We start from the raw sequence: 72,089 nt of genomic DNA on the forward strand, positions 1-72,089 counted from the left end.
GTAGAGTAGTGACGAAGTCAGGTCAGGGCCCTATTGGTATAAAAGAAAAGTAAGGCAAAAAATATAATAATATTTTGAAATGAGTGATAATTTAAACAATAAGAAATTTCAGAAAATATCAGCACAATAAATAGAGGTACACAGCAGGGGCACTCCCGAGGTACCGCCTCGTAGTCCCAAATATAAAGATAAATTACAGGGGGATCTCCCGAGGAACTTCCCCGTAGTCCCAAAGTAAATATGCAGTGCAAGGGGATCTCCCGAGTAAACGCTTCGTAGTTTCAAAGTAAATATGCAGTACAGGGGAATCTCCTAAGTAAACACCTTGTAGTCCCAAAGTAAATATGCAGTACATGGGGATCTCCCGAGGAACCGCTTTGTAGTCCCAAAGTAAATATACAGTACATGGGGATCTCCGGAGGAACCGCCTCGTAGTCCCAAAGTAAATATGCAGTGCAGGGGGATCTCCCGAGGAATCGCCTTGTAGTCCCAAAGTAAATATGCAGTACATGGGGATCTCCTGAGTAAACACATCGTAGTCCTAAAGTAAATATACAGTACATGGGGATCTCCCGAGGAACCGCCTCGTAGTCCTAAAGTAAATATGCAGTACAGGCGATCTCCAGAGGAATCGCCTCGTAGTCCCAAAGTAAATATGCAGCAGGTAGTCGGAGAAACAATAATATTTTCAGCAAAAATCTTACAGTTAAAGATTTAAATCAAATCAAAGAAAAATAAATATGCAGTACAGGGGGATCTCCCGAGGAACCTCCTCGTAGTCCCAAAGTAAATATGCAGCAGGTAATCGAAGGGATACACGAATTTTCAGCAAGAATCTTACGGTTAAATATTTAATTCAAATCAAGTAAAGCAGGTAATTTAACTAAGCATGTTGCACAAATTGCAAGTAAGAATTAAGGTACGTAGACATGCGATACTAGGCTAAACATGATCACTACATATGTTAAGGAAACTCAGTTAATGTATTTTAAAAGAAAACAACTCCGTTAATGTATTTTAAAAGATGACAAATCAGCAAGAACCAAATGTTTTTCCATAATCAGCGCGTGTACGCACTCGTCACCTCGTGTACACGGCGCTCACATATCACAAACTGTTACAACAGTACCAAAACCTAAGGGGATTTTCCCCACACAAGGTTAGACAAGTCACTTACCTCAAATGTCGTGCAATCAATCAGTAAGAATGTCTTTCCCTCGACTTTCCGACTCCGAATGGCCCAAATCTAGCCAAAAGCAATTTCATAACATGAATGCAATTTTAAGAAACTAATTTAAATAATAAATCTATGACTTTAGCAAAGAATCGAAAATGCGGCCCAAAAGGTCGAACCGGGCCCACGTCATGGAATCGAGCAAAAGTCACAAAATACGAACACTCACTCAACCACGAGTTCACCCATACCAAAATTACCAAAATTCGACACCAAATCGCTACTCAATTCCTCAGATCAACTTACCAAATCCCTAACCTCCAACTTCCCAATTTCCACCTTAAATGCACACTAACTAGGTGGGAAAATAAATGGGGAAGCAAGATTATTGATAAAAAATAAGCACAAGGTACTTACCTCGAGAAATCCCTCGAAAATGCTCTCAAAAATCGCCAAAACCGAGCTTAAAATGAGCAAAAATCACGAACCCTTAAATTTAAGTGTTCTGCCCAGCTTTCTCGCTTCTGAGAGGGATCCACCGCATCTGTGGTTCCACACCTTCGAAAAAACCATCGCAGGTGCGGATTTCACTTAAGCCCTCAAAGTTCGCTTCTGCGAACAAGGGCCGCACATGTGCGCCCTCTTCTGCGCTCCATCCTCCGCACCTGCGAGTCCGCTTCTGCGAGACTCATACCGCATCTGCGGTACCAGATGGACAGGACCATAATCGCTTCTGCGGCTCTATGGCCGCTTCTGCGGGGTCGCACCTGCGGCCCAAAGAGCGCATGTGCAATTACACTAGGTGCAACAAACTTAAGCCAATCCAACACAACTCCAAATGATTCATTAACCATCCAAAATCAACCCGAGGCCTCGGGACCTAAACCAAATATACCAACCAGTCCTAAAACATCACACGAACTTAGTCGAGTTTTTAAATCACATCAAATAATGCAAAAAACATGAATTACACATCGATTCAAGGCTAATGAACTTCAAAGTTTCAAACTTCTACATCACATCAAAACCTATCAAATCAAGTCCGATTGACCTCCAATTTTGCACACAAATCATAATTGACATTAGAGACCTATTCTAACTTTCGTAATCAGAATCCGACACCGATATCAAAAATTCCACTCCTAGTCAAACTTCTCAAATATTATCCCATTATTTAATTTTCGCCAATTGACCCTAAAATGACCTACGGACCTCCAATTCAACATCCGAACACACTCCTAAGACCAAAATCACCCTACCAAGCTATAGAAACCGTCAAAACTCCGTTCTCGAGTCGTCTTCACACAGTTCAAACTACGGTCAATTCATATGACTTAAACCTCCATTTTAGGGATTATGTGTCCTATTTCACTCCGAAACCAAAAACAAATCCTCCCGGCAAGTTACATAACCACTGACTGAAGTAGAGGGAGCAATAAATAGGGGTTTGGGGCTAATTCTCTCAAAATGACCGGTCGTATCGTTACATGGAGGAAAGCTTTAAAATTCATCCAAGTGAAATTATTCTCAATTATTGTTGGTGCACTATAAAGTCTTAAATTATTAGCTAATTCTACGGGATCTTACACGCTTCATCTCTCGAAAATCCGTGACTAACCAAAAATGAGCTTAGTATTTCATACCAGGCTCTAGGTGCTTTGCTTTAGCCTATAGAGAGCTTTAGTCAACTTACACTTCGAAACCAAAAATAAATCCTCCCGGGATGTTACATAACCACTAACTGAAGTAGAGGGAGCAATAAATAGGGGTTCAGGGCTAATACTCTCAAAACGACCGGCCGGGTCGTTACATCCTCCTCCTCTTAAAGAAACGTTCTTCCTTGAACGAGTATAAAGACATACATGAAGTGTTGAAAAGTTGAGGATAACTGCTGCGCATATCATGCTCGATCTCCTATGTCGTCTTCTCGACCGGATGACCCCTCCACTGAAACTTCACTAAAGCGATGTTCTTTGACCTCAACTTTTGAACCCGTCTATCCAAAATGGCCACTGGCTCCTCAACATAAGATAGATCCTTGTCCAACTGGACTGAGCTGAAGTCTAATACATAAGACGGATCATCATGATACTTCCGGAGCATGGAAACATGGAACACTGGATGAACTGCCGAGAGACTAGCTGGCAGTGCAAGTTTGTAAGCTACCTCTCCAACCCTCTCAAGGATCTCAAAAGGTATGATATACCTAGGGCTCAACTTGACCTTATTTCCGAACCTCATAACACCCTTCATGGGTGAGACCCGGAGCGAAACCCGCTCCCCAACCATGAATGAACGTCGCAAACCTTCCAATCCGCGTAACTCTTCTGCCTGGACTGGTCTGTACGAAGACGATCCTGAATCAATTTACTTTCTCCAAGGCATCCTAAACCAAGTCTGTACCCAATAGTCTAGCCTCGCCCAGCTCGAACCAACCCACTGGAGACCGGCACCGTCTACCATATAAAGCCTCATACGGGGCCATATGAATGCTCGCTTGATAACTGTTGTTGTAGGTGAACTCCGCAAGTGGAAAGAACTCATCCCAAGCACCCCCAAAATCAATCAAACACGCACGGAGAATATCCTCAAATATCTGAATAGTGCGTTCGGACTGTCCGTCCGTCTGAGGGTGAAATGTTTTACTCAACTCCAAACGAGTACCCAACTCACGCTGTATGGCTCTCCAGAACCGTGATGTAAACTGCGTACCCCAGTCAGAGATGATAGATACCGGTACGTCATGAAGCCTGACAATCTCGCGGATGTAAATCTGAGCCAGCTGCTCCAAAGAGTAGGTAGTAACCACATGAATGAAATGAGCTGACTTGGTCAATCTATCCATAGTCACCCAAACCGCATCGAACTTCCTCTAAGTCTGTGGGAGCCCAACAACAAAATTCATAGTGATCCGGTCCCATTTTCACTCTAGAATATCCATCTTCTAAAGTAATCCACCCGGTCACTGATTGATCATACTTCACCTGCTGACAATTTAGGCAATGAGCTACATATTTCACTATGTCCTTATTCATCTGCCTCCACCAATAGTGCTGCTTTACCTGGGTGAATGGAATACCGAGAACTGTGAGCCTCCCATAGGATCAACTCATGCAAACCATCTACATTAGGTACATATAGCCTTCCCTACATCCATAATACACCGTCATCTCCAATAGTGACTTCCTTGGAATCATTGTGCGGAACCGTGTCCTTAAGGACAAGAGGATGGGGGTCATCATATAGACGCTCCCTGATGTGATCATAAATAGAAGACTAAGAAACTACACAAGCCAAAACTTTGCTCGGCTCGAAAACATCTAATCTGACAAACTGGTTGGCCAAGGCCTGAACATCCAAGGCTAAAGGCCTCTCTGCTATTGGTAGATATGCTAAACTGCCAAAACTCTCCGCCTTCCGACTCAAGGTATCGGCCACCACATTGGCCTTCCCGGGATGATAGAGAATTGTGATGTCATAATCCTTAAGCAACTCCAACCATCTCCGCTGCCGCAAGTTAAGATCCTTCTATTTAAACAGATGATGTAGACTCTGGTGATCGATGAAAACCTCATAAGGCACACCATACAAATAGTGCCACTAGATCTTCAAGGCATAAACAATAGCTGCTAACCCAAGATTGTGGATAGGATAATTCTTCTCATGTACCTTCAACTGTCTAGATGCGTAGGCGATCACCCTACCGTCCTGCATCAACACCGTACCGAGACCAATACGCGACACATCATAATACACTATATAGGACCCCGATCCAGTAGGCAACACTAATACTGGGTCTGTAGTCAAAGCTGCCTTAAGCTTTTGAAAGCTCTCCTCACGTTCCTTGGTCCATCTGAACGGAGCACCCTTCTGGGTCAATTTGGTCATAGGTGCATCAATAGAAGAGAAACCCTCTACAAATCGGCGATAATACCCCGCCAAACCAAGAAAACTGCAGATCTCTGAAGCTGATGACGGTCTAGGCCATCTCTGTAGCTGCGGATCTCTGTAGCTGATGTGGCCCAACAATGCCACTGAATCAAGCCAGAATTCACACTTAAAAATTTTTGCATATAACCTCTTCTCCTCAAGACCTGAAGCATAGTCCTCAGGTGCTGCTAATGATCCTCCCGACTCCGAGAGTACACCCGAATGTCATTAATAAACACAATGGTGAAAGAGTTAAGATAGGGCTGAACTACACTGTTCATCAAGTGCATGAACGCTACTGAGGCGTTGGTCAGCCCAAATGACATTACAAGGAACTCATAATGACTATACCGAGTCTTGAAGGCAGTCTTCAGGATATCTGGCTCCCGAATCTTCAACTGATGATAGCCTGAACGTAAGTCGATCTTAGATAACACTCTGGCACCCTGAAGCTGATCAAATGGGTCATCAATACGTGGCAATGGATACATGTTCTTCACTGTAACCTCGTTCAACTGGTGATAATCAATACACATTCGCATAGAACCATCCTTTTTCTTCATAAATAAGACAGGAGCACCCCATGGCGACACACTGAGCAACTCTTGCAACTATTCCTTTAACTCTTTCAACTCTGCTGGGGCCATCCGATAAGGTGGAATAAAAATGGGTTGAGTGCCCGATAACAATTCAATGCCGAAGTAAATATCCCTGTCGGGCGGCCTGCCTGGAAGATCCGCCAAAAATATATCTAAATAATCCCTCACTACCGAACAGACTCGATGGTAGGAGTATAAACACTAATATCTCTCACATAGGCCAGATACGCATCACACCCCTTCTCAACCATTCATTGAGCTTTAAGAAACGAAACAACCCTGCTAGAAACATGATCCAAGGTACCTCTCCATTCTAGTCGCGGTAGACCTGGCATAGCCAACATCACCATCTTAGAATGACAATCAAGGATAGCGTGATAGGGCGACAACCAGTCCATGCCCAAAATAACATCGAAATCCTCCATGCTGAGCAATAATATATCGGCTCTGGTCTCAAAACCACTAAGAACAATCAAACACGACCGATACATATGGGCGACAACAATGGAATTACTAACGGGTGTAGATACATAAATAGGTGAACTCAGAGAATCACTGGATACACCCAAACAGAAAGCAAAATAAGACGACACATAGGAATAAGTAGAGCCTGGATCAAATAAAACTAATGCATCTCTATGAAAGACCGGAACAGTACCTGTGATAACAGAATCTGATGCAACTGCCTTTGTCCTAGTAGGAAGGGCATAATATCTGGCCCGGCCTCACCCTCTATGGAGACCTGTACCTGTCCGACCACAACCTCTAGCTGGCTGTGCAGGTGGGGTGGTAGCTGGTGCTACAATCATAGCCTGAGGACCCAGTGGAGCACGCGGTGCCTGAAATATCTATGGATGTGCACACCTCCTGAATCTGGGGCAATCCCTTACCAAATGACGAGTGTCACCACACTCAAAACAAGCTCTCGGAATACGTGGTTGCTGTGACTGGCTCAGGACTGATCAACTGGACTGACCACTAGAAATACCTCGTACAGGAGGCACACTAGACACTGGCAGTGCATAATAAGAGTCCTGGGGTCTAGTAGTGGTCGGAGCACCGCTGGCGGCTGGAAGTGATGAATGAACATGGCGACCCATATAACCTCTGCCCTGACGAGCTGTAGCTGGGGAACGAGTACCACTGTTAGTGCCAGAATCTTGAGACCTCTTGGCCTCTCTCTCCTCTCTATCCCAAGTCAGCATACCCTCCAGCCTTATAGAAATCCCTACTACCTGCTAGTACGCAATATCCATCTCCAACTCGCGGGCCATGCTCAATCTGATACTGGGGTTGAGCCTGTCAATGAATTGACGAACCCGCTCTCGAATAGTTGCAACCAGAATTGGTGCATGCCTGGCCAAATCACTGAATCAGGCAGCTTACTCTAACATGGTCATAGCACCCTGGTGCAAACTCTCAAACTTCATGCGCCAAGCATCCCTGAGACTCTAGGGAACATACTTCCTTAGAAACATATCTGAGAACTGAGTGTTGATGAGTGAAGCTACCTCAGCCGGATTATCCAACTCGTTTGTGTCCCACCACTGGTAGGCCGCTCCTCTAAGCTAGAATGTAATAAAAGAAACCCCACTAGTATTCGCAACACCCTAGTACGGGGGATACAATGGCACTCCTTAAGAAAACCCAGGGCATCCTCTCACGCCAAGCCACTGAAAGTAGGTCGGTGGTACTTCTTGTACCTCTAGAGTCTGAGTTGCTCTACCTCAGAAGCTGCTGCCCTAACCTCGGGCTAAACTGGAGCTACTGGCTGAATCGGTATGATCTTTGGATCCTGGTCTACCTGAACCCGCTGCTCGGGGGTACTGGCGATGGGAGTCTGTGCTCCGCCCCCGGCCTGAGATGTGGCAGGAGCAAGAGGTATCAATCCTGCCTGAGACAAGGTACTGAACATGCTTAAGAACTGGGCTAGAGCCTCCTGGAGAGCTGGTGCAGTAACAAGCATCTCGGGTGCCTGTCCTCCAACTGGAGGTACTGGTGGCTCCTCTGTAGTATCTCGTGCGGGTTCTCTGGCTGCACCACGTGGACGTCCTCGGCCTCTGTCCCGGCCTCTCGCAGCTCTAGTAGGGGAGCGGGTGTCTGATCATCCGATCTAGCTATACGTGTCTTCACCATCTGTGAGAGAATAGAAAAACAGAATTTTAGAGACCGAAGTCAAAATCTCACACGATAAGGAATCAAAGAAAGTGAAACTTTTCCTAACAGTTCCATAGCCTCCCAAAGATAAGTACAGACGTCTCCGTATCGATTTGCGAGACTTTACTAAACCTTGTTGTGACTCATAACACCTATGAATCTAGAGCTCTGATACCAAATTGTCACGACCCCATTTTTCCCTCCGTAGGACATCGTGATGGCACCTAGTCTCTAATACTAGGTAAGCCTAACAATTTGCGAAATAATAGAATAATAAAACTGAAGCTCAATCTAAATATGTAATGTAATTCAAACTGTGATTCCAAAATCAATACATCTCCCAAAACCCGATAGAAATAAGTAACAAGCTTTTAATAGAAATACTAAGTGTCTATATACATCAAGTCTAAAGAGAATCAGGGAAATATCATAATAAGGATAGAGGGGGACTCCGCGGTCTGCGGACGCTGGCGGATATACCTTGAAGTCTCCACGTACGGTCCAACTCACTGGTATCTGGTCTGGTGGGAAGAACTTGAATCTGCACAAAAAGATGTGCAAAGTGTAATATGAGTACGCCACAACGGTACCTAGTAAGTGCCAAGCCTTACCTCGGTAGAGTAGTGACGAGGTCAGGTCAGGGCCCTACTGGTTTAAAATAAAAGTGAGGCAGAAAGTATAATAATATTTTGAAATGACTTAAAATTTAAACAATAAGAAGTTTCAAAAAATATCAGCACAATAAATAGAGGTACAAAGTAGGGGCACTCCCAAGGAACCGCCTCGTAGTCCCAAAGTAAATATGCAGTGCAGGGGGATCTCCCGAGTAAACGCCTCGTATTCCCAAAGTAAATATGCAGTACAGGGGGGTCTCCCGAGTAAACACCTCTTAGTCCCAAAGTAAATATGCAGTACACGAGGATCTCCCGATGAACCGCCTCGTAGTCCCAAAGTAAATATGCAGTACAGGGGGGTCTCCTGAGAAATCGCCTCATAGTCCCAAAGTAAATATGCAGTACAGGGGGATCACCGAGGAATCGCCTCGTAGTCCCAAAGTAAATATGCAACAGGTAATCAAAGGGAAACACGACTTTTCAGCAAGAATCTTACGGTTAAAGATTTAATTCAAATCAAGTAAAGCAGGTAATTCAACTAAGCATGTTGCATAAATTACAAGTAAGAATTAAGGACATAGACATGCGATACTAGGCTAAACATGATCACTACATATGTTAAGGCAACTCAGTTAATGTATTTTAAAAGAAAATAACTCCGTTAATGTATTTTAAAAGATGACAAATCAGCAAGAACCGAATGTTTTTCCATAATCAGCCCGTGTACACACTCGTCACCTCGTGTACATGGCGCTCACATATCACAAACTGTTACAACAGTACCAAAACCTAAGGGGATTTTCCCCACACAAGGTTAGACAAGTCACTTACCTCAAATGTCGCTCAATCAATCGGTAAGAATGCCTTTCCCTCGACTTTCTAACACCGAATGGCCCAAATCTAGCCAAAAGCAATTTCACAACGTGAATGCAATTACAAGAAACTAATTTAAATAATAAATCTACGATTTTAGCAAAGAATCGAAAATGCAGCCCAAAAGGTCGACCCGGGCTCACATCACGGAATCGGGCAAAATTCACAAAATACAAACACCCACTCGACCACGAGTTCACCCATACCAAAATTACCAAAATCTGACACCAAATCGCTACTCAATTTCTCAAATCAACTCTCCAAATCCATAACCTGCAAGTTCCTATTTTCCACCTTAAATACACACTAACTAGGTGGGAAAATATATGGGGAAGCAAGATTATTGATGAAAAATACGTACAAAGGACTTACCTCAAGAAATCCCTCGAAAATGCTTTCACAAATCGCCAAATCCGAGCTCAAAATGTCTAAAATGAGCAAAACTCACAAAACCTTGCATTTAAGTGTTCTGTCCAGCTTTTTCGCCTTTGCGAGGGATCCACCACATCTGCGGTTCCGCACCTGCAGAAAAACCATCGCAGGTGCGGACTTCACTTAAGCCCTCAAATTTCGCTTTTGCGAACAAGGGCCGCACTTACGCGCCCGCTTCTGCGCTCCATCCTCCGCTCCTGCGAGTCCACTTCTGCGAGACTCTAACCGCATCTGCAGTACCAGCTGGATACATAATCACTTATGCAGCTCTATGGTCGCTTGTGCGGGGTCTCATCTGCGGCCCAAAGTGCGCAGGTGCGATTACACCAGGTGCAACAAACTTTAGCAAATCCAACACAACTCCAAATGATCTGTTAACCATCTGAAATCAACCCGAGGCCCCTGGGACCTCAACCAAATATACCAACCAGTCTTAAAACATCATACGAGCTTAGTCAAGCCTTTAAATCACATCAAAATATGCTAAACACACGAATTACACATCGATTCAATCCTAATAAACTTTAAAGTTTTAAACTTCTACATCCGACGCCGAAACCTATTAAATCATGTCCCACTGACCTCCAATTTTGCACACAAGTCATAATTGATATTACGGACCTATTCCAACTTTCGAAATCAGAATCTGACACCAATGTCAAAAAGTCCACTCTCGGTGAAACTTCTCAAAAATCATCACATTTTCTATCTTTCGCCAATTGATGCTAAAATGACCTACGGATCTCCAATTCAACATCCGAACATGCTTCTATGACCAAAATCACCCTACGGAGCTGTAGGAACCGTCAAAACTCTATTCCAGAATCGTCTTTATACAGTTCGAACTACGGTCAATTCCTATGACTTAAACCTCCATTTTAGGGACTATGTGTCCCATTTCACTGCGAAACCAAAACCAAATCCTCCCGGCGAGTTACATAACCACTCACTGAAGTAGAGGGAGAAATAAATAAGGTTTGGGGCTAATTCTATCAAAACGACCGGCCGGGCCGTTATATGGAGGAAAGCTCCAAAATTCGTCCAAGTTAAATTATTCTCAATTATTGTTGGTGCACTATAAAGTCTTAAATCATTAGCTAATTTTACGGGGCCTTACACCCTTCGTCTCTCGAAAATCCACGTCTAACCAAAAATGAGCTTAGTCTTTCATACCAGGCTCTAGGTGCTTTGCTTTAGCCTATAGAGAAATTTAGTCAACTAAAATACATGATAAGGAAACTGTGAGTTTTCATAACCGGGAGGTTGTTTAACATAAACCTCCTCATCAATGAAGCCATTTAAGAATGCACTTTTAACATCCATTTGAAAAAGTTTAAATCCTATAAAAGAATCATATGCTAATAAAATATGAATTGATTCTAACCGTGCTACCAGAGCGAAGGTTTCATTATAGTCGACTCTTTTTTGTTGAGAGTAACCTTGAGCGACTAAACTTGATTTATTCCGGATGACCTTACCTTGTTCATTCAGTTTGTTTCTGAATACCCATTTGGTTCCTATGATTGCTGCATTTGTTGGTTTTGGCACCAATGTCCAGACTTGATTTTTATCAAACTGATCAAGTTCTTGAAACCAACTTAAGTCTTTCAAGGCTTAGTCAACTTTCTTTGGCTCTATTTGAGATATGAGTGCAATGTTGGTCTTTTTCTTTAAAGCTCCTCTTATTTTTATTCCATTTGTTAGATTTCCAATGATGAACTTCTGAGGATATTCTGGTTTGCTTCTCCACTCGTTTGGTACTTTTTCAGTACGCTGATTAGTTGACTCGTTCTGAGGTTGGTCATTGCTCATTGATTCCTTCATTAGTCGACTGTGGGATTTCAATCATTGTGTCAGCAGTTTCTTCTGAAGTCTTCGTTTCATTTTTCTTTGGCTAATTTTGACTGATCTCTTCATCACCTGCAAAATTTCCTTTCTTAGCCATAGAGTTATTATCATAAAAAATAACGTGAACTGATTCCTCTACACATAAGGTACTCTTATTATAGATTCTAAAAGATCTACTATTATTCGAGTAGCCGACAAATATACCTTCATCACTCATTGGATCAAACTTACCAAGATTGTCCTTGCCATTATTGTCGACAATGCATTTGCTTGCAAAAGTATGAAAGTATCCAATATTGGGTTTCTTACCTTTCCATAATTCGTATAGAGTTTTCTTCAAAACGGGTTGAATCAAACACCTGTTAAGAATATGACAAGTTGTGCCAACTGCTTCTGCCTAGAAATGATTTGGGAGAGAATGTTCTAGTATCATGGTTCTTGCCATATCCTGCAGAGTTCTATTCTTACGTTCAACCACTCTATTTTGCTGTGGTGACCTTGGTGCTGAGAAATTATGAGTGTATCCTTGATCGTTGCAGAATTCTTCAAAAACTCTGCTTTCAAATTCTGCTCCATGATCACTTTGAATAGTTGCTATAAGATGCCCCTTTTCTCATTCAACTCTTTTATTGAAAATCTCAAAAACTTTCAATGCTCATCTTTATGAGATAAGAAAATCACCCATGCAAAGCGTGGGTAGTAATCAACAATAACAAAAGCATATCGTTTACCTCTAATGCTGGTAGTTCTAGTAGGTCCAAATAGATCCATGTGAATCAATTGTAAAGGCTTGAAAGTAGACACAATGTCCTTAGTTTTGAAAGAGTTTTTAGTTTGTTTACCAATTTGACATGCATCACATACATGATTTCTAGAGAAATTGAGCTTAGGAAGACCAATTACTAAATCATGCTTGGAGAGTTTTTCAATAAGATGCATGCTTGCATGACCGAGTTTTTTATGCCAGAGCCATGGATCATCGGATATGGATGCTAAACAGATATGACTATCTAGATTTTCAAAGCCATTAAGAATGTAGATGTTTCCATACCTTTTACCTGGAAGAATAATCTTTCCTGCCTCATTTTCAATAACACATCTAGTTTTCTTGAATTTAACTTTGTACCCCAAATCACATAGTTGGATGATACTTAAAAGATTGTAATTGAGTCTATCCACTAGATGTACTTTAGTAATATCGCAATTATTGCTGATTGGAACTGTTCCAGTATCAACTATCTTTCCTCTTGTATCATCTCCAAATTTGACATTTCCTCCATTTATTTTTGTAACTTCTTTTAATAGATTTTTGTCATCCGTCATGTGACTGGAACACACACTGTCTAAATACCACTTCCTTTGTGACTCTTTCTGTGGTGTTCCTGCAAAATAAAATGATCACCTTCTTTTAGGTACCCAAGCTTGCTTGGGTCCTTGTTGGTTATTATTGCTTGAATCATAATTACTTTTGGGTTTCCAAATCCATCCTGAAATATTTGAATTACGAAATCTACAAAAAGAGTATTTATGACCAACTTTGTTACAATAATGACACGCATCGGTTGATCCAATTTTCGATCTCCCACTTGTGTTAGTACTTGTGGACTCAGTTCTAGCCAATTCTTTTTCAGTTGACTTGTATGTCTCCTGGTTAGATTTGACAGAACTGTGACTGGTGGACTTGCGCATGCCATTAAGTTGCATTTGAAATTCCTGAACTTCATCTTGAAGTACATCTCTATCGATTTCACAGACTTCAAGTTTAAGTTCCCAGACCTTATTTTCTCCATTGAGTCTTCTTAGTTCATTCAACATTTTTTGAGACTCTTTTAGAGTAAGGTCAAGAATATCCTACAAATCATTACATGTATCACAGTTATAGGATCTTACCTTGCTTGTTTCACCTCGTGCCATGAAACAATTTTCAGTATCTTCTGTGCATTCATCGTCTGATGCATCTTCATCGGCAAGCAGCCAGAGTATCTGTTCATGTTATTTTCCAAAATGGTCATGACACACAAGTTTGCTATTTCTTCGTGTTCTAAATTATCTTCATCACTCCGGCTTCCGAAAGATTTATTTTAATTGAATCCTCTGGAGACTTTTCTTTTAAGATCAGGGCATTCAGCTTGAACATGCCCATACCTTCAATCATTCTTGTCTTGTTCATTTTATTGCCTGGTTCGCTTGGGTGGCATCCTTCCCCTTCTTGTGTTTCTATACCTTCTCATTAAACCATCCATGTTTCTTGATACCATGGCAATCTCTTCTTCAAGAGCTTCCGGGTCGTCATCAATATCATTTTCATGTCCTTCAGTTGTATCTTTGAAGGCAACTATTTTCTTCTTTTCTTCCTAGTTTGTTTTCTTGAGATGTATTTTCTTGAATGCTATAATATCTCCTCGTATTTCATTATATGAGAGTTTGTTTAGTTCTTGAGATTCGAGTGCGGCTAATTTTATCTGCCAAGTGGTAGGTAGACTCCTTAGAATTTTTCAAACTTGATCACCACTTGAGTAGAGTTTACCAAAGGTTTTTAGATCGCCAATGATTTTGCTGGACCTTTCAAACACTTCCTCAATGGATTCTCCTTCTTTCATCCGGAAGAGTTCATAATCATGAACCAACATGTTTATTTGAGTTTCTTTTACTTTGCTGGTTCCTTCATAACCGACTTTCAGTTTGTCCCACATTTCTTTGGTTGTGTCACAACTTGAGATTTTCTCATATTCCTCTCCGCTTATAGCATTATAGATTAAATTTTGTGCCTCAACATTGAACTGAACAACTTCCATTTGCTAATATGTGTATTCATCTATATCTTCCGGATCAGCGGGTGGTTGAGCTGTAGCTAGTAGTGGATTGTTACCCTTTTTGATAATGCGCCATACTTTGACATCATAGGATTTTGCATATATTTTCATTCGCACTTTATAGTGAGAAAAGTGTTGTCCATTGAAATATGGTGGCCTGACTTACGACGTTCCTTCTTGAAAGAGTGCTCCAACAATAACTTGATTTGACATGATCTTTTCTCACAATCTGTTAAGCAAAAAGTATGAGACTAACTCTGATACCAATTGAAAGTGCAAGAGGGGGGGGGGGGGAGTGTAACAACCCGACCAATTATTTTAAGAGATGTAGCCATGTTCCCTTATTTACTGCTCATTTTGTACTTTATAGCTATTATGTGACTTGCCGGGGTAATCGGTTCGGGTCCAGTGTGATTTCAAAATGAAATGAGACACTTAGTCTCAAGGTTGAAAGCTTAAGTTGAAAGGATTCACCGGATGTTGATCTTTGAGTAAACAATTCCGGAATGGAGGTTTGATGGGTCTGGTTGCTTCGTTATGTGATTTTGGACTTAGGAGCGTGTCCAAAATATGAATTGGAGGTCCGTAGTAGAATTAGGCTTGAATCGGCGGAAGTTGAATTTTTGGGAAGTTTGACCGGGAGTGAACTTTTTGATATCGGGGTCGGATTCAAATTCCGGAAGTTAAAGTAGGTCCGTAATGTCATTTGTGACTTGTGTGCAAACTTTGTGTTCAAACGGACGTGACTTGATAAGTTTCGGCATCGTTTGTAGAAATTGGGAGTTTAAAGTTCATTAGGCTTGAATCTATGTGCGATTCGTGTTTTTGATGTTGTTCGAGGTGATTTGAAGGCTCGACTAAGTTCGTATCATGTTTTGGGACCCGTTGATATGTTTGGTTGATGTTCCGAGGGCCTCGGGTTGATTTCAGATGGTTAACAGATCGATTTGATGTTTGAGGGAAGTGCTGAAGCTCACCAGCTTCTAGTGTAATCGCACCTGCAGAGTTGGCATAGCAGATTCGATCTCGCAGAAGCGAAAGGTGAACCGCAAAAGCGGCCAGGGAAGAGGTGAGTAGTGGTCGTAGGTGCGAGGTCATTTCCGCACATGTGATGCCACATATATGGTTGGGTTTATGCAGAAGCGGGGCTTGGCTGGCCTGGCCTGGGAAAGGCACATGTGCGAAGCATTTACCGCATCTGCGAGCCCGGAGGTACGAGCGGGGCTCCGCAGATGCGGAATTGATAAAGGATCATGTTTTCGCAGAAGCGGATGGAAGACCGCAGAAGCGGCTCCGCAGGTGCGGAACTTGGAGCACAGATTCGGGCCTGAGGGATTTAAGTAGCTTCCGCAGAAGCAGGGACTTGACCGCAGAAGCGGTTTCGCAGGTGCGGATATGGGGCCGCAGGTGCGAAAAGCCTGGGCAGATTATTAAAACAAGGGTTCGCTATTTTGGCTTAATTTCAAACATTTCAAGCAAGGTTTAGGCGATTTTTGAGAGGGTTTTCGAGGGGATTCTTGAGGCAAGTCCCTTGTGCTTATTTTTGATCAATAATATTGCTTCCCCATAGATTTTCCCACATAGTTGGTGTGTATTTAAGGTGTAGATTGGGAGATTGAGGCTAGGGATTTGGAGAGTTTGATTTGGGGATTTGGGTGACGATTTGGTGCCGGAGTTTGATAAATTTGGTGTGGTTAGACTCGTGGTTGATTAAGCTTTCGGGTTTTGTGATTTTTGTTGGATTTTGAGACATGGGCCCGGGGGCCGGCTTTGAGCCGATTTTGAATTTTTGCTTAATAACATCATAATTGTTTTTGTGAAATTGATTCTTTTAGCTCGTGTTGATTTGTATCGAATTGTTTGTGGCTAGATTCAAGGCGTTTAGAGGACGATTTGTGTGGCAAGGGCGTATTGGAGTAGGTATTTGCTCGGATTGAGGTAAGTAATAGTTCTAAATTTGGTTCTAAGGGTATGAAACCCCGTATTATGTGTATTATGATTGGTTTGGAGGTGACACACATGCTAGGTGATGGGCGTGTGGGCGTGCACCATGGAAATTGTGACTTGATCCGTTCTATGGAACTGTGAAGTTGAATACTCTCTTATTAGCTATATGCTCTTCATGTGTTATCGCAATTTGACTGCAAATCATGTTAAAAATCATGTTTAGACTAAAGGTTGGTACTACAGGGACCTGCAGAGGTCGTGTACTTGTTGAATTATTTGTTAATTATTGTCTTATACTCAGTCACGAATTTTCTTGCGTATCATATATCAGTCTCTTCATGTTTCTTGTTGATACATTACATCATTTCTGTTTAGGCTGATTTTTATGATATTTGAGAGCCCGAGAGACTAGAGAGGTTGATGACTGAGTTAGGGCTTGCCAGACGTGCCTTAGGGCTGTATATATGTGGAGCGGGTTGCACGCCGCGATGAGCCTTAGGGTGGGACGTGCGTGTCACGACCCAATTTCCCCTCTGTGTGACGTCGTGACGGCACCTAGTCTCTACAACTAGGTAAGCCTAATATTTGCGAAATATTGAAATGAAAACATAAATTTAACCAACTATTCAAAAATAAACAACAATCCCAAAACCCGGAACATCGTGAATCACAAACTACAGAAGGAAATCTAATGTCTCTATATATCAGAGTCTAACAAAAGAAAAATACAGAAGATAATGGACATGGGAAAGAGTAGAAAGGGACTCCGAGGTCTGCAGATGCGACAGATATACCTTGAAGTCTCCAAAGTTGTCCCGGCTCACTGATAGCGCGGCTGATAAGGAGCACCTGGATCTGCACACGAAAAATATGTGCAGAGAGTAGCATGAGTACACCACAATCGGTACCCAGTAACTGCCAAGCCTAACCTCGGTCGAGTAGTGACGAGGTCAGATCAGGGCCCTTCTGGTATATATATAATAATAAAGCAAGGCAAGAATAAAATCTCGCAGTAAAATAAGGACTGGAATTTATAACAAGAAAGAATTCATTGAAGGTAACAGCTCAGTACGCAGAAATACAACAGAGGATCTCCCGAGATACCGTCTCGTAGTCCCAAATGTAAATATGCAGAGGGATCTACCGGGATACCGTTCCGTAGTCCCAAAGTAAAAATGCAAAATAGGGGGGATCTACCGGAATACCATTTCTAGTCCCAAAATAAATATGCAAAACAGGGGGGATCTACCGGAATACCGTTCCGTAGTCCCAAAGTAAACATGCAGAGCAGGGGGATCTACCAGAATACCATTCCGTAGTCCCAAAGTAAATATGCAGAGCATGGGGATCTACCAGAATACCGTTCCGTAGTCCCAAAGTAAATATGCAGTGCATGGGGATCTACCGAATACCGTTCCGTAGTCCCAAAGTAAATATGCAGCTCAAAGAATAGAACTCTACAATTTAAAACACAAAATCCTACAAATTAGACTAAGTACAATTCAAGGAAAAACAGGAAATCAACTAGGCATGCTTCACAGTGTTCAATTAAGTAGCTAAGGCACGTAGACATGCGATATTAGAGTAAACAGGATAGCTACACATATTGGGATAGTTCAAATAAGAATGAAGACATGCTAATACTCATTTAAACGGTATAACTTAATTTAAAAGAAGAATAGATTACCACTTAGTAAAATAAGTTGGGGTTTATACAACAATTAGCCCGTGTACGTACTCGTCATCTCACGTACACGGCGCTCACATATCAAAACAGTACCAAATCCTAATGGGATTTCCCCCACATAAGGTTAGGCAAGCCAATTACCTCGAACTAAGCTCAATCAATCGGTAATAATGCCTTTTCCACGAATATCAGACTCCGAATGGCCCAAATCTAGCCAAAAACAATTACATATCATAAATACAACTATAATAAACTAATCTAATTAATGAAATCAAACTTTTAATAAAAATTCCGAAATCCGTCCTGAAAAGTCGACCCGGGACCACGTCTTGGAATCGGGTAAAAGTCACAAAATATGAACACCCATTCGCTCACAAGTCCAACCATACCAAAATTTGCCAATTCCGATCACAACTCGACCTTCAAATCCTCAATTTATGGTTTATGAAGTTTCTACAATTTTTCCCAAACTTCCATCTCAAAGTACTAATTAAATGATAAAATCAGTGATATATTCATGTATATTAACCAAATCCGAGTTAGAATCACTTACCCTGATGAAGTTCTTAAAAAACTGACGAAATATCGTCTCAAACCGAGCTCCCAAAATCCAAAAAAGAAATAATAACCTAAACCTCAGATATATAGTACATCCTCTGAACTCCCAATGTACGGTCCGCACAATTCCATGTGCGGCCGCACCTCCCAGCTTTTGCGGTCGCACAAAACTTGTGCGGCCGCACTCTTGGTGACTGCACTGCCAGGCTTTGGTATTGTGGCCATAACATTTTCTACATATGTCTAAATGATGACTGCTTTACTTTTCTGGAAACTAGACATGAAGGGCTACGATTTTCATTTTTGAATCATCTCACAGTTCCTCGTAGATCAAAAGATAAAAGCTTCCAAAGTCGGACCAGCGAATCTGAGAGTTCATGAGTGCGGCTGCACATAAAATTGTGCGGTCCGCACACTCCTCTGCGGACTGAAGTGCGGCTGCACCAAAATTGTGTGGTCCGCACAATGCCCCTGAGGTTCGCACTTCCCTTTTGCCTTAGCACTCCCAAAATGTGTGGTCCGCACTTCCAAAGACCCCCAGAATAACATTAGAGTGCCGAAAATCCCGTACTCGTTCAAAACTCACCCCGAAACTCACCTGAGGCCCTCGGGACCTTAACCAAACATACCAACAAATCCTAAAACACTATACAAACTTAGTCGAGACCTCAAATCACATCAAACAACGCTAAAATCATGAATCATACTCTGATTCAAACTTAAAGAACTTGAAACTTTCGAATTCGACAACCGATGCCGAAACCAACCAAACCACATCTGATTGATCCCAAATTTTGCACACAAGTCAAACTCAACATTATGGACCTACTCCAACTTTTGAAATCGGAATCCGACCCAGATATCAAAATTTCCACTACCGGTCAAAAACTCCAATAATTCAACTTTCGCCATTTCAATCCTAATTGAGCTACAGACCTCCAAACCACAATCCGGACACGCCCCTAAGCTCAAAATCACCCAACGGAGCTAACTGAATTCCATTTCGGATTCGTCTTCACACTGTTCTGACTACAGTCCAAATTCTAAGACTTAAGCTCCCATTTAGGGACTAAGTGTCCCAAAACACTCCAAAAAACAAAACGAAACCTCCCGACAAGTCACAATAGTAGAAAATAGATATGGGAAAAGCAGTTAATATGGGATCGGGGCTATAACTCTCAAAACGACTGGCCGGGTCGTTATATCCTTTCCCTCTAAAAACAATCGTTCGTCCTCGAACGAGCATAAAAATATACCTGAAGTTGTGAAAAGGTGAGGGTAACGACTGCGCATAACATGCTCGGCCTCCCAAGTTGCCTCCTCGATCGACTGTCCCCTCCACCGAACCTTCACGGAAGCAATATTCTTTGACCTTAGCTTTCTGACTTGCCTGTCTAAAATAGCCACTGGCTCCTCAACATAAGTTAGATCCTTGTCCAATTAGACTGAGCTGAAATCCAACACATGGGAAGGATCGCCGCTATACTTCCAGAGCATCGAAACATGAAATACCGGATGAACTCCTGCTAGGCTGGGAGGTAAGGAAAGCTCATAAGCAATTACCCCAACTCGCCGCAACACCTCAAAGGGACCAATAAACCTTAGGCTCAGCTTGCCCTTCTTCCCGAACCTCATAACGCCCTTCATAGGCGAAACCCGGAGCAAGACCCGCTCTCCAACCATGAATGCAACATCGCAAACCTTTCGGTCCACGTAACTCTTCTGTCTGGACTGGGCTGTGCGAAGTCTATCTTGAATCACCTTAACCTTCTGCAAGGCATCCTGAACCAAGTATTTACCCAATAATCTAGCCTCGCCCAGCTCGAACCAACCCACTGGAGACCGACACCGCCTACCATACAAAGCCTCATACGGTGCCATCTGAATGCTCGATTGATAACTGTTGTTGTAGACAAACTCTGCAAGTGGCAAGAATTGATCCCAAGCACCCCCAAAATCTATGACACAAGCGTGAAGCATATCCTCCAGTATCTGAATAGTGCGCTCGTACTGTCCGTCCGTCTGAGGGTGAAATGTTGTACTCAACTCAACCCGAGTACCCAACTCATGCTGTACAACTCTCCAGAACCATGATGTAAAATGCGTACCCCAGTCAAAGATGATAGATACCGGTAAGCCATGAAGCCTGACAATCTCGCGGATGTAAGTTCGAGCCAGCTGCTCGAAAGAATAAGTAGTCATCACAGGAATGAAATGAGCTGGCTTGGTCAGCCTATCCATAATCACTCAAACTGCATCAAACCTCCGCCGAGTCCGTGGGAGTTCAACAACGAAATCCATAGTGATCCACTCCCATTTCCACTCCGGAATCTCTAACTTCTGAAGCAACCCACTCGGCCGCTGATGCTCATACTTCACCTGCTGGCAATTTAGGCACCAAACCACATACTCTACTATGTCCTTCTTCATCCTCCTCCACCAGTAATGCTGCCTCAAGTCCTGATACATCTTCGCGACGCCCGGATGAATAGAGTAGCATGAGCTATGAGCTTCCTGAAGAATCAACTCATGCAATCCATCTACATTAGGCACACATAGTCTGCCATGCATCCTCAATACGCCATCATCCCCAATAGTGACCTCCTTAGCATCACCGTACTGAACCGTGTCCTTAAGGACAAGAAGATGAGGGTCATCATATTGACGCTCCCTGATACGATCATAAAGAGAAGACCGAGAGACCACACAAGCCAATACTCGACTCGGCTTATAAATATCCAATCTCACAAACTGGCTGGCAACTCATGGGCCTTTCTACTGCTGGTAGATATGCTATACTCCCCAAACTCTCCGCTCGGCAACTCAAAGCATCAGCCACCACATTGGCCTTCCCGAGATGGTACAAAATGGTGATATCATAATCCTTAAGTAGCTCCAACCACCTCCACTAATGCAAGTTAAGATCTTTTTGCTTAAACAGATGCTGCAAACTCCGATGGTCAGTGTAAATCTCACAAGGAACACCATATAAATAATGCTGCCAAATCTTCAAGGCAGGAACAATAGCTGCTAACTCAAGGTCATGGACATGATAGTTCTTTTCATGCACCTTCAGCTGTCTGGACGAGTAGGCAATCACCCTACCGTCTTGCATCAACACCGCGCCAAGACCAAATCTGCGATGCATCATAATATAAAACCCCGAACCTGTAGGCAATACCAATACTGGGGCTGTAGTCAAAGCTATCTTGAGCTTCTGAAAGCTCTTCTCACATTCCTCTGTCCACTTGAACGGAGCACCCTTCTGGGTCAATCTGGTCTTAATAGTTGTTCATAATCAATTACAGAATCGTCAATTAACTTCATGTTAACATAAATCTTGTTTCAAACCTTTATAATGATGATAACGAGATGCGAGGCATAAAGACCTCAAAATTATTTACCCGAATTAACGAGTCACATTTAACGCCACCTGGGCGGTCACCTACCTTGCAGGTTAAAACTCAATATTACCCCATGAATTTGGCAAGTATGCACAGAGAATTCCATACAAAAATTTTCAAATAAGCCTAACAGGCATGACTCCCTATTAGTACTATAGTACAAATTTAATTTCACAAGGGAGAATTTAAACACAAGATTTTTTTATCATAAGGATCTCATCCTTATATAACTTCCACCGCAGCTCGTCGCCCGGTTTAAATATATCAATTTATTTTAAAATGTGAGGATCTCGTCCTCAGTTCTAAATCACAAGTAATATGCACATCGTGCCAATCAAAACTTTTTATTTTCTAATTTTAAATAATTTCTGTTAAACAAAAATCACAACACATAATGAACCCCACACGGTAGAGCATATAATTCATAATTTGTAATTAATTATCTGGAAATTACATCAATACGTATCGAAATGAGTACCAGAAAGACATCTTTAGCCTCACAGCTCTTATTAGAGTCCAACATGGAATAATAGGCGTAGTTATCTCCATAGAACCTCCCAATAGGAGTAAACACATAAGTAGATTATAGAATTACGAAGCTTACTCATAAGTGGAGCACAATAGGAGGACTCGTCTCGATACTAAGAACCAGATCAAGTTAAAGAAATTATTCCTTTATATTAAATCGAGGTCGTACTTGTAACGACACCATCTGATGTAGCGACCTCTACCATACCATAAAACAAATATATCAATGGCTGGGCCTCTACCTCTAGGAAACCTTCTACCCCGTCTGTTCTCCACCCATAACTGGTCGTGTGGGTGGTGTAGTAATTGCAATGGGGCACGTAGCCTGAGTGCTTTGATGATATATGTCTCTCCCAAGTCTGGGACAATTTGCTCATGATGTGCCTACTATCACCGCATTCATAACAACCCATTTGCGGGTTTGGCTGCTCATACTGAGTCTGTACTAGATAACTGAAATAACCATTGTAGTAAACTCGTGTTAGTGGTGCATTACAAGAACTTATTGGAGCTCCCGAGTAATCCGATGTGCGGATTGGGCTGGCTGACTGCCCGAGCCCGGCCACAATGATTCATACTTGCAGAGTAAAATCCACTGAATCCTCCAAAACCTCGAGACTTCTTGGTCTCCTTAGTTCACCCCGAACACGTTCTAATAACTTGGTAATTTCTACCACTAGCGAAAATAAAGTATCAGCCTATAGCTCCCGAGTCGTACAAAATTTTACGATCATAATTGAGTCCTTTAATGAGTCTGTGGACTCGCTCTCTAGCTGTAGGAACCATAGTAGGAGTATGACGGGCTAACTTAATGAACTTGATGGCATATTTTGACACCGTCATGGTGACCTGACATAACTGTTCAAACCCTATGCGCCACGTATTACGGAGAGTCCAGGAAACAAACTCTTTGATTATTCTTTGGGGTAACCATTATTCCTATTTATACTGAACAATCACAAAACTAGAGCTTCATACAGACAAATCTTTGCACGAACCACATAGTCCAGAATCTCGTCAACCAATGTACTTCCTCCGAAGCACCCTAAAATCTGTAACCATGACGTCCACGCTTAGTAGAACTTCTGTAAATTTAAAGTTGTGTCTCTAACTCCTTTGGTACTGAAGTATAGGATTATTAAGGAGGTAGACATACCGCAAGTCCCAACCTTATGCTCTACAACATCTCAGGCCTTAAACATGTGTAAATTTGGGAAACTTTCAGTACCACATATATACCTTTAAAACCGAAACTGATATAACACATGACCCTACAATCCATCCATTGATAGTGGACTACCCCACTCGGTGCGAAGTTATAGGTCACAATGTTCGATGATCCACAATATTAACCCTCCCAGCTCGTATAAATCAACCAGATGCCAAGATCCGTTGCAACCCTACATGATTCACTGGGTGATCTCTCAATACGTCTGCATCTTCAGTCGAAATCACACGTTGAGGCAATGCTTGATTATCTCTAGCTCTCTCTAGTCCATCTGCGGCATCACGAACCGTCGACACACAACTGATACCGAGTGCGCAATATCATACACGAGTGGATGCAAAGAAATATGAGATATACGTTTCAAGCTAAATTAATGTTGCATGATAAGGATTGAAAGAAGTAAACATTTTCCTAACAGTTCCATAGCCTCTTGAAGAAAAGTACAGATGTCTCTGTACCGATCCGCGAGACTCTAATAAACTGGCTTGTGACTCACGACACCTATGAACCTAGAGCTCTGATACCAACTTGTCATGACTCAATTTCCCCTCCGTGTGACGTCGTGATGGCACCTAGTCTCTACAACTAGGTAAGCCTAACATTTGCAAAATAATGAAATGAAAACATAAATTTAACCAACTATTCAAAAATATACAAAAATCCCAAAACTCGGAACATCGTGAATCACAAACTACAGAAGGAAATCTAGTGTCTCTTTACATAAGAGTCTAACAAAATAAAAATACAGAGATAATGGACATGGGGAAGAGTAGAAGGGGACTTCGAGGTCTACGGACGCGATAGATATACCTTGAAGTCTCCAAAGCTGTCCCGGCTCACTGATAGCGCGGCTGATAAGGAGCCCCTGGATCTTCACACGAAATACATGTGCAGAGAGTAGCATGAGCATACCACAATCGGTACCCAGTAAGTGCTAAGCCTAACCCCGCTCGAGTAGTGACGAGGTCAGGTCAGGGCCCTACTGGAATATGATAATAAAGCAAGGCAAGAATGAAATATCACAATAAAATAAAGACTGAAATTTAACAAGAATGAAAACATAGAAGACAATAGCTCAGTACACAGAGATAACAACAGGGGATATCCCGAGATACCGTCTCGTAGTCCCAAACATAAATGTGCAGGGGGATCTACTGGAATACCGTTCCATAGTCCCAAAGTAAATATGCAAAATAAGGGGGATCTACTGGAATACCGTTCCGTAGTCCCAAAGTAAATATGCAGAGCAGGGGGATCTATCGGAATACCGTTCCGTAGTCCCAAAGTAAATATGCAGAGTAGGGGGATATACCGGAATACCGTTCCGTAGTCCCAAAGTAAATATGCAGCTCAAACAATAGAACTCGACAATTTACAACACGAAATCTTACAAATTAGACTAAGTACAAGTCAAGGAAAAATAGGAAATCAATTACGCATGCTTCACAGAGTTCAATTAGGAAGCTAAGGCACGTAAACATGCGATATTAGATTAAACAGGATAGCTACACATATTGGGATAGTTCAAATAAGAATGAAGACATGCTAATGCTCATTTAAACGGTATAACTAAATTTAAAAGAAGAATAGATTACTACTTAGTAAAATAAATTGGGGTTTTTTACAGCAATTAGCCCGTATACATACTCGTCATCTCACATACACGTCGCTCACATATCAAAACAGTACCAAATCCTAATGGGGTTTCCCCCCACAAGGTTAGGCAAGCCACTTACCTCGAACCAAGCTCAGTCAATCGGTAATAATGCCTTTTCCATGAATATCCGATTCCGAATGGCCCAAATCTAGCCAAAAACAATTACATATCATAAATACAACTATAATAAACTAATCTCATTAATGAAATCAAAATTTTAATAAAAATTCCGAAATTTGTCCTAGAAAGTCGACCCGGGACCACATCTCAGAATCGGGTAAAAGTCACAAAATATGAACACCCATTAACTCACGAGTCCAACCATACCAAAATTAGCCAATTCCGATCACAACTCGACCTTCAAATCCTAAATTTATGGTTTATGCAGTTTCTACAATTTCCCCCAAATTTCCATCTCAAAGTACTAATTAAATGATAAAATCAGTGATATATTCATGTATATTAACCAAATCCGAGTTAGAATCACTTGCCCCGATGAATTTCTTGAAAAACCTACGAAAAATCGTCTCAAACCGAGCTCCCAAAGTCCAAAAATGAAATAATAACCTAAACCTCGGATATATAGTACATCCTCTGAACTCCCAATGTGCGGTCTGCACAATTCTATGTGCGGCCACACCTCCCAGCTTCTACGGTCGCATAAATATTGTGCGGCCGCACTCTTGGTGACTGAACTGCCAGGCTTTATTATTTTGGCCATAACTTTCTCTACGAATGTCCAAAAGATGACTTCTTTACCTTTCTGGAAATTATACACGAAGGGCTACAATTTCGTTTTAGAATCATTTCACAATTCCTCGTAGCTCACAAGATATAAGCTTCCGAAGTTGGACCAGTGAATCTGAGATTTCATGAGTGCGGCCGCACACTCCTCTGCGGACTGAAGTGAGGCCGCAGCAAAATTGTGCGGTCCGCACAACTCCCCTGAGGTCCACACTTTCCTTTTGCCTCAGCACTCCCAAAATGTGCGGTCCGTACTTCCAAAGATCCCAGAACAACATTAGAGTGCCGAAAAGCCCGTACTCGCTCAAAACTCACTTTGAAACTCACCCGAGGCCGGCAGGACCTCAACCAAATATACCTACCAATCCTAAAACACTATACAAACTTATTCGAGCCCTTAAATCACATCAAACAATGCTAAAATCACGAATCATCTTCCGATTCAAACTTAAAAAACTTGAAACTTCTAAATTCGACAACCGATGCTGAAACCAACCAAACCACATCTGATTGACCCCAAATTTTGCACACAAGTCAAAATCAACATTACAGACCTACTACAACTTTCGGAATCGGAATTCGACCCAGATATCAAAAATCCTACTACCGATCCAAAACTCCAAAAATTCAACTTTCACCATTCCAATCCTAATTGAGCTACGGACCTCCAAAACACAATCCGGACAAGCCCCTAAGCCCAAAATCACCCAACGGAGATAATGGAAATGACGAAATTCCATTCCGGATCTCCAAATTCTAAGACTTAAGCTCCCATTTAGGGACTAAGTATCCCAAAACACTCCAAAAACCAAAACGAAACCTCCCGGCAAGTCACACTAGCAGCAAATAGATATGGGGAAAGCAGTAAATATGGGATCGGGGCTATAACTCTCAAAACGACCTGCCGGATCGTTATAGTATGGATCGGGTTACGCGCCTCAACAAGCCTTATGGCTATATATATGTTTATGGGATCGAGATACATGCCGCAACGATATAGCGCTTGGGCTGAAGGAGCCCCTTCGGAGTCTGCACATACCCTCAGTAAGCGCAGGTACCTATTGAGTGCGAGTGCTGAGTGTTGAGTGGATGGGAGGCCTGAGTGACTGTGGCCCTCAGAGGATGCATTTGATTTCATATTTGTTGCACTTAGCTACCATGTACCACTGTCTTGATAATTTCTGAAAGATATTGCACTATGTTTCAGTTGGACTTGACAAGAAATTACTGGTTTGACCTTAATTGTTGAACTTGAAAGCATGCTTACCTTCAGTTCTTTATTTAGTGTTGTTACTTGCTGAGTTACTTGTACTCATACTACATCCTGTACTTTGTGTGCAGATCCAGGTGTTCCCAGACATGGTGGGTGTTGATTTTCCCGCACAGATGATATTTGGAGATTTTTGAGGTAGCTGTCAGCGTTTCGTAGACCTTGTTTCTCCTTCCATACCTTTCCACTTATTGTATTAGGTCTCAAACTATGTCAGGCAGTGTTTTCCAAACTTGTGATGTATAGATGCTCATGTACTCAGTGACACGCCAATGTTGGGAATTTTTGCGTTGTATTTTGGATTTTCTATCCTATTTATGCGAAGTTATTATCATTTAAACTGTTTTAAATCCATTTTCTATTAAGTGTTGGAGTTATTTCTTAAATGTCGGCTTACCTAGTACAACGATAGGCGACATCACGACCGGTTAGGATTTTGGATCGTACCAGGGTCAGATTTGTGTGCCTAATGTGGATGGGCTACAAGAGTTAATTCTTGAGAAGGCCCACAGTTTGCGGTATTCCGTTCATCCGGGTGCCACGAAGATGTACAAGGACTTGAGGCAGCATTATTGGTAGGGAAGAATGAATAAGGATATAGTGGGGTTTGTAGCTCGGTGCCTTAACTGTTAGCAGGTAAAGTATGAGCATCAGAGGCCAGATAGATTGCTTCAGAGGTTAGAGATTCCAAAGTGGAAATAGGAGTAGATCACCATCGATTTTGTAGTTGGGCTCCCACGGACTTCGATAAAGTTCGATGTTATTTGGGTGATTGTGGATCGGCTGACCAAGTTTGCGTACTTCATTCCAATTGGGACTACTTATTCTTCGGAGTGGTTGACTGAGATTTACATTTAAGAGATTGTTCGCCTCCACGGCATGCCAGTTTCCATCACTTTAAATCAGGGCACGCAGTTCACATCGCAGTTCTGGAGAGCCGTGCAGTGAGAAATGGGTACCCAAGTTGTGTTGAGCACAACATTTCACCCTCAGATGGACGGACAGTCCTAGCAAACTATTCAGATATTGAAAGATATGCTACGCGCTTTTGCCATTGATTTTAGGGGTTCTTGGGATCAGTTTCTACCACTCGTGAAGTTTGCCTACAACAACAACTACCAGTCAAGCATTCATATGGCTTTGTATGAGGCTTTGTATGGTACACAGTGTAGATCTCCGATGAGTTGGTTTGAGCCTGGATAGGCTAGGATATTGGGTACTAACTTGGTCCAGGATGCTTTGGACAAGGTTAAGATGATTTAGGAGCGGCTTCGCATGATGCAGTCTAGACAGAAGAGTTATGCCTGCAGGAAGGTCCGTGACATTTCTTACATGGTTGGGGAGAAGGTACTGCTCAAGGTTTTACCCATGAAGGGTGTTATAAGGTTCGGAAAGAAGGGAAAGTTAATCCCTCGATATATTGGGTCATTTGAGGAGCTTCGGAGGATTGGAGAGGTGGATTACAACCTTGCCTTGCCACCTAGTTTGTCGCGTGTACTTCTACTATTTCATGTTTCTATGCTCCGAAAGTATGTCGGTGATCCATCTCATATTTTGGATTTTAGCATAGTTCTGTTGGCTGGTGATCTGACTTATGATGTGGAGCCGGTGTCCAGTTTGGATAGGCAGGTTCAAAAGTTGAGGTCAAAGCAAATAGCTTCAGTAAAGGTGCAGTAGAGAGGTTAGCCAGTTGAGGAGGCTACTTGGGATACCGAGCGGGAGATGCGTAGTAGATATCCACACCTATTTGAGACTCCAAGTCTGTTGCTAGACCAGTTCAAGGACGAACGTTTGTTTAAGATGGGGAAGATGTAAGACCCGACCGATCATTTTGAGAGTTGTAGCCCTGTTCCCACATTTACTGCTCATTTTGTACTTTATAGCTATTATGTGACTTACCGGGGTAGAATGAAATGAGACACTTAGTCTCAAGGTTGAACGCATAAGTTAAAAGGATGACCGGATGTTGATCTTTGCGTAAACGACTCCGAAATGGAGTTTTGATGGTTCTGTTAGCTCTATTAGGTGATTGTGAACTTAGCAGCGTGTCCAGAATGTGAATTGGAGGACCATAGTGGAATTAGGCTTACAATGGCGGAAGTTGAATTTTTGGGAAGTTTGACAGGGAGAGGACTTTTTGATACCGGGGTCGGATTCCAATTCCGGAAGTTGGAGTAGGTCCATAATGACATTTTTGACTTGTGTGCAAAATTTGAGTCAATCGAACATGATTTAATAGGTTTCGACATCGTTTTTAGAAATTGAGAGTTTAATGTTCATTAGGCTTGAATCTATGTGCGATTTGTGTTTTTGATGTTGTTCGAGGTGATTTGAAGGCTTGACTAAGTTGGTATGTTTGGTTGAGGTCTCGAGGGCCTCGGGTTGGTTTCAGATGGTTAACAGATCAATTTAAAGTTTGAGGGAAGTGCTAAAGCTCACTAGCTTCTGGTGTAACCGCACCTGCGGAGTGGGAACCGCTGATGCAATCTCACAGAAGCGGGAGGTGAACCGCAGAAGAGGCCCGCGAGGAGGTGAACAGAGGTCGCAGGTGCTAGGTCATTTCTGCACCTGCGATGTCGCAGATGCGGTTTGATTTATGCAGAAGTAGGGCTTGGCTGGCCTAGGCAGGGTGCAGGTGCGAGGAATTTACCGCATCTGCGAGCCCACAGGTGTGAGCGGGGCTGCGCAGATGCGGAATTGAGAGAGGAGCATGTTTCAGCAGAAGCGGATGGAAGGCCGCAGAAGCGGTTCCGCATGTACAGAACTTGGAGCGCAGATGCAAGATTGAGGGATTTAAGTGGCTTCCGCAGAAGAGGGGAATTGACAGCAGAAGTGGTTCCACAAGAGCGGATATGGGGCCGCAAGTGTGAAAAGCCTGGGCAGATTATTAAAACAAGGAGTTCGCAATTTTGGCTTCATTTCAAACACTTCATGCACTGTTTAGGCGGTTTTTGAGAGTGTGTTCGAGGGGATTCTTGAAGTAAGTTCCTTTTGCATATTTTTGATAAATAATATTGCTTCCCCGTTGATTTTCCCACGTAGTTGGTGTGTATTTAAGGTGTAGATTGGGAGTTTGAGGCTAGGGATTTGGAGAGTTTTGATTTGGGGATTTGGGTGACAATTTGGTGTCGGATTTTGATAAATTTGGTGTGGTTAGACTCGTGGTTGATTAGGCTTTCGGTTTTTGTGACTTTTGTCAGATTTTGAGATGTGGGACCGGGGGTCGGCTTTGAGCCAATTTCGGATTTTTGCTTAATAACTTCATAATATTTTAGTGAAATTGATTCCTTTAGCTCGTGTTGATTGTATCGAATTAATTGTGGCTAGATTCTAGGCATTCAGAGGCCGATTTGCATGGCAAAAGCATATTGGAGTAGAGATTTTCTCTGATTGAGGTAAGTAACAGTTCTAAATTTGGTTCTGAGGGTATGAAACCCCGTATTATGTGTCTTGTGATTGGTTTGGAGGTGACGCACATGCTAGGTGACGGGCGTGGGGCGTGCACCGTGGAAATTATGACTTTGTCCGTTCCATGGAACTATGAAGTTGAATAATCTGTTGTTAGCTATATGCTCTTCATGTGTCATCGAAATTTGACTGCAAATCATGTTAAAAATCATGTTTAGACTAAAGGTTGGTACTGTAGGAACCCCCAGAGGTCGTGTACTTGTTGAATTATTTGCTAATTGATGTCTTGTACTCAGCCACGAATTTTCTTGCATATCATATCTCAGTTTCTTCTTGTTTCTTGTTGATACATTGTATCGTTTCTGTTTGGGCTGATTTTTATGATTTCTGAGTACCCGTGAGACTGGAGAGGTTGGTGACTGAGTTAGGGCCTGAGTGCCGAGCGATGAGCGATATGTATATATATGGATCGGGTTGCACGCTGCAACGAGCCTTAGAGCTATATATATGTGGAGCAGATTGCATGCCACAACGAGCCTTAGGGCTATTTATGTATGGATCAGGTTGCACGTCGCAACGAGCCTTATGGCTATATATATGTTTATGGGATCGAGCTGCACGCTGCAACGATATAGTGCTTGGGCTGAAGGAGCCCCTCCGGAGTCTGCACACACCCCTAGTGAGCGCAGGTACCTATTGAGTGCGAGTGCCGAGTGTTGAGTGGATGGGAGGGCTGAGTGACTGTGGCCCTAAGAGGATGCATTTGATTTCATATTTGTTGACTTAGCTTCCATGTATCATTGTCTTGATAATTTCTGAAAGATATTGCACTCTGTTTCAGTTGAACTTGACAAGAAATTACTGCTTAGACCTTAATTATTGAACTTGAAAGAATGACTACCTTCAGTTCGTTATTTAGTATTGTTACTTGCTGAGTTGGTTGTACTCATACTACACCCTGCACTTCCTGTGTAGGTCCAGGTATTCCCGGACACAGTGGGTGTTGATTTTCGCACACAGTTGATTTTTGGAGATTTTCGAGGTAGCTGCCGGCGTTTCGTAGACCTTGTTTCTCCTTCCATATATTTTCACTTATTGTATTTGGTGTCAGACTATGTTAGATAGTGTTTTCCAGACTTGTGATGTATAGATGCTCATGTACTCAGTGACACCCCGATGTTGGAAATTTCCGCATTGTATTTTGGATTTTCTATCCTATTTATGAGAAGTAGTTATCATTTAAACTGTTTTAAATCCGTTTTCTATTAAGTGTTGGGGTTATTTCTTAAATGTCGGCTTGCCTAGTATCACAATAGGCGCCATCATGACAGGTTAGGATTTTGGATCATGACAGGTGATGAATTGAAATTTATCTTTTTCTTTTGCGAGGTAGTCGACTAACTTGCATTCTAGTGGACTGATATTTTCGAAACTAAATATAAGAAAGGAAATTATGGAAAGTAAATGGCACATAGTGTTTTTATACTGGTTTGTATTTAGAGTGAATCCTACATCCAGCCCCCTTGGGTTGCAAGGGTGCTCTCTTTCAAATATAAAGCGACTTAGTACAGATGAGTGGATGTTGTTATACATCAACAGCCTTTCGATCACTTTGTTCTTCTCTCTTACCGTTGATACCATGCCTCACCAGTGTACTTTTCCCTATCTCTCTCTCTCTTCTCTTCTTAGTTACACAAGAAATCTATGACAGACTACAATGCTTGTTTCAAGTAGAACGAAGAGATTGGTTTTGGTTTGATCAAAGTATATGGATCCTTGGCGTCTTCTATATAATATATATGGTGAGTTGGTCCCCATTCTTCATGGCGTGATAGTGTGATGATTGAGAAGCAACCCAAGGGAGTTGATTTTCATAATCAATCAAGATGATTTCATTCTAGAAATAGGATGGACTCTTCCTTTCGCTGCTTCCTTGATTTCCTTTTCCTTGTGAGTCGTTGGAGAGAATATTCTCAGAGGATATATTATACACCAAAAATAGAATGGACTCTTCCTTTCGCTACTTCCTTGATTTCCTTTTCCTTGTGAGTCATTGGAGAGAATACTTTCAGAGGATCTTCTATACTGGTTGATCGATGCCTTCCATAAATGATTGATTCAAGTATCCACATGATTGATCTTCTATATTGATCGATTGATCATCTTATGTTGATTGATTTATGCCTTCTATAAATAGTTAATTCAAATATCCAGTTTCCATAAAACGCATGGCTATAACTTGATTCTTGCATCCTTGATTTGTGCTTCCAGATCTTCTGTTAGAATCTTTTTCACATCCTGTGGGATTGGTTTCCTGCAAGTAGAATTAAGTTATTGTCTATCATTAGAATCCAAATCTAACAGAAAATCCCTTCAAGAATCGCCCAACTCCGAGGTCTCTAGCTCAAAATATGAAAAATGGGTTCAAACCCTCGATTTTTGTTATTTAACACTGCTGTCGAGTGATTCCTCTTTGCTATCACGGAAAGTCTCTCACGATCGCGAAGAACAAAACAAAGCTGCCCCCAAAATGGCCTTCGCAAACGCGGATAACTCCATGCGAACACGATCCACGGATTCACAAACCTACGCGATCGCAAAGAACAACTTCGCGCGACCCTAGCTGCCTCACTTCCTTGTACGCGAACGAGATCCGGTGTACGCGTTCGTGAAGCACAAGCTTCCGAACTTCTACGATTGTGTCCCTCACTATGCAAATGCGAAGAGAAAAAATTCAACAGCCCTCAAAGACCCTTCGCGGTCGCGGACCTATCCTCGCAATCGCATAGAAAGAAACTAGAACACATAACATCAGCAGACTTCAGCAATCTTCAAAGTCCAATTCCAATCCGTTAACCATCCAAAATTCACCTAAAGCCCCCGGGACCTCAACCAAACATACCAACAAGTCCTAAAATACGATACGAACTTAGTCGAGACCTCAAATCACATTAAACAACATTAAAAACATGAATCACACCCCAATTCAAGCCTGATGAACTTATGAACTTCTAACTTTTACATACGATGCCGAAACCTATCAAATCAATTTCGATTGACCTCAAATTTTGCACACAAGTCATAAATGACACAACGGACCTATTTCAACTTCCGAAATCAAAATTCGATCCCGGTAACTACAAAGTCAACTCTCGGTCTCAATTCTCCAACAAATGTTATCATCCCTTCTCGTAAAATATAACAAATGTACTATAAAATGATGAGTTCAATAGCATAGAAATTTCGTGTGGTGCAAAATGATAAAAGCTCATTTGATTTGTACGTCAAGGTGATCCCTAGAGGTCTCCTAACCGCTTCAAGAAGGCCTACTTCTTCGTAGCTTACTTTGTGGTTGTATGCCCTCCTGACATGTTTGGGGGAGCTCTTGGGTTTGCTTTGCTAATAACTACCTTGAGTAGAAGTGCGCAGTAGTATACTGAGTCATGATCAGGGGTAATTCATTTCAGTTAATTCAGTTTCCTTCAGTTACTCCTACTACTCATGATTAAACGATATTATCTGTTTCGCCTTTAAAATAAAATATAGACTAAAATAGTGTTAACTATCATTATTATTACATGATGCATTCATTTTAGCTCTTTTCATATTTTTGAGAAAATGTACTTGTGTATAGGTTACTGACACTACAATCATTAAAATTGTTCATTGGGTAATATGAGTAAATGAGTCTAAAAAGTGGGTAATCGGTGAATTGAATTCTTTAACAATTAGTGTATACAATTTGTGTTGAAAACTGTATATTATTTGAAAAAAAAAGTGTCCAGGTTTATACTTTTTGTTATAAAAAAGTAGAGTTCAGTTTGGTATTTCCTAATTGCTATCCATGAAAGGTATGTGACACCCGAGACGGAAGGCGGATCGATAAGAGCGGGTCAAATAGGATTAGTAGGAATTCTAGGTTAGCAAGTTTTTGAAGAAGTACATATATCACCTTAGGCGAACCCCACATCAGAATGAGAGAGAAAAGTAAAAATTTATAAGGTACATCACTACCCTGGTTAACCACATGTAGGGGTGGCAAATGACGGTTTTGGGCTAAATTTGGGCGGATCAAAATGGGTTGAACCAATAATTGGGTCATTGTTCAACTCTATCCAAAACTTACTTTGGGCTAAAATGGGTTGAACCAAGATGGACTAAACAATGGATCAATGCCTAACCCGCCCAATTTTACCCGCCAAATTCATTTTTTATGCAGGATTTGCTATGTGCTTTACATTTCTAATACGCATATAAGTTTAGACAAAATATAATTAGAAATTATGAGGCATATAGATACATTTCCTACACCGTTCTTTTGAGAAGAAACTATAAAAATGAAAGTACATCATTTATCTCATTTTCTAAAACAGATCATTATTAAGAAAGTTAAGAACCAATCTCAGAAATCATTTTAGAAAGTCAAAATATCTTCTTAATTGATTATAATATATTTTATGTAGAGTATATATATGCACCAGTAGAACTCTTTTGCTTAGTCGGCATTCTGGAAGTGCAGTTTTTTTAAATAAATACTATTAACATATAAAATGAGTTCTTAAATTATGCTCAAAGTTTTTGATAAGTAAATTAGTATAGCACCCCAAAGAAAATGTAAAACAACTTTTCATTGCATAATTACGTTAATTTATCATCCTTCTAGATGGGTCAATATGGTCAATTTGCCGAATGATATTAGTCATTGTTAAACTTCTAGTAAACATAAAGATCATGTACTTAGAAAACAAAATAAAGCGATAGATATACTAGTGGCAAAAATAAAAACCATACATTTAAGAAACAAAAACAATATAGGATGTTACAAAATTTCCGATTTGTACTAATTATTTAACCTTCTCAAATATAAATTTGTTTACTTCCTTAAAGAAAAACTGAATATCCCCTATAGCATAGTTCTGTAATTTCCTCATCAAATCGCTTCTTTTCGTGGAAAACAAATGATAAATCATTAGAAAGAAAAATACTTTGTTTTTCTAAAAAAATATATTAAAAGGATAAAGATTGCCATGTTGAGTCCTTGACCCAACAGGTATAATCCCACCTTTGGGTTCTGCATAGAACTGCTGGCAATACTTCCCATGTATCAAAATTGCTTTCTAGACTTATGACAATAACCCATTGGGCTGGTAACAATTGCATGCCTTATGTGGTTGCCCTTTTTTTAACTTGTACATGCTTTGTTTTTTCGTTTGCATTCGTGCCCGTTTTTTTGTTGTTGTTAAAAGCGTTTTAAAAAGACGATTTTTCCTTCTTTATTAAAAGACTATTTTCTCTCCAAGTATACGGCATATTGTCTCTTGTCTCTGTCTCTCTCCTTCTTCACGATTTTGATTTCTTCTTCTCTGAAATCAAACGGTTTTCGACATTGCATTCTTCTTGATTTTGCAACTGTTTCTTTCCCACAACAACATTAAGTATAATCACAGGTACGATTTTAATGGTTGCTTTTGGACATTGCATTAACTTTGTATGGGGTTTCAATTTAGGATTAGTTTTATGATTTAATTTCTGGGTTTTTTGTTGATAGTAATCTTAGTTGAATTATTTTCCTATTTTTATTTGTGCTAAAATAGTTTTCTAAGGTTTACTTTGATTAGTGCATTAGTTTTGTAGGTTTTACTTTTACGATTAGTGTTTTTAGGTTTTTTGAAACTGTGTTTGTATTTTTGATAAAAATTCTATATATTCTTCAGTGATTTTTGGAGACGTTGAAATTTTTAAAAATTTTGAGACTTAAATAGATGATGCTATTAAAGTATGAAGTTGAAATTTTATTTTGTGTTTTGTATAAGTAAAGCATGTTCTGTCTGCAGTTTTTGTTTTGTTTTTTATGAACTTAGCATTATTGGAGTTGAATTTTGTGTTATGTATTTGTAAAAACTACAACATATTTTGGCTGAAGTTTTTATTCTGTAATTGCTGAACTTCAGCATTCTTAGAGCTGAAGTTTTGTTCTGTATTTTCTGAACTTCAGCATTATTATAGCTGAAGTTGTGTTCTGTATTTCTGTGAAGTTAGAGGGCTTTTAAAATATAACTTAAGCCAAATTGTGCTGAAGTTTTTGATAATGTTCTGAAGTTATTTGTAATTACAACATATTTTGGCTGAAGTTTTTGTTCTGTAATTGCTGAACTTCATCATTCTTAGAGCTGAAATTTTATTCTGTATTTCTCTGAAGTTAGAGGGATTTAAAATATATCTTAAGCCAAATTGTGATGAAGTTTTTAATGATTCGGATTCACACAAACCAAAGGAATAGACTATGGCGAGACCCTTGTAATGTTTTTTAACAGAAGACATATGGGAAATCCAAAGCATCTAAAGTACCTGGAATACATAAAGCTCCTCTAGTCCCTGTTTTTATACCTACAAAATCAAGGAAGAGATATTATGAGTTTCGAGATTTGTTTAACTATCGTGCTTACTGGAAAGGGAACCATGATTTGAAGGGTTTAATTACAACTTTCTTGACTCCTGCACAACAGGAGAAGCTGAATAATGGTACATTTCGGTATATTATGGCTATTGAGAATTTTCATTGCAGCATGAAGTTGGCTCATTGTTTGATTCTTTCTCGTGTATTCACCAATGATCAAGATTCCATTAGTTTCTTGATTTTTGGTCGTGATGTGTCGTTCAGCCTTGAAGACTTTCACATTATATGCGGTTTGAGGATCAGAACACATAATGTTGAAAACCAATTAAACGAGAGAGCAAGATTCTGAAGTGCTATTTTGGAAAGTCTAAGGGTATGGCCTTGAACGACATTCGAGAATATATGATACGAAATAAAATAAAAGAGGATGATGTGAATTTCAAGCACGTATGCGAGAGTGATGAAGATGTTGTGAAGCTTATGAAAATTCTTGTTGTGGAGTCTATTTTGTTCGGAAGAAAGAATGAATCAACCGTGTTAGAGGAGTATGCAACTATTGTTGAAGACGATCAGGCTTGTACGGATTATCCTTGGGGTAATGCGTCTTATGAGAAGTTTATTATCTCAATGAAATATGCTTTGGACAACCAGGACAAAAATAATCCAACTGAGTATACTGTAGGCAGATTTCCATATCCATTATATATTTGGTTCTATGAGTGCTTCCCAGATATTCAGGACAAATATTTAAAAGATGACGACTTACTTAATGCCCATCAGGTTCCCATGATGTTACATTATATATCTTTGGAAGAGCCTAAATTTAAAGAACTTCATGAAGATTATTTGAGTAATCATGGTGTAAGTTAATGTTCTTTATTTTTCCTTTTTTCTGTAGTTTTGTTAATGTGTTGACGTATCAGTTTTATTTTATTTTTCATAATATACTTTTTTGTGTTAAACAGAAATATCGGACATTTAGGATATTGGATATAATTCCTACCGAAGAAGAATTGAATTCAATACCTTTAATTGGACAATTACCAAGCATTCAATGCCTTTAATTGGACAATTACCAAGCAGTCACATTCGTTCAAAGGTATTGAATCCAGTTCCTTCAACTGGTGAATCACCACATAGTCAGAGTCGATCAAAAGAAACTGATCGAACTCCTGTAATTGGAGAATCACCTCGTACCCAGAGTCGTTCTAACCGTTCTACAATGGCGTTTGACGATGAATTAGTCAACACAATATGTCATGTAAGTTTTTTTGTGTGTTTATTCTGAAGTTTTTCATACTATTTTTTGCTTAATTATAGGATGTTTTATATGATGTTTTTATTCTGTATTTTGCTGAACTTCAGCATTGTTTTTTGAGCTGAAGTTTTTGATATGTGTTTTGTAAAACTATAGCACTTTTTGTCTGCAGTTTTTATTCTGTTCGTGATGAACTTCAGCATTATAGGGAGCTGAAGATTTGTTCTGTGTTTTGTAAAGTAAAGTATGTTTTAGCTGTAGTTTTTTGTTTTATTTTTTATCAACTTCAGCATTCTTGGAGTTTTGAAGTTGTGTTCTGTATTTGTAAAACTACAACATGTTTTGGCTGAAGTTTTGTTCTGTATTTGCTGAACTTCAGTATTCTTAGAGCTGAAGTTTTGTTCTGTATTTATAAACTTCAGCATTCTTAGAGCTGATATTTTGTTCTGTATTTTCTGAACTTCAGTATTCTTAGAGCTGAAGTTTTGGTCCCTATTTGCTGAACTTCGACACTCTTAGAGCTGAAATTTTATTTTGTATTTGCTGAACTTCAGCATTCTTATAGCTAAAGTTTTGTTCTGTATTTTCTAAACTTCAGCATTATTAGAGCTGAAGTTTTGTTCTGTATTTCTATTTTCTGAAATTATTGTGTTATTTCTATTTCTATACTAGAGGGTAGCGAAGGAGGTTAAAAGCCATGCAATATGATAGCGATGCAGATTTTAAATTGATGAACTATCGACAATATGATAGGATGAACAACTCCTTTGAACATCAATCGGATATTAATGCTGCTCATGATGTACTGCATAGAGTCGCAGATGAAAATGTAAGAGGTGAGGAAGCAGCTCTTGAAGGCAACGTTCAAGTATTCGAGGAAGTTCAATGTGTTGAACAGCAAGTTGAAGAGGAATGTTCGAGTATTGATAGACTGAGCAAAGTTGTTGGATATGATGAACAGTTATCAACTGAGAATGTAGGAAGCAAGCAAGGTACAGATGATGAAGTTGTCGGTACTGAAAAACATGTATCGACTTGTGCTTTCGGTAGTCCTATTGCAAAAGGCAATGTGCTTGCGGATGCAGATCATGAACGTGCTGGTACTGAAGAACACACACCAAGTTATGTGGGTACTCCTATTGGGAAAGGCAATGCGTTTGCGGAAGCATTAGTTATTTGCCAAGAACTTTTACATGCAGAGACACAAGAAGTTGTCACTACATGTATAAATATTTTCTATGTTATTATATATATATGTAATGTTGTTAGGTCATTGATCCCCCCTATCTATGAATGTGCAGTGGAAGTTGAAAATAGTGGTGCTTCAATAGATACAACTCTAAAACTCTCTGATGAGAAACTTCTCTCGCATAATACTCCAATGCTTCCCGACGATGCCACACCATTGAATGAAGCTGGAGTTGCTGAGATCGACAAAGGTATGCAGTCTTGAGATAGCATAGTGGAAGGCAAACATTAAGGCATTCTATACATCACAAATTTATTAGATTTGATCCAAGTATTTATTTTCAGTTTGAAATTTTACATACTTTCTTTTATTTTTTGTGCTTTTTGAGGATTATTCAGAAAGACTCAATGTAGCCGAAAAAGAAATTGGTGAGCTTATTCGGCTATATTAAAAAGGAGAAATATATCTATTCACACTTGTTGGCTCACAGATAGGTGTGAAGTGTATTTGTTGTATTTTAAAATTTTAGTCAGTATTAATTAATATTTTTTTTGCATGAAGATATAGGAATATCTGAGGGTAATGCAAGTGGATCCGTTGGTATGCACACACCATCTGTGTCGCAACACTTAGACCAGGTAGTTATTTGCTGCAATTCGATTACAAGGTTTGTTTTTTGCCTAATGTATGTTTGTATCAGTTGTATTTTATGTATATATTTTCCTTGTTTTTTGCAGATCTCATCTGATGCATCACAACTTCTTCCAAATACTAAGAGAAGGAAGGCGTCCAGTTCTCCTAATGTTTTGGGTGACACCAGTGATATCCCCGACTTCAATTTATGTTCATTTTCGATGGGTAGTACACAAGAGACTAGTTCAGAAGGTAATTATGCTGCTGTTGTTGTTGGTGAAGAGAGACAAGAACATCATGAATAGCAGGTAGTTGGTCAAGTATCTACCCATATGGCTGTGGATTTTCCCTTGCTGTTGAACCGCAGCAGTTAGTTGGTACTGAGCAGCAGGAACATCAAGCAAAAAGAAAACCAGCTAAAGTAGGGAAAATGATTCGTATGGAGAGTATTTATTTGAAATCTCCTTACGTCATTCCTAAAAAAAGGCAAGGGGGCAAGATTGGAAAGCAGGAAAGAATACACGAAGGTGTTCCTTCCATTATGTCAATCAAGACAGTGGATTGATGCAGAGATTTACATACGGATCCCAGGGAATATAATTCGAAGCCATTTAGATTAGCTAGAATTGATATTCCAAAGTCATTCTTTACCGAGCTTGTGGACCCTATCTCTGATCTTGCAGATGAAGTAAGTTATTAAGTTTGTTTTTTGAATTGATTTTGAACTGTATTTCCTAAAACTTCAGCCTTATGTTTGTTTTTAATGTTTTTGTACTGTAATTTGGTAAACTTCAGACTTATGCATGGTTAAGTTTTTTAGTTCATTTGCTAAAAGTTCATACTAAAAGATGTTGATGTTTTTGTCTTATAATCTGTAGTTTAACAATGAGTTTTTCCCTAAAAACTTCAGACTAACATTGCTGAAGTTGTTTAGCTCATTTGCTAAACCTTCAGACTAAACATGCTGAAGATTTTGTCATGCAGTCTCTAGTTTTGTAATGAGTTTTTTTTCTGAACATTAAATCAAACATACTGAAATTTTTTAGTTTATTTCCTAGCACTTCATAGTGAACATGCTTATATTTTTGTCATGCAGTTTGTAGTTTTGTAATGACTTTTTTCTAAACTTCATACTTATACATGCTGAAACCTTTTAGTTTATTAGCTAAACTTATTTTTTACAATGAATTATATTGTGGTTAAGTTCACATAATTTTCTTTTGTTGTTGTTCATTTGCAACATATTTAAGTGGGCGTATATTTCTTGCGCAAAAATATATTGCTATCACCTTCCAAATTATCCGAAATCAAAATGTGCAGTAACAAATTTACTTTTTGATCAGTATATGACTAAGTTGGCTAGTGCTCATCCTTCAGATGGACAAAAAAAAAAATTAGAATAAGGAAGGAAAAGAAAATGAAGGAGAAAAAAATGGAAGAGAAAAAGAGCAAATCAAAGAGAAAGCGGGCTGTCAAAAAACAGGATCATGTGGATTATGAAGAAGAAGAAGAAGTGGAGATTGAGGAACTTACCGAGTTTATCTGATTTATTGAAGAATTAACTGCTGAAAAGATGGCCAACTTAGTAAGAGGCATTGACCTTTCATGTGGTATCTCATGTGCATCTGTTGAAAAAAGTATTCTTTCCATTTCGACTTAAGCCAAGTGGTGGCTAGTCATCTATGCACTACTTTCTTGTAATTCTGCACTTTGAATGCAAAACTATATATGTGTATGATTCCTTGAGGAATTCACCATATGAGCGTGCGGTTGAACATGTCCAAAATTATGCCTGGTTGATCCCACACTTGCTCAAATGCTTGAACTTTGCCGCACACAATAAAAGTTATCGGGAAAATCCTGTGGAAAGTTTTGCGATTAAGTGGATGAAGACACCCCTACAGGAGAACAAGTAAGTGTTTGGCATATATTTACCGTGCATCTTATCTTTATCGTTTTTTCTTTTTTGTGATTGTGTTAACTAATCTTCAATTTTTTTCATGTTCTTTTTGTAGTGTTGATTGTGGTATATTTGCTCTTAAGTTCCTTGAGATGCGGTTGAAGCAAGATGATGTCTTCAAATTCAAGCTAAGTGATGTGTTGACATTCAGGAGAGAATTGACTGCAAATCTTTGGGCTCATGGAAAGTGGAAAGAAGATAGCGGTTATGAAACTCTAGAAGAGCAACTAGGACATGACTATGGAGAATATGAAGACACTCTATGTGAATTTTTTCGATAGATAATAACTTGTAAATGAAAAACAATTATTTTTTGTTATTGTTTCAATGATGTAAGTCAAAACAAAATTGGATATGTGAATATACATTAATTTTTGTGAATTATGTGATGTCTATCTTTTAAATTTTTATTCTATTCGCGTTAATTAGTCTGAAGTTGTCTTGGATTGTATCAAATACTTTGTTGTCTTTTATCATGAACTTAAGCATGTTTAATAAAAATTTAGCATATTTAGGTGTCACGACCCGAAATTTCCACCTTCGGTACAGTGATGGCGCCTAACATTTCACTTGCTAGGCAAACGAACGTTAGAATAATTTAAACCATTTTTTTTAACAATTTTAGATTTCTTAATAACAAAGAAACAAGTGCGGAAATAAAGTCTGAAATAAAGTGAATAATCTATAATAATAGCGATGTCTAAATACCATCCCCGAACTGGAGTCACAAGTGCACGAGCTTCGAGAATAATACAAACAAGGATATGAATAAAATAAAGCTGTCTGAAAGAAAGCATACAACTAAAATAAAGTAGAAGAGGACTTCAGAACTGCGAACGCCGTGCAGCTATACCTCAGGTCTCCACTGGTAGGTGAATCCGAGCACAATCTACAGTACACTGCTAGGACAAACTCTGAAATCTGCACAAGAAGTGCAGAGTATAGTATGAGTACAACCGACCCCATGTACTCTGTAAGTGTTGAGTCTAACCTCGATGAAGTATTGACAAGGCTAAGGCAGGTCACTTACATTAACCTGTACGCAATAATAGTAATAACAACAATAATAGAAATAAAACAAGTAACTCATTTCAACACTTGAAGCCAACTCGGCATTCATAACCAACTATTATTTCAATCAATTTTCGTTGTGGTGTGCAACCCGTTCCAACAATATAATTCTTCAATAAATTTCCGTTGCGGCGTGCAACCCGCTCCAACAATTTAAACTTAAAATATAATCCGTTGCGGCATGCAACCCAATCCCCCAATATATTCCTTTTTATTTCCATTACGGCGTGCAACCCGCTCCAACAATATAATTTAACAACTATTAAATATAATAAAAATACTCCAATAAATACCACATTTAGTAAGAAATTATTAGGCAACAATGAACACAATATTTATAAATTATTTAGGAACAAGTAATGACAAGTAGCAATTAATTATAGAAATCAGGGAGAAAATAGGTAATTTAATTTTTAATATATTCAATGTCAAGTAGCAATTAAGTCACATTAATCAAATAACATCTAACAATTATAGAATGGATTCAAGGCATAATATTGAGCAAGGAATATGAGAGAAACAATTAATATAATAATTAATTCATGTCTTAAAATAATTTATGATTTCAAATAATTATGCAAACAATTAATTTGACGATGTATAGACACTCGTCACCTCGCCTATACGTCGTTCACATGAATTCCATATAACAAATCATTCAAGGGTTCTATTCCCTCAAGTCAAGGTTAACCACGACACTTACCTCGCTTCGCAACCAAATTCAAGATTCCAATAAACCCTTTCCTCGCGAATTAGTGTCTAAAAGCCTCAAATCTAGACATAAACAATTCAATATACTCAATACAAATCGTATGAATTAATTCCATATGAATTTACTAATTTTCCGGATTAGCTATTTGCCAAGAACTTTTACATGCAGAGACACAAGAAGTTGTCACTACATGTATAAATATTTTCTATGTTATTATATATATATGTAATGTTGTTAGGTCATTGATCCCCCCTATCTATGAATGTGCAGTTGAAGTTGAAAATAGTGGTGCTTCGGTAGATATAACTCTAAAACTCTCTGATGAGAAAATTCTCTTGCATAATACTCCAATGCTTCCCGACGATGCCACACCATTGAATGAAGCTGGAGTTGCTGAGATCAATAAAGGTATGTAGTCTTGTGATAGCACAGTGGAAGGCAAACATTAAGGCATTCTATACATCACAAATTTATTAGATTTGATCCAAGTATTTATTTTCAGTTTGAAATTTTACATAATTTTTTTTATTTTTTGTGCTTTTTGATAATTATTCTGAAAGACTCAATGTAGCCGAAAAAAAAATTAGTGAGCTTATTCGGCTATATGAAAAAGGAAAAATACATCTATTCACACTTGTTGGCTCATAGATAGGTGTGAAGTGTATTTGTTGTATTTTAAAATTTTAGTCAGTATTAATTAATATTTTTTTTGCATGAAGATATAGGAATATCTGAGGGTAATGCAAGTGGATCCGTTGGTATGCACACACCATCTGTGTCGCAACACTTAGACCAGGTAGTTATTTGCTGCAATTCGATTACAAGGTTTGTTTTTTGCCTAATGTATGTTTGTATCAGTTGTATTTTATGTATATATTTTCCTTGTTTTTTTGAACTCATATGATGCATCACAACTTTTTCCAAATACTAAGAGAAGGAAGGCGTTCAGTTCTCCTAATGTTTTGGGTGACACCAGTGATATCCCCAACTTCAATTTATGTTCATTTTTGATGGGTAGTACACAAGAGACTAGTTCAGAAGGTAATTATGCTGCTGTTGTTGTTGGTGAAGAGAGACAAGAACATCATGAATAGCAGGTAGTTGGTCAAGTATCTACCCATATGGCTGTGGATTTTCCTTTGCTGTTGAACCGCAACAGTTAGTTGGTACTGAGCAGCAGGAACATCAAGCAAAAAGAAAACCAGCTAAAGTAGGGAAAAGGATTCGTTTAACCACGACACTTGTCGTTTTGAGTAATTACTCTCTTTTCTACTATTTGAAGTCTTTAATAGCTTCATATGATATATTATGATGTGTGTGAATCGTCAATTTTGATTTTCAGGTGTTTCGGGATTAGTTCAGAAGAATGAATTCGAGGGTTCGTCATTTTATTGAGGGACTCCACCCCAACATCAGATTTAGTATGGCCAGGGAGTTGCAGATGGATATCTCTTATCAGCATGTTGTGAGTATTGCCAGGAGATTGGAGGGCATTCTTGCCCAGGACAGAGAGGAGAGAGAGGACAAGAGGTCTAGAGAGACTGGTTATTATTCTGGTGCTCGTGCCCCAGCAACTCGCCATGGTAGGGGTTATGTGAGTCGCCCCGTTCATTCAAACTTTCCAGCCGCCAACGGTGTTCCAGCTCCTTCTAGGCCCCAGGGCCTTATTATGCACCGCCAGTATCTAGTGTGCCTCCTGCACGGGGTGTTCCTAGCGGCCAGTCCATCAGACCTGGCACGAGCCAGTCACAGTAGCCACACCCTCCCAGAGCTTGTTTTGAGTGTGGCCACACTCGCCATATGGTGAGGGATTTCCCCAGATTTAGGAGGGGTGCACTGCCACAGACTTCTCAGCCACATCGTGCTCTACCGGGTCCCTAGGCTATGATTACAGCACCAGCTGCCACCCCATCTGCTCATCCAGCCCGAGGTGGAGGTCAGGGAGGTAGAGGTTGTCATAGAGGAGGAGGCCAGGCAAGATATTATTCCCTTCATGCTCGTACAGAGGCAGTCGCTTCTGATTCTGTAATTACAGGTATTGTCCCGGTCTGTCATAGAGATGCGTCAGTGTTATTTGACCCATACTCTACATATTCTTATGTGTCCTCTTATTTTGCCCCGTATTTGGGCGTATCTCGGGATTCTTTGAGTTTCCCTGTTTATCTGTCTACTCATATGGGAGATTCTTTTGTTGTGGACCGCGTGTATCGGTCATGTTTGATTGCTCTTTGTGGTTTTGAGACCAGAGCTGGATTATTATTGCTCAGCATGGTGGACTTTGATATTATTTTGGGCATGGACTGGTTGTCGCCCCATTATATTATTCTTGATTGTCACGCTAAAACCATGATGCTGGCTATGCCAAGTTTACCGCGATTAGAGTGGAGAGGTACCTTAGAGTATACTCCCAACAGAGTTATTTCATTTCTTAAAGCTCAACGAATGGTTAAGAAGGGTTGTGACGCGTGTCTAGCTTATGTGAGAGATGTTAGTATTGATACCCCTGCAGTTGAGTCAGTTCCAGTAGCGAGGGACTTTCTATATGTGTTTTCAGCTGATCTTCCGGGCATGCCGCCCAACAGAGATATTGATTTTGGCATTGAATTGTTGCCGGGCACTCAGCAGATCTCTATTCCTCCATATCTTATGGCTCCTCTTGAGTTAAAGGAGTTGAAGGAGCAGTTACAGGAATTGCTTGATAAGGGCTTCATTCGGCCTAGTGTGTCACCTTAGGGTGCTCTTATCTTATTTGTGAAGAAGAAGGATGGTTCTATGCGGATGTGTATTGATTACCGCTAGTTGAAAAAAGTCACAGTGAAGAACAAGTATCCATTGCCTCGTATTGATGACTTATTTGATCAGTTACAGGGTGCCAAAATGTTTTCCAAGATTGACTTACATTCAGGATATCATCAGTTGAAGATTCGGGTGCCAGATATCCCGAAGACTGCTTTCAGGACAAGATATGGTCACTATGAGTTTCTTGTTATGTCTTTTGGGATGACCAATGCCCCAACAAATTTTATGCACTTGATGCACAGTGTGTTCCGGCCTTATCTTGACTCATTCACCATTGTGTTTATTGACAACATTCTGGTGTACTCCCGGAGTCGAGAGGATCATGAGCAGCACTTGAGGACTGCATTTCAGACCTTGAGAGAAAAGAAGCTATATGCAAAATTTTCAAAGTGTGAGTTTTGGCTAGACTCGATGACATTCTTGGGTCATATAGTATCGAGTGATGGGATCCAGATGGATCCGAAGAAGATTAAAGCAGTGCAGAGTTGGCCTAGACCATCCTCAACTATAGATATCCGGAGTTTTCTTGGTTTGGCAGGGTATTACCGTCGCTTTGTAGAGGGGTTCTCATCTATTGCAGCACCTATGACCAGGCTGACCCAGAAGGGTGCTCCGTTCAGGTGGACAGAGGAATGTGAGGAGAGCTTTCAGAATCTTAAGATAGCTTTGACTACAGACTCAGTATTGGTATTGCCTACAGGTTCGGGGTCTTATACTGTATATTGTGATGCATCGCGGATTGGTCTCGGCGCGGTGTTGATGTAGGACAGTAGGGTGATTGCCTACGCGTCCAGACAGCTGAAGGTACATGAAAAAACTATCCTGTCTACAACCTTGAGTTAGCAGCTATTGTTCATGCCTTGAAGATTTGACAACATTATTTGTACGGTGTTCCTTGTGAGATTTACACCGATCACCAGAGTTTGCAGCATCTGTTCAAGCAGAAGGATCTTAATTTGCGTTAGATGAGGTGGTTGGAGCTGCTTAAGGATTATGATATCACCATTTTGTACCACCCTGGGAAGGCCAATGTGGTGGCCGGTGCTTTGAGTCACCGGGCAGAGAGTTTGGGGAGCTTAGCATATCTACTAACAGTAGAAAGGCCCATGGCGTTGGATGTTCAGGCCTTAGCCAACCAGTTTGTGAGATTGGATATTTCTTAGCCGAGTCGAGTATTGGATTTTATGGTGTCTCGGTCTTCTCTTTATGATCGTATTAGGGAGCGTCAGTATGTGCCCAATATAGATGGTTTTCATGAGTTGATTCTCCAGGAGACTCACAGTTCGCGGTACTCTATTCATCCGGGTGCCGTAAAGATGTATCAGGACTTGAGATAGCATTACTGGTGGAGGAGGATGAAGAATGACATAGTAGAGTACGTGGCTCGATGTCTAAATTGCCAGCAGGTGAAGTATGAGCATCAGTGGCCGGGTGGGTTACTTCAGAAGTTATAGATTCCGGAGTGGAAATGGGAGCGGATCACTATGTATTTCGTTGTTGGACTCCCACGGACTCAGCGGAGGTTTGATGCAGTTTGGGTGATTGTGGATAGGCTGACCAAGTCAGCTCATTTCATTCATGTGATGACTACATATCCTTCCGAGCAGCTAGCTCAAATTTACATCAACGAGATCGTTAGACTTCATGGCGTACCGGTATCTACCATCTCTGACTGGGGTACGCAGTTTACATCATTGTTCTGGAGAGCTGTACAACATGAGTTGGGTACTCGGGTTGAGTTGAGCACAACATTCCACCCTCAGACAGACAAACAGTCCGAGCGCACTATTCAAATACTGGAGGATATACTTCGCGCTTGTGTCATAGATTTTGGGGGTGCTCTGGATCAGTTCTTGCCACTTGCGGAGTTTGTCTACAACAACAGTTATTAGCCGAGCATTCAGATGGCACCATATGAGGCTTTGTATGGTAGGCGGTGTCGGTCTCCAATGGGTTGTTTTGAGCCGGACGAGGCTAGATTATTGGGTACAGACTTGGTTCAGGATACCTTGGAGAAGGTTAAGGTGATTCAGGATAGACTTCACACAGTCCAGTCCAGACAGAAGAGTTACGCGGACCAAAAGGTTTGTGATGTTGCATTCATGGTTAGAGAGTGGGTCTTGCTCCGGGTTTTGCCTATGAAGGGCGTTATGAGGTTCGAGAAGAAGGGCAAGCTGAGCCCAAAGTTTATTGGTCCCTTTGAGGTGTTGCGGCGAGTTGGGGAAATTGCTTATGAGCTTGCCTTACCTCCCAGCCTAGCAGGAGTTCATCTGGTATTTCATATGACGATTCTCCGGAAGTATCACAGCGATCCGTTCCATGTGTTGGATTTCAGCTCAGTTCAATTGGACAAGGATCTATCTTTTTTTGAGGAGCCAGTGGCTATTTTGGACAGGCAGGATCGAAAGCTAAGGTCAAAGAACATTGCTTCTGTGAAGGTTCAGTGGAGTGGACAACCGGTTGAGGAGGCGACTTGGGAGACCGAGCAGGATATGCGCAACTGTTACCCTTATCTTTTCACCACTTCAAGTATGTCTCTATGCTCGTTCGAGGACGAACAAATATTTTAAGAGGGGGAGGATGCAATGACCCGGCCGGTCGTTTTGAATGTATTAGCCCCGATCCCCTATTTACTATTTCCCCCATACCTTTTTCTGCTTAAGTAACTTGCCGGGAGGTTTTGTTTTGTTTTTTAGAGTGTTTTGGGACATTTAGTTCCTAAAACGGGAGCTTAAGTCTTAGGATTTTGACTGTAGTTGGAACTGTGTGAAGACGATGCCGGAATGGAGTTTCGTCGGTTTCGTTAGCTCCGTTGGGTGATTTTGGACTTAGGAGCATGTCTGGATTGTGTTTTCGAGGTCCGTAGCTTATTTAGGCTAGAAATGGCGAAAGTCAAATTTTTGAAGATTTGGACCGGTAGTGGAAATTTTGATATCGGGGTAGGATTCCAATTCCGGAAGTTGGAGTAGGTCCGTAATATTGAATATGACTTGTGTGCAAAATTTGGGATCAATCGGACGTGGTTTGGTTGGGTTCGGCATCGGTTGTCGAATTTGGAGGTTTCAAGTTCTTTAAGTTTGAATCGGAGGATGATTTGTGATTTTAGCATTGCTTGATGTGGTTTGAGGGCTCGACTAAGTTCGTATGCTGTTTTAGGATTGGTTGGTATATTTGGTTGAGGTCCCGGGGGCTTCGGGTGAGTTTCGGGTGCTTAACGGGTGAATGCTTGGACTTAGAAGACTTTCTGACATGCTGGTTTCTGGTGTTTTCGCACATGCGGTGGGGAGTCCGCAGGTGAGGCCCCGCAGAAGCGAGGCTGGAATCGCAGGTGTGCCTTTAGGCCTGGGAGTCAGTGGTCGCAGATGCGACAAGTTAGCCGCAGGAGCGGAGCCGCATCTGCGATAGGGTAGTCACAGATGCGGAGATGAGAAGGACCCAAGGTTCCGCAGAAGCGGACGAGTAGACGCAGAAGCACATCCGCAGATGCAGACTTAGAAGCACAGGTGTGGACTCTGGAGTTTTAATGAAAACTCGCAGATGCGGAGTCCTAGCCGCAGAAGCGACACCGCAGGTGTGATGATGAGGTCGCAGGAGTGGGTTCGCTGAGCAGAAAAGAGAGAATTTCGAGGGCTTGATTCATTTCTCCATTTTTTTGGACTTGGGAGCTCAGAAATTGGCGATTCTTTGAGGGATATTCAGAGAGAGCTTTGGGGGTAAAGATTCCTAACTCGTTTTTGGTTGTATTTCATTAATCTATAGTTGTTTTCTCCATTTAATATTTTGGACTGAAAAGTTTGGAAAATGGGGGAACAAATTCCCTAACCGAATTTTTGAGTTTTGATTGGGATTTAGACATCAGATTTGGTTAATTTTGGTACGAGTGAACTCGTGAGTTAATGGATATTCGTTATTTTATGACTTTTACCCGATTTCGAGACGTAGGCCCGGGTCAACTTTTTAGGGCGAATTTCATAATTTTTGTTAAAATATTGATTTGGGGGAAATCTTCATAGGATTTGGAACTATTGTGATATGTGAGCGTCGTGTACGTAAGGTGACGAGTACGTACATGAGCTAATTGTTGTAAAAACCCCGATTTATTTTACTGAGTAGTAATCTGTTCTTCTTTTAAATTTAGTTATACCATTTTAATGAGTATTAACCTATTTTCATTCTTATTTGAGTTATTCCAATATGTGTAGCTATCCTGTTTAGTCTACTATCGCATGTCTACGTGCTTTAACTGCTTACTTGAACTATGTGAAGCATGCCTAGTTGTTTTCTAGCTTTTTCCTTGTTCTTCATTAGTATAGCCGTAGAAATTTTACTGTTAACTGTTGAATTTGTCGTTTGATCTGTGTATTTACTTTTGAGACTACGAGGCAGTTCCTCGGGAGTTCTCCTTGCATATTTACTTTGGGACTACGGAATGGTATTCTGGGAGATCCCCATGTACTGCATATTTACTTTGGGACTACGAAACGGTATTTTGGGAGATCCCCATGTACTGCATATTTACTTTGGGACTACGGAACGGTATTCCGGGAGATCCCCCTGCACATTTACGTTTGGGACTACGAGACGGTATCTCGGGAGATCCCCTGTTGTTATCTCTGTGTACTGAGCTATTGTCTTCTATGTTTTCATTCTTTTTAAATTTCAGTTTTTATTTTACTGTGATATTTCATTCTTGCCTTGCTTTATTATCATATTCCACTAGGGACCTGACCTGACCTCGTCACTACTCTACCGAGGTTAAGCTTGGCACTTACTGGGTACCGATTTTGGTGTACTCATGCTACTCTTCTGCACATATTTTTTGTATGCAGATCCAGGTGCTCTTTAATAGCCGCACTATCAGTGAGTCGGGACAGCTTTGGAGACTTCAAGGTATATCTTCCGCGTCCGCAGACCTCGGAGTCCCCTTCTACTATTTCTCATGTCCATTATCTTCTGTATTTTTCCTTTGTTAGGCTTTGATGTATAGAGACACTAAATTTTCTTCTGTAGTTTGTGATTCAAGTTGTTTCGAGTTTTGGGAAATATTGTGTAGTATATTGAGGAGTTGATTGTTGTATATGCCAAGCGGCATAGTATTCAGTTATCATGTTAAATTTGGGTTTTCATTTCATTATTCCGAAAATATTAGGCTTACCTAGTCGTAGAGACTAGGTGTCATCACAACATCATACCGAGGGAAAATTTGGATCGTGACATTTCCCTGGGCATGGATCTTACCCGAATCATTTATATTGAGGGATGGATCATCCCTGGACATGGATCTTCTCCGAATCATTGATATTTGGGGATGGACCTTCCCCTAGCCTTGTACAGTACTAAGTGACTCAATGTCAGTTATTTTGTGTGTGTGTGTGTGTGTGTGTATATATATATATATATATATATATATATATATATATATATATATATATATATATATATATATTGGAATTTCTTCCCTGGGTTGGATTAGCCATATACAGTACTGAGTGATTGAGTACTCTGAGAGTGTAAGTACTCTGAGAGTGTGAGTACATGAGTTCATCACTGTGCTACATTGCATTAGATATGTATACTCGATATGTAAGCATAGAGAAGTATTTTTCCTCATGCCATCTGATAATGAAATTTCTTATCGGTTGTTAAAGTTTTTGAGAAAAATCTCAGATTTCAGACTTATTCATATTTTTGGTGACTTTCGGGAAAAGATTTGAGTTTTACGGTTATACTTGAAAAGAAAATGTTTATTATCCATAATGGTATACGAGCTGAGCATGTTATTGTTGAGTTATTACTTTTGCTTCTTTAAATTAAATTGTTATGAATTGTTATTGGTTATTGGAGTTGGACTCTAACCTTGGTACATGCTCGTCACTACTTTCAACCTAAGGTTAGGTTTGTTACTTATTGAGTACATGGGGTCGGCTATACTCATACTACACTTCTGCACCTTGCGTGCAGATATTGGATGTTGATGTTGATATTGCTGTGATCGACGGGAGCTAGATTTGAAGATGTACCTGTGTTTCGGTCATAGCTGCCTCTTGTTCATGGTAGCCTTAGATTTATAAGAATCTGTTTATGTACATTTCGAATAGATGATGTATATATTTCATACCAGTTTTATTAATTCTAATCTTAGAAGCTCATGATTTGTACTACCAGTCCTTAAGGAGTGTATTAGAGTCAATTAAAAATTAATTGAATTGGATAGTTGTTAATTGGCTTACCTGACGGGTTGGTTTAGGTGCCATCACTACTAGCTGGATTTTGGGTCGTGACTGTTCTGATACGAGTTCAACCATACAAAAATTATCGAATTCCGACATCAGATTGACCTTCAAATCTTCATTTTATATTTTTGGAAGATTTTATAAAAATCTGATTTTTCTTACATAAATTCACGGATTCATGATGTAAATGAGTATGGAATCATGCAATATAATCAATATAGGATAAGGAACACTTACCTCAATGTTTTGCAGTAAAAATCGCCCAAAGGTCGTCTTACCCGAGCTCAAAATCGTTAGAAGTGAAAAATGGGACGAAATCCCATTTCCAGAACTTAAGTTCTGTTGCCCAGTCATTTACCCTATGTGATCGCAGCCAAACTCCCGCGATCGCGAAGCACAAAAATATTCCAGCATTTTTTTACTCTATGCGATCTCGGCCATTCTCCCGTGATCGCAAAGAACAAATTTTTCCAACAGCCTTCTCCAACTCTTTCGGACAACCTCTAGTATAATAGTCATAACTTTCTGTACAAAACTCCAAATAAAAAATGGTTAATCTTTCTAAAAGCTAGACACCAAGATCTACAACTTTCATGTTTTGTTCATCTACTAATTCCTTATACATGTCGAGATATAAGTTGTCAAAATCAGCCCTGTGCAACACAAATTTATTCTTCATGATTTCTAAACGTCTCCCCGGACAGCCTTTAGTGTACTAACCATAACCTTTTGTACACAACTCCAAATGCTATGTTATTGCTTTTACGAAAACTAGGCACAAAGGGCTACAACTTTAATTTCTGGATCATCTCCAAATTCCTTATAGATTGCGATATATAAGCTTCCAAAGTCGGGTTAGTGTAGCAGAAGTTTCCTCTACGCGATCGCGAAAGGTCATCCGCGATCGTGAAGCACTGGTCAATTTCTCCCATTTTACTCATCGCGATCGCGGACAATTACCCGCTATTGCATAGCACACTGCTGTAGCCAAAAACCAACACCTAAAAATGGCCTAGAAATGGTCTGAAACCACCCCGAAACTCACCCGAGCCCCTCGGTACCCCGTCCGAATATTCCAACAAGTCCCGAAACATAATACGGACTTACTCGGGGTTTCAACTCATGTCAAACAATATCGAAATTATAATTCACACCTCGATTCGGACTTATGAGTTTCAAACTTTTCAATTTACAAAACTTGTGCCAAAACATGTTAAATGAATCCGAAATGACTTCAAATTTGGCACACAAGTCATAAATGACATAACATAGCTATTCCAATTTTCAGAATCTCAATCCGAGTCCAATATGTCAACTCCGCAGTCAAACTTTGGAAATATTTAGCCTTTATATTTCTATTTTTTCATTGGCGATAATTTGAGCTGCGGACCTACAAATTCAATTCCGGGTATACGCCCAAGTCCCAAATTACGATACGGACCTACCGGAACTGTCAAATCATAGATCTGGGTCTGTTTGCTCAAAATATTGACCAAAGTTAACCCAATTGAGTTTTAAAGCTCTATTTCACATTTTAATCAAATTTTCACATAACAACTTTCCGAAAAATTATACGGATAGCGCACGCAAGTCGAGGAATAATGAATAGTGCTATTTGAGGTATCAAAACACATAAATAATTTATTAAATTTAAAAATAACCTATCTAGTCATCACATTAGGCTGAAGTTTTAGTAAATGAACTAAACAATTCAGCTTGTTTAGGCTGAAGTTTCATATAAAACTCATAACAAATTTGTTGACTGTAGGACAAAAGTTTTGTATGTTTTAGCAAATGAACTAAATAATTTCAGCATTTAGTTTTAGCTTCAATGTGAAACAACATCAAGCTACATTAGCATGAAGTTTTTAGCTTCAGCATATTTAGTGTGAAGTATTAGGAAATGAACAATAAAAACTTTAGCATGGATAAGTTTGAAGTAAAGCAAAAACTCAATAGAAAATTATGTATTGTAGGAGAAAACTTCAGCATGTTCAAGCTGAAGTTTTAACAAATGAACTAAATAACTCATTGCTAAACTGCAGATAGCAGGACAAAACTTCAGCATATTTTGGTATTTTTTAACTTGAAACTTATCTTTTCTGTATTTACCAGCTACTTTTTATCTTTTACCACCTACTTCATCTTACATTTAAATTTGTCTGATCATATAGTAAATGACATAAAAAAGTTACTTTTACATTTACAAATAGTAAATGAAGTTTTTTCAATTTGATTATGTGAAAACTTTACAGATTATGTACTGTAGGAGAAAACTTCAGCACGTTCAGGCTGAAGTTTGAACAAATGAACTATATAACTTCAGCATTTGTTGTCTGAAGTTTTTAGGGAAAACTCATTGCTAAACTGTAGATTGCAAGGCAAAACTTCAGCATGTTTTGGTATTTTTTAACTTGAAACTTAACTTTTCTGTATTTACCATCTACTTTTTGTCTTTTACCACCTACTTCATCTTACATTTAAATTTGTCTTACCATATACTAAATGACCTTGAAAAGTTACTTTTGCATTTACAAATAGTAAATGAAGTCTTTTCAATTTGATTATGTGAAAACTTTGGCTTTTCAGGCTGAAGTTATTTTTTTACTATAGAAAAATTGTGGACTTATTAGGCCGAAGTTACATATCTTTTTGCATTTATCACCTACCTGTTGTCTTTTACCACTTACTTATATTGTTACATTCAATTTCTCTGAATGTAAAATAGTAAACAGACCTGAAAAGTTACCTTTGCATTTATAGATTTTAAATTGATTAGGTGCACTCTTTGGCTAAATTAACAATCTCTTCACTTGAAACTTTCATAGTCATCCATAGACTTCTATCATAATTCTTTAAATTTATATTCATCCTTAGCCTTTTGGATTTTTTAAAGAAATAATGTCTGATGCTAGTAGAAGTACAAAGCTTACAATGGATGAACTTATACAGAGGTGGGAGAGTTTAAAGTCTGATTGGAATAGTAACGAAACAATGGCTAGTCTTATGAAGACGTGGGATCAAATAAAGGCTAATTGAAAAAGAATCAGACCACAGTTTTTTGCCGATGAATCATTCCAGAACGGGCTGAACTTCGAACACAATTGTGAAGGTTATTCAACCTTGTTCGACAAGGTTATTGAGCAGTTTGATTGTTTTAAGTTTTCCATCTGGGACGACTATGCCAAGCTGCAAAATAACTTGAAGAGTCATCCTTATCTTATAGATAGAGTAGTAATTGAACAAAATCAGTTACGTAATCAATTCAACAAATTAAAGGGCGATCTCATTAGACTTAGCGGTCTTTTTTCCGAGTATCCTATAATTATCTCTGATTCAGATGATGATGAGATATATCGAGAAATTGAGAAGTACTATTTTGATGATAGTAGTGATGCTTAGTTTTTATAATCCCTTTTTTATGTTTTTCTTCTGTGTTTTTGTTAATGTTTTTTATGGCTCTTCTTTTGTTTTGTTAATGTTTTGATGACGGTGCTCTTTTGTTAATGTTTAAGTTGTATTATGTTATATAAATAAAAATCTTGTTTCGTTTTTTTGTATAATGTTTTTTTAATTTTGAAGGTTGCATTCTCATTTTAGTGTAATAATATAGTACGTCTCAACGTAAAACTTCATTCCTTACAAGCTGAAGTTAGCATATATAAGTTAGAACCTTGAACCTTTTTGATCTGAAGTTATCATCTATAACTTTTGATAGTCACACTTTATAGGCTGAAGTGTTTTTGCAAATATTTTTCGTTAATAGGCATATATGAGGCTGTAACTATATCTTTTAAGAGTCAGACATATGCATGCGGAATTTGTTTTGTTCATTTCTTAAAACTTCACACTAAACATGCTGATGTTTTTTTCCAGAAGTCTACAATTTTTGTAATGAGTTTTTCCAAAATTTCAGAGAAAATATGCTGAAGTTATTTAGTTCATTTGCTAAAACTTCAGACTAAACACGCTAATGATTTTTCCTGCAGTATGAATACTTCATGTAGAAAAGTGTATATATATATATATATATATATGTGTGTGTGTGTGTGTGTGTGTGTGTGTGTGTGTGTGTGTTAAAGATATGTATTTCACTTATAGTTTTTTTCTCGCTGAAGTGATTGCGTACTTTTTTAGAATGCAACAAAACCTGTAAGCCGCCAACAAAAATGAGTGGTTTGTACTTCCAGCAATATATAAACGAGTATTTTTCAATCCAAGAGCTTATTTTTTTATTTCTATGAAAACAATCACATTTCACATATATCATTCAATAATGAAAGTCTAAATTCAGCATATCTATCTTCCTTTAGAATGAATATTTTTTCAAGGATTATTGAACGTTTGAGTATTTTGCAGCGTGTTTTCTGGAATATGGATGAGGTGTTGGAGAACACAAGCAAGTTGTTCTGTTATGCCCAATTTATTTACAAAGACTGCATTTGGTAGACTTCAATGATACTGATTCAGTCACAGGGATATACTTCTTCTTTTGTCTTATTCCTTGTAAATCTCTACATCGGGAGGTTTGTGATTTCAGATTCTACATTTTGTGGTATATCCCATGAATTTTGATCTCCCACTGTCATGACCCAAAATCTGCATGTCGTGATGGCGCCTATCTCAATACTAGGTAAGCCGACAATCTCAATAAAACACAATTTCTCTTAAGTTTGAAAACATAATATATAAATTTAATAGAAAACCCCCACACATACTGATATAAATACACTCCCAAAACACGGTGTCACAGAGTACACGGGCATCTAAATAATAACAAAGTTTGACTGATGAGAAAAATGTCTGAAAATATAAACCAGTACAATAACTGAAAGGAAAGAGAGTCAAGGGCTACGGACGCCAAGCAGCTACCTTGATAGTCTCCAATAGATAAATCCTCAAATCTGGCAACGACCGTATCCAGAAGTACCTGGATCTGCACACGAGATGCAGGGTGTAGTATGAGTACAACCAACTCAAGAAGTAACAGGACTAACCTTTGGGCTGAAAGTAGTGACGAGCTTAACAGGTACAGTCTAGTACAAAAATAATAGTACCAAAATGTAGGCATGCTTTCCAGTTCAACAATTAAACTCAGTAAAACTTAGTACAAGTAAAATAGATAAATTCTGCATGATATGAGGAATATGACATCTCTATATCTACATGCCAAAATATATGTTGTATGTGATGTACCACAATGGAAACCTCGTGTACTCACACTCTCAGAATACTCAATTACTCAGTACTGTATATGGCCAATCCAGCCTAGGGAACTCCATCCTAGTATATATATATATATATATATATATATATATATATATATATATATATATATATATATATATATATATATATATATATATATCAACTGACAATCAGTCACTCAGTACTGTACAAGGCCAATCTAGCCCAAGGGAACTCCATCCCAATATAAATAAATAAGGCAACTCCATGCCTAGAAAACTCCATCCCAAATATAATTAAATAAGGCAACTCCATGACTAGGGAACTCCATCCCTAATATAAAAAAATAAGGCAACTCCATGCTTAGGGAACTCCATCCCTAATATAGAGAAACTGTGCTCACTATGTGTATGGGGGGGGGGAGGTGCAGACTCCGGAGGGACTCCTTCAGCCGAAGCACTATAATAAGCCTTATTCAGGAATAAATAAATAAAATATGTTGCGACGTGCAGCCCGATTCCATAAATATCACTCAAAATCTCCAGTCTCTCGGGCTCTCAATGACATGAAAATCAACCTGACATGCTGATATGATGTGTTAATGAATGACAACAAAAACTGAGATATGATATGCAAATGATAGATGTAGCCGAGTAGAAAATTTTAATTTAAACAAACAATTCCACAGCAACACGATCCATGTGGGTCCCAAAATATCGGCACGTAGCCTGAACATGATTTTCAATATGAATCTCAGCTCGATTTCTCTAACACGTGGAGGATATGTGGATAATGACATTTATTTAATTATGAAACTCCACAGAATCAATTAAATCACAATTTCTACGGTGTACGCTCGTCACTTAGCGTGCGCATCACCTCCAAACAACTGATATAACACAAAATTCAGGGATTTATACCCTCATAACCAAGTTTAGAAATGTTACTTACCTCAAACCGTGTAATTCTTTACTCCGCTATGCCTTTGCCTCATGAATTGGCCTCCAAAAGCCACATATCTAGTCACAACTAATTTGATTCAGTCAATACAAATTATTGGAATTAATTCCACGTGAAAATACTAATTTTCCAACAAAATCCAAAATTTAACTCAAAAATCGCACATGGGGCCCACATCTCGGAACCCGACAAAAGTTACAAAATATGAACGCTCATACAACCACGAGTCCAACCATACCAAATTTTACCAAATTCCGACATCAACTCGACCTCCAAATCTCAAATCTTATTTTCAAATCCTTAGGCCCAATTTCTCAAATTACACCTCAAAACACATAATCTAGTCGGAATACTCAATGATAATTCAATATTATTTAATAACAATGATCAAAAGGGACTTACCTCAAGGTTTCCCATGAATTCTCGCTAAAACTTCGCCTCAACCTGTGTTCTTTTGCCCAAAAATATTGAAATGAGCTAAAAACAAAAATGCTCAATAATTACACTAATCTTGTCGCTAAAAGTCCATTTCCCGTGACTAAAGGTCCGCACCAGAACCTACTTGCACCGGCAATTTATTTATTCACTAAAAAGGCTCTAACTCCATCATACGAAATCGAAATTCGATGGTTCTTGTTCCTACGAGACACAAATAATAATACAAACCTAGTCATTCAATCGAAACTCAATTCGGAGCTCATTTTCTCAATGCGATACCAATTTCGCTCGTTAAACAATTAACTCATGCTTTGCGCTAAAAACCCAATCGTGACTTGATGAAATTAGACCAAACATTCTAGATCATTCCTATAATTCATTATCAAACTCCCGGAAGTCTTAAAATTGAATTTTGATCTCTAGAACTAAAAATGGACCTTTGGATCATTACATGTTTATGCTCAAAACACCAAACTCTTCAAAAAACTCTTCCTCGATAGCCTGTAGTGTATCAGCCATAACTTTTGGTACCCAACTCCAACTGCCAAACGGTTTAAATTTATGAAAACTAAATACAGAGGACTACAACTTTCATTTTTGGATCATGGAAAATTTCCTTATAAATTACGAGATATAAGCTTCCAAAGCCAGTCATGTGCAGCAGAAATTTCTGCGATGTACACTGCTGTAACCAAAAACCAACAGTTAAATATGGCCTAGAAATGGTCAGAAACCACTCTGAAACTCACCCGAGCCCCTCGGGACCCCGTCCGAACATAACAACAAGTCTCAAAACATATTACGGACTTAGTCGAGGCCTCAAATCACATCAAACAACGCTAAAAACACGAATGATACCCCAATTCAATCCTAATGAAACTAACAAATTCCAACTTTTACATTCGATGCCGAAACCTATCAAATTAAGTCCGATTGACCTTAAATTTTGCACACAAGTCATAAATGACATAACAGACCTATGAAAATTTTTAGAATTGGATTCTGACCGCGATATCAAATAGTCAACTCCACGGTCAAACTTCCCAACTTAAATTTCCTACTTTCGCCATTTCAAGCCTAATTTAACTACGGGCATCCAAATAATTTTTCGGACACACTCCTAATTTCAAAATCACCATACAGAGCTATGTAAATCATCAAAATTCTATTCCGGGGTCGTTTACACATAAGTAAACATCTGGTCAACCTTTTCAATATAAGTTTCATCTTGGAGACTAAGTGTCTCAATTCATTTCAAAACCTCACCGGATCCGAACCAATTACCCCGACAAGTCATATAACAACGATAAAGCATACATTGAGCGGTAAATAGGGGAACAGGGCTGTAATACTCAAAATGACTGGCCCGACGAATTCTCCCCCACTTAAGCATGTGTTCGTCCTCGAATGTGCCAAGAGTTATTCCTAAGCCTTTAAATCACTGCCCCACCTTACCATGCACATACCCGGGGGTGATCCCACGCCACCATATTCCAGATAGGACTGACAACACAACATAATTGAGGATCATTAATTGAACCTTAGCCCACAAACCTTAGAATTAAATTTTCAGCATTTAGAATTTCTTTTCAAGACCCGAATCCCACATTTACACATTGTATAAATCTGAACAAACTGTATCAAGCCATAACCATAACGCCAAATATAATTACATAACATACTACACAATTCGCATGCTCGCAACACCATTCCCGATCATAGTAACTACTCCAAACCAACCAAGTACTACTATTAAACCCCACATTCCACATAACCTTATTACAAAACTTCAAACACTACCGATAATGAAAGAAACATATGGGAACTCACAACCACTCACCAGATCAGCAGGTCACAGAGCTTTCCCTCATTCAACAGGTACCATAGCCAATTGTTTAAGCCGAATTCTAAATTATTCTTCCAACACGCTGTAATCAAACCTGATAGTACCCATTCTAGGTCCAATGACCTTATATTATAAAAGACAACTATTCTATAGACATTCCATACCCATATAAGTCAAGCCACAACTGCACAATCTGTGTACCAAAAATGGAAAATATCTCAAACAAGAGAACCGCTTTGCAAGTTCAACAAGCACCACCACAACCGCAATGCTATGAGCTTATCATATATAGTAGAACCAAGACACACGAATATAATAACGGTAACCAATTCTCCTAGAGCTCACATTAACATCATCTGCATGGACAACTCACGTGCTAATAACATAATCCGCCCGGTATCGTCCCAGGTCTCCAGTCCAAACATATCACATTGGAGCATTTAAATAGGTATACAGGTATATGATGAGAGAGATAAGATTCTCATCCTGTACTGGTATAAATGACATGCTAAAGTGTAGACATGTACAAAGTGTGCTATCATAGCTCAAACCGGAAATCTTTCATCACTGAGGCATTTATCAAGTTCGTTCAGGGATTTTAACCCATATGTAGCCTCAAACACGGCTCAAATAGCTCACGCAATGTTATAGATATGAGAAACATCATAGCTTAAAGCTTAACAGACAATTCTAGGCATATTATAGCCTAAATGCATTTCGAGCATGGATAAATAGCCCTCTGAAAAGTCCTCAATGACTTAAACATAACACATACTATTATCTAGTTAACTTGGCCACATCTTCATAGTCTGCGGCCCCGAAACAATTTGCTTATGAGAACTACTAGTCCCTCAAATTCATAGAACACATGAACCACCGTAACTGATCACAACCCCAATACTCAAATGACTAACACATCTTTCATGCACAATCATCCCACGAGGAATAATTTCATAATTCTTTCGTGCCACATAACAATAATTTGAATATCATCAGTCTATCAACCAAGTGAGTACCGCAATACTAATGAACATCCGTAAGTCAAAACACAATGTGCCTTTTGAAATGTGCACCCTTCTCAGGGATTACCGAGCAGTTATAACATTCATCTAAATATCTGAAACTGACCATTTTGTTCAAAATTCATGATCTTCCTTTCAAGAATGAATTGCCACCTTGTACATCTAAATCTAAATCTCGCAGAACACACCACATCTATCATGTGAAAAGCACGTGAATCTCATTATAAACTCTGATTCATCAGCAAATTACATACCCTATTAATTAGAAACCTTTCTCTTGCTTGTTTCCAGATGAAAATCACAATATACAACATATTCCCCACACCGGTAGAAAATATCCGGCTCAAACCATGGTAGAAACCATCAAGAATACTTTGAAATCCATTTGCACATAACTAAGCTATCATAACTAAATCCCTCTAACTCGACCAAGCCACGTAGGTCACCAAACCCAAGAATATTGCCACCAAAATATCTGTAAAGTCTCACCACGTCATAATTACCCCATAAATACCACAGTCGTAACACTCACTCTGAAAATACCTTATGTGAATTTAAAATTGTTCCTCTTTCCTTTCTTATACTGAAATGTAGAATCCATAGTCATATAAAATTACCGCAAGTCCCGGCACCTTCAAATGGAAATCTCAGATTTTATCCATACACAAGTCCGGAAACATTCTCAATTGCTATATATAATTCTCGAACCCATTAGAACTTTCTCAGGAGTCACCTACTTTGCTCAAATCTAAATTGCACCGCCCAAAAGGGCCAAAAGGCACAAGCCCCATTAGCACAACAACCCCCAAAGAAGTAACCCTGCCTTAACACCACCAATCAAATTCATACTTCGTGCATACTATATCCAACAATAACAACTCGATCATCCCATGATTTTCATATACTCATAAAGTGAAATATAACCCGTATCCAGGAATTTCTTTACTCGAGTCATCCCCGATTTCAATCTCTGGAAGTCATAAACGATTCACATGTATTCCTCAAACTGAAACCAGTATAACACATACTCATGAAATCAAATCGTCAATAGCAGGCTCCCCCACATGGCTCAAAGCCATAGAACAAAACATTCCATAACTTACAATATCCATACTCTATTATTGCCATAATACTGCAGTCAGTTGAACAAAAATTCTTCACAAGCTCAGGTAACACAAACCATAAAATACCTCAATTCATTTGCTAAGCTCGCCTTCATTCTCGTGACAGTCAAGTCAACTTTCTCAACCAAATTCAAATTCAAATCTCAACACATACACACTGTTGGTAGAAAAGAAACTCTCCACTCAACATTATAAGGATCACACATCCGTAAATTACCCCGCATATGATACCCCGCCTACTCGGCCTCAAATTGACATCTTTCTATACCCTTTTACAGCCACAACTACTATGTAATCGCTTAACCCTCTTGAGTACAAACTCATTGACAAGACATGAGAATTCAATTTCTCCCATAATTTAACAACGTGAAAGATCCTTCAATACACTCACAACTCGAGACTATACGTCAAATCAAGACAGAAATCAAGTACACAATAACAAGCTCTTCAGTCATAAGTAAACTTTATTCGTCACAGTCAACCCATTTGAACACATCCCGAAATCACATCATACTTATCATATAGCCATTCAACCGCTCATCGAGCTATAAATTCCACTCAGAGGGACACTACCGTACATATGCGTCCAAATGTTACTGAGATTAAGCTGCGGCCTAACCCTGGCCTCAAGTCCTCCAGACTGGCCTATCACCAAAATACAACATACATATCACGAACCTCGTTCATAGAATCACAAGTCGGTGATGCATAACTGATACCGAGCGCTCACATGCGTACACAAATGTGTGGAAGGAATTCAAAGAGTTATGTTTCAAGCTAAATCAATTTCGCACGATAGAATACAAGAAAGTGAAATTTTCCTAAGGGTTTGACAGCCTCTCGAACATAAGTACAGACGTCTCCGTATCGATCTGCAAGACTCTATTAAACCTACTCAGGACTCGTAAGGCCTATGTAACCTAGAGCTCTGATATCAATTTGTCGCGACCCAAAATCTGCATGCCGTGATAGCGCTTATCTCAATACTAGGCAAGCCGACAATCTCAATAAACCACAATTTCTCTTAAGTTTGAAAACATAATATATAAATTTAATAGAAAACCCTCACATATACTGATATAAATACACTCCCAAAACCCGATGTCACTGAGTACATGAGCATCTAAATAATAACAAAGTCTGACTGATGAGAACAATGTATGAAAATATATAATAGTACAATAACTGAAAGAAAAGAGAATCAAGGGCTGTGGATGCCAAGCAGCTACCTTGATAGTCTCCAACAGATAAATCCTCAAATCTGGCAACGACCATATCCGGAAGTACCTAGATCTGCACACGAGGTGCATGGTATAGTATGAGTACAACCAACTTAATAAGTAACAAGACTAACCTTTGGGGTGAAAGTAGTGACAAGCTCAACAGGTACAGTCTAGTACAAAAATAATAGTACAAAAATATAGGCATGCTTTTCAGTTCAACAGTTAAATTCAGTAAAACTCAGTACAGGTAAAATAGATAAATTTTGCATGATATGAGGAATATGACATCTCTATATCTACATGCCAAAATATATGTTGTATGTGATGTGCCACAATGGAAACCTCGTGTACTCACACTCTCAGAATACTCAATCACTCAGTACTGTATATGGCCAGTCCAGCCCAGGAAACCCCATCCCAGATATATATGTATCAACTTGCAATCAGTCACTCAATACTGTACAAGGCCAATCAAGCACAAGGGAACTCCATCCCAATATAAATAAATAGGGCAACTCCATGCCTAGGGAACTCCATCCCTAATATAAATAAATAAGGCAACTCCATGTCTAGGGAACTCCATCCCTAATATAAAGAAATAAGGCAACTCCATGCCTAGGAAACTCCATCCCTAATATAAAGAAACTGCTCACTGTGGAGGTTGCAGACTCCGGAGGGGCTCCTTCAGCCCAAGCGCTATAATAAGCCAGCTCCAAGAATAAATAAATAAAATATGCTGCAACGTGCAACTCGATCCCATAAATATCACTCAAAATCTCCAGTCTCTCGGGCTCTTAATGAAATGAAAATCAACCCGATATGATTATATGATGTATCAACGAATGACAACAGAGTCTAAGATATGATATACAAATGATGGATGTAACTGAGTACAAAATTACAATTAAAAAAAATAATTCCACAGCAACACGACCCATGTGTGTCCCAAAATATCGGCATGTAGCCTGGACATGATTTTCAATATGAGTCTCAACTCAATTTCTCTAACCCGTGGAGGATATGTGGATAATGACATTTATTTAATTATGCAACTCCATGAAATCAATTAAATCACAATTTCTACGGTGCACGCCCACACGCCTTTCACTTAGCGTGCGTGTCACCTCCAAACAATTGATATAACATAAAATTCAGGGATTTATACCCTCAGAACCAAGTTTAGAAATGTTACTTTCCTCAAAATATGTAATTCTTTACTCCGCTTTGCCTTTGCCTCACGAATTGGCCTCCGAAAGCCTCGTATCTAGTCACAATTAATTTCATTTAGTCAATACAAATTAATGGAATTAATTCCATGTGAAAATAATAATTTTCCAACAAAATCCAAAAATTAACTCAAAAATCGCTCGTGGGGCTCACATCTCGCAACTCGACAAAAGTTACAAAATATGATCGCCCATTCAGCCACGAGTCCAACCATACCAAATTTACCAAATTCCTACATCAACTCGACCTCCAAATCTTAAATCTTATTTTCAAATCCCTAGGCCCAATTTCTCGAATTACACCTCAAAAACACGTAATCTAGTCGGAATACTCAATAATAATTCAATATTATTGACTAACAATGATCACAAAGGACTTACCTCAAGTTTTTCCGTGAATTCTCGCTCAAATTTTGCCTCAACCCGTGTTCTTACGCACAAAAATATTGCAATGAGCTAAAACAACAAAACTGCTCAATAAAAACACTAATCTAATCGCTAAAAGTCCATTTTCCGTCTCTAAAAGTCCATTTCCCATCACTAAAGGTCCGCACCAGAACCTGCTTCCATCAGTAATTTATTTATTCACTAAAAAGGCTCTAACTCCATCATACGAACTCGGAATTCGACGATTCTTGTTCCTATGAGTCACAAATAATAATATGAACCTAGTTATTTAATCGAAACTCAATTTCGAGCTCATTTTTTCAATGCGATACCAATTTCGCTCATTAAACAATTAACTCATGTTTCGCGCTAAAAACCTAATCGCGACTTGATGAAATTAGAGCAAACATTCCCGATCATTTCTATAATTCATTATCAAACTCCCGGAAGTCTCGAAATCGAATTTTGATCTCTAGAACTAAAAATGGACCTTTGGATCATTACATGTTTATGCTCAAAACACCACACTCTTCCCCAATAGCCTGTAGTGTATCAGCCATAAATTTTGGTACCCAACTCCAACTGCCAAACGGTTTAAATTTATGAAAACTAAATACAGAGGGCTACAACTTTTATTTTTGGATCATGAAAAATTTTCTTATAGATTACGAGATATAAGCTTCCAAAGCCAGTCATGTGCAGCAGAAATTTCTGCGATGTACACTGCTGTAACCAAAAACCAACAGTTAAATATGGCCTAGAAATGGTCAGAAACCACTCTGAAACTCACCCGAGCCCCTCGAGACACCGTCTGAACATATCAACAAGTCTCAAACCATATTACGGATTTAATCGAGGCCTCAAATCACATCAAACAATGCTAAAAACATGAATCATATCCCAATTCAAGCCTAATGAAACTAACAAATTCCAACTTTTACATTTGATGCTGAAACTTATCAAATCAAGTCCGATTGACCTCAAATTTTGCACACAAGTCATAAACGATATAACGGACCTAAGAAAATTTCCATAACTAGATTTCAACCCCTATATCAAAAATTCAACTCCCCGGTCAAACTTCCAAACTTAAATTTTCTACTTTCGCCATTTCAAGCCTAATTTAACAACGGACTTTCAAATATTTTTTATACACGCTCCTAGTTCCAAAATACCATACGGAGCTATTAAAATTATTAAAATTCTATTTCGGGGTCGTTTACACCTAAGTAAATATCCGATCAACTATTTCAACTTAAGTTTTATCTTGGAGACTAAGTGTCTCAATTCATTTCAAAACCTCACCGGACCCGAACCAATTACCTCGGCAAGTCATATAATAACTTTAAAGCATATATTGAGCAGTAAATGGGGGAACATGGCTGTAATACTCAAAACGACCGGCCGGGTCAGTACACCCACAATATTCACATGTCCTTCATATGTTTTGAACCATGTTTCCCTTGGATACCATTTTGAGCAGTAATCAGATTTCTGCAAATATCTCTTATTGATAGTAGCAATTGCGTGTGGACAAAGCAATTTATCAAGTTGAAATTCCAAGCAGTCACAAGTTCTCTTCTTTAAGTCCACAATGAATTTCAATCCTTCATTATTTATTCTAAACAACATTGAATAAAGGTTGAACACTTAAGAAGGAATAAAAAGGTAAAAAACTATATTAGTGTATTATTGCTTCAAAAAGAAAAAGTATGAAGTTTTGTATATGTAAGCAGTAAATCACTGCAACAAACATTAAAAGCTGAAGTGATTATGCATTGGTAAATTCTGAAGTTAATAAATATACTTACAAACATTTTGCAAGCCAATTCCATCTTCTTATTCATCTCTTCTTCTGGCCATATTGATACTTTGTGAAAAGTTTCATGTGCTTTTTTTCTTCGATCGTAAAATCACTCTCCCAACTTTTCTTGGATGAAATCTAGAATTCTTAAAACATGCATCTCTCTCGCTTTTAGTAACACTGGATTCATTGATTCTACCATGTTTATTGTCAGCATATCATAACATCGACGTGGGAATCACGATCGATCCCATCTCTCTGGCGGCTCTTCCATTATGTAATTGTATATTTTCTTGTCAACACTTTTGATTTGGGACATTAACTGATTAAAATCTTCACGTCTGTATGACCTTGCAACGCTTTGAAAAAGATTTATAACCGTGTTTTTTTGCATGTCTTTGCTTTAAATTCTTCTCAAAGTGATAGAGGCAGATACCATGGTGAGCTTCAGGATAAATTTGTCTAATCCCATTTGTGATTGATTGGTTTCTATCTGATAAGAAAACCAGTTCACGGCGAACTTCAATTGTTTTTCTCATTACCCCAAAGAACCAAATGTATGCGTCATTATTTTCTGAATCTGCTACACCAAAAGATAGAGGAAAGATTTGATTGTTTGCATCCTTTGATACAACAACAAATAGAACGCCACGATATTTTGACTTTAAAAATGTTGCATCAACTGCAATCACGGGTCTACACTAACTCCAACCAGCTATTGATGTCACATGAGCAAAGAATATGTAAGCAAACCTGTACACGTGAAGCACAAAAAAACAAATCATAAGGTGTGAAGTTTTAAAATAGGAACATTGCAAACTTCAAACTGATGGTTACTATTCTTTTGCTTACCGATTCTGCTCATCTCTCTTTATACTAGTGTACGTCTCTTGGTTTGCACCATCATGTATAGGTACGAAGGAAGAATCTAGTAGTTCTCTTCCGGTGTTCCTCTTATGCAAGCAATAGCTTTTTGAATTGCGCTCCATGCCTTGTGATATCCAATGTCAATTCCAAATTTCTTTTTCATTTCACTTTGTACAAAGGCTGGTGTAACGTCAATCTTTTTATCCCGAACATGTTTTAAAATTTGCTCACTTATAAAATTTGATGTAGCATGCTTCTGGTTTTATTTTCTTGCATCAACCGAGCATTCATGGTTGTTATGAAATTTTATCACCCTGAAAAGTGTTGAATTTTTTATTCTGGTAGCATGTACATTTCAACCACATTTCTCCACGATGCGTTTCAGCTCATATCTCTTTGAACATGATCTAACAACGGTGAATTCAACTTTTTGGTTTCTCTCCAAGCTGCAGAAAAATTTAGTCACACTCTTCTTGTTCTCAAAAACTGATCCTACTTTTACTTCCTCAGGCAATGTATCGTGCCTAAGTATTTTACATGGTGGAGATTCTTTCAGCTTTCTCCTCACTCTTTTTCTTGATTTCTTAGAAGCAGTAGAAGTTTCAACAATTTCTTCAATTGTATCTGATGTTATCGGTATAATTTCTATATTTTCTTCATCTTCGTTGTTGCTTATCATTGCAAGAGATAACAAAAAACTTTGTTGGATTGTGTGTTGGTTGTCTATTTGTATTATTAGTTGTCCTTCTTCTTCTTGGGCCTCACCAAAGTGGTATTAATCTATTGTAGCGGCAGGTAATTCTTGCAGCATTCTATATTTTGAAGCAGCTGTAATGTTAGAAGGTTGTCGCACATTGTCTACATCCATTATTAGCTAGTTTCTAGTTCATATTGATAATTAGCAAGTTGTTCTAAATCTATTGTATATGCAAGAGATGGTTTGAATGTTGCAGATTTTGATGTAGCTATACAGTCATAAAGTAGTTGTATTTTTTTGACGACAAAATGATAATTCTTGAAGGCTGAATCAGTTGTTAGCAAATGTATACATGTTCTGAGTTCTTTATCTGAAGTTACAAGCATCCCTTTACTTGTATTTATTTTGATATCAAACCATATGTTTAGTGAATATTTGGTTGAATCAAAATTTGTAACTTTACAATTTTTCTTCAGGAAAGAATTAAATGATACTTGTTTATTAAGCAAAATAAGTTTTGCATCATGATCCAAGTATTTGTAATCAAAAGTTCACCTCCCATTGAAAGTAATAACAAGGCAAATTGAAGTCATCCTGCAGAATGAAAACTTCAGCATGTTTAGTGTCAAGTGTTGGGAAAATGAACAAAACTTTTATTAGAAAATTACATACTGCAAGACAAAAACTTAAGCATATTTAGTCTAAAATTCTAGCAAATGAACTAAAAAACTTCATTATACTACAAAACTTCAGCATGTTTGGTATGAAGTTTTAGCCTTCAGAAATTAACATACTGCAGGAGAAAAAATTCAACATGTTTGTCCTGAAGTTTTAGCAAATGAACTAAAACACTTCAGCTTGTTTAGACTAAAGTTTAGGAAAAAGATAATGACAAAACTGTTGAATGCGGGACAAAACTTCAGTATGTTTTGGTATAAAGTTTTAGCAAATGAACTAAATATCTTTAGCATGAATTAGCAAAATATTCATTAGAAATTAACATACTGCAGGACAAAAACTTTAGCATGTTTGTCCTCAAGTTTTAGAAAATGAACTAAAAAGCTTCAGCTTGTTTGGACTGAAGTTTAGGAAAAAGCTCATGACAAAACTATTGAATGCATGACAAAAACTTTTAGAAAATTACATACTGCAAGACAAAAACTTAAGCATGTGTAGTCTGAACTTTTAGCAAATGAACTAAAAAGTTTCAGCTCGTTTATACTGAAGTTTAGCAAAAAGCTCATTACAAAATTGTTGAATGCATGATAAAACTTCAGTATCTTTTGGTATGACGTTTTAGCAAATGAACTAAATAATTTCAGCATGCATTAGCAAAAATTCATTAGAAATTAACATACTGCATGACAAAAACTTCAACATGTGTGTCCTGAAGTTTTAGAAAATGAACTAAACTGTCACGACCCAATTTCTCCTATAGGCCGTGATGGCGCCAAACATGGTCTCTAGGCAAGCCAACTTTAAACTAACTCCGTGATCTTTCTTTTAACGGTTTAAAATAGTTGATTTTTAATTTATGCACAAATAAGAAAGGGAGGTTTATATAAAAAAAAAATGAGAGATCAAAATTTTTAAATCAAGTGATATAAGATAAACAACCCAATAACCATCAAGTGCCTACTAACATAAATTTCCAAGACCTGCTGTCACAAGTGTATGAGCCACTAGTAGAATATACAAAAGCGTACTACACTGTTGTCTGAAACAAAATAGATAGAAAAATAAAGCAAAAGGAAGACTTCGGCTGCTACAGAACGGGCTCGGAAGACAGCTCACCGCAAAGTCTCGCAGTAGTAATCAAGTGTGCGTGCCAGACTGATATCCAAAAGCACCTACCTCAGATCTTGCACATTAAGTGCAGAAGTGTAGTGTGAGTACATAAACAACATGTACCCAATAAGTATTTAGTCTAACCTCGAAGAAGAAGTGACGAGGGGTCGACTTTGATACTTACTATAGGGCAACAATAAGAATATATAAAAAAAATGCTAATTAATCATGGGATATATAAATGACAATAGAACTCAGAAGCAAGAATTTAAATTGACAATCCTTTCACCGATAGTAATTACCAATTCAATTTCTCTCCTTTAAATCTTTAACCTTTCAAACCAATGAAGCAATATCAAACATATTGGAATTTCCAGTATCATTTTGCATGAATTAT

The sequence above is a fragment of the Nicotiana tabacum genome, chromosome 24, assembly GCF_000715075.1.
Source record: "Nicotiana tabacum cultivar K326 chromosome 24, ASM71507v2, whole genome shotgun sequence".
Classification (NCBI taxonomy): domain Eukaryota; kingdom Viridiplantae; phylum Streptophyta; class Magnoliopsida; order Solanales; family Solanaceae; genus Nicotiana; species Nicotiana tabacum.